The 72,089-nt window shown below is 38.4% G+C and overlaps 3 protein-coding genes and 1 long non-coding RNA gene across 10 annotated transcripts; 2 read left to right on the forward strand and 2 right to left on the reverse strand.

Moving 5' to 3' along the window:
* Positions 1 to 16,054: 16,054 nt before the first annotated feature.
* Positions 16,055 to 25,207, forward strand: LOC138900526 (uncharacterized). The gene is made up of 9 exons (XM_070187486.1): positions 16,055 to 16,337; positions 16,455 to 16,582; positions 16,724 to 16,877; positions 16,971 to 17,135; positions 17,409 to 17,681; positions 18,048 to 18,175; positions 18,857 to 19,153; positions 23,651 to 23,772; positions 25,027 to 25,207. The coding sequence occupies exons 1-9, from the start codon at positions 16,055 to 16,057 to the stop codon at positions 25,205 to 25,207; spliced, it is 1,731 nt and encodes a 576-aa protein (XP_070043587.1).
* A 14,327-nt stretch (positions 25,208 to 39,534) lies between these two features.
* On the reverse strand, positions 39,535 to 46,531 carry LOC138900535 (uncharacterized). The gene is made up of 4 exons (XM_070187531.1): positions 46,096 to 46,531; positions 40,819 to 40,878; positions 40,195 to 40,495; positions 39,535 to 40,093 (listed from the first exon to the last, which is right to left on the reverse strand). The coding sequence occupies exons 1-4, from the start codon at positions 46,529 to 46,531 to the stop codon at positions 39,535 to 39,537; spliced, it is 1,356 nt and encodes a 451-aa protein (XP_070043632.1).
* Positions 46,532 to 50,954: 4,423 nt separating this feature from the next.
* On the reverse strand, positions 50,955 to 51,464 carry LOC138900546 (uncharacterized). Its single transcript, XM_070187576.1, has one exon. The coding sequence runs from the start codon at positions 51,462 to 51,464 to the stop codon at positions 50,955 to 50,957; it is 510 nt and encodes a 169-aa protein (XP_070043677.1).
* Positions 51,465 to 60,436: 8,972 nt separating this feature from the next.
* On the forward strand, positions 60,437 to 65,274 carry LOC104113769 (uncharacterized). 7 transcript variants are annotated; one of them, XR_011408683.1, is made up of 4 exons: positions 60,437 to 60,594; positions 61,007 to 61,195; positions 61,352 to 61,659; positions 64,712 to 65,274. It is a non-coding gene; the product is annotated as an uncharacterized lncRNA (long non-coding RNA). The 7 variants fall into 7 exon arrangements; XR_011408679.1 differs by lacking the exon at positions 64,712 to 65,274 and adding an exon at positions 64,377 to 64,710; XR_011408680.1 differs by lacking the exon at positions 64,712 to 65,274 and adding an exon at positions 64,463 to 64,710.
* Positions 65,275 to 72,089: the final 6,815 nt, after the last annotated feature.

Raw genomic sequence — 72,089 nt, forward strand, 5'->3', positions numbered from 1 at the left:
CTTCTAACCACCGTTTTTTAATCCCCCTAACCTATCATTACTTACCTCAACGGACGAAATTCCAGATTCAAATCAATTAAATAACCTATCTATTACCAACTCTAAGACTACTCCTGCAACTAAGACCAACTTACTTACTAATACAAACCCTACAACCTCTAAACAAACTAATATAATTTCCTCCTCCCACATTACTACCTCACCTACACTCCCAGCCCAATCGACAACTTCGGGGCTGGCCCATGCCACAATTACATAATCCCTTAATTCCAGAAGGAACTTTTTTCTTCCTATACAATTTTTGAAACTTATTTACCAAAATTATCCTAATTTTGTATATTACCCGCCCTAAATAAGGATTACTTATAAATTATATACATTCTACCTTAAAAATCTCCCAATCCATTATTAGTGCCTTAAATTAAGTGATTCTTTGCTTGGAAAAAGGCATAACTGAAGAGAACAATGGTGTTAACCACCTTTCCCTTCCCTGATCAACTATTTTTTTTTTTTTTTTAAAAAAGTAAACAGACGGGAGAGTACAAAATAAGCAATACTTCTAAGAAAATGTCACCCTAATTGTTCTTTCTTTAAAATATTTTTTGTAGACAAGCATATTGCCTGAATTTTGGAAACAAAAGAAGAAAGAAAATTGCTTCAGCCAGTGCAATGATTGTGTAGCAATCTTAAGATGCAGACAAGTGAAGCTGGAAACATTTCAATAATTTCTCTAATAATTTTGACGAAAATCTCGTCTCATTAGAATATAGTTTCATATCTTCTGTCACTTATCCATAAATAAAATACAGACATCATATTATGTTTCTCATAAGAAAAATATTTTATGGCAAACAGCCAGAAAAGGGGGACTCTCATTATTTACCAACAAAAGAAATCAACTGACATCTATAAGCTGGGGCAAAAGTGGGCACAAGGTTAATAAGAAAAAGAAAGAAAAGAAAACTAAAATACAACCTATTCAGTGGGGACTTCTCTCATGAAAACACAAGTCCCAGTTTACAAAAATCAATGCCTTTAATCAACACATCCTATTTCAAGAAAAGAATAATGCATTATACAACATCATACAAATTAAAAATAAATTTTATGCAAATTTAATACAAAATTTGATGTATCTACAACAATATACATAATAAAAATAAATTTCATACAACTAATTATACAATATACAACTTATTTATAACTTATCTACAACTTCCATACATCCTTCTTACCCAGTTAAATACAGTTATAACATCATACAACTTAAATATAATTTTCATACAAATTTTATACAATATGTCTTTTGTATATTTTTTATCTGATTTGTATATATTTTGTATGTGGTGTGTGCTTCTTCCTCTCTAAAATTCCAATCAAAACCTTCTCTCTTAATACAATTTTGATACATATCAACAACTTTATGTAAAAATGATAGTATTGATAACTTAAATACAAATTTTATACAACGATTCATACGCTATACAACTATTTTTTAACTTTCATACAACATTCAAATAATAAAAAATATATAACTATAACAGAATATAATTTACGTACAATTATACAATAACTTTATTACAATTTCGTAAGTATATGGTATGCCATATGTTCTTCTTCTTCTTCGAGTTTCAATCTGAAATTCAGCCAAAATCAAGTCTAATCTTCACCAAACAACCTCAAAATTGAGATATAAACTCCAAATAATATTCTCAATTGTTTGCAACAACACCCAATCCAAACAAATAATGATTTTTGAAAATCCAAATTCGAATTCAAAGTTTCAAAGCTTTTTAATTGTTGTCAATGGTGGAGAGTCGAATACATTCAAACATTATTGATTGACAATTTCTATTTGAACACTGGTCATGGATGCCTTTGGTCAGTTCCACTGGTCGAAGAACGCTCCACCACCACAACTCTACACCCTATTCTGGAAATCCCTTTCTACCACCCCCTTTATTGGGACAGATCTTCACCCCTTGGAACACTCAACTATCAGTATCCTTCCCGGTGGACCTAATGATTCCTCCACACAATCCTCTGAGCACTCTACTTTACCCTTCCAGCCCGATCGTTCCACCCCAATCAGTGTCTCTAGAACTCGATGCCACAGTCCAACAACAGGACCTAATATCCACCCTATTATAAATGCGAGAGACGAGAACCTCCCATGCAAATCTCGATGACCTTCGCAGCTTCGTATTAAAAGAGCAATATGAAAAAAAAACGTCTCAAATGTCCATCCACTCTCCTAAAGTGTTCCCTCACTATTCTGCCAACACTAAACCCAGAAATAGGATAATATTCCATAGTTCTAATCCAAACATTATAAAAAATGACCTCTCCACCTCTGAGCACCCAGCTTGCACTAGTTCCTAGGGACACGAACCCAGTTCCCCCGACCCACTTGTAGAACTATCCCATACTTCTCCAGATATGATTTTTATGCTTTGGAATTGTCGTGGTGCTCATAATATTGACTTTCATTGCAATTTATGCTCACTACTAGATTACCATGCTCCAGCTTTAATAGTTTTATTTAAAACCCACATGCAAAATCATACTATCTGTAATGACTCGACCGGTCATTTTGAGAATTTAATTCTTGATCGGCGGCATAAGGCCCCGAGCAGCTTTGTATTATGTGTATTTACTTGCATGCGTGGTTGAATTCAATTACTGGATGATTCAGAGTGATTTGGGATATTTAGTCCCTAAAACGGAAGCTTAAGCATGTAGTCAAAACAGTGTGAAGATGATTTTGAAATGGAGTTTCGTCGGTTTCGTTAACTCCATTGGGTGATTTTGGACTTAGGGGCGTGTCCGGATTGTGTTTTGGAGGTCTGTAGCTCATTTAGGTTTGAAATGGCGAAAATCTAATTTTCGGAGATTTTGACTGGAAGTGAACTTTTTAATATCGGGGTCAAAATACTATTCCGAGAGTTGGAACAGCTCTGTTATATTATTTGGGACTTGCCTGCAAAATTTGACGTCATTCCGTGTTGATTTGATAGGTTTCAGCATGAATTTTAGAAGTTGGGAGATTTGAAAGTTCATAAGTTTGATTCTTGGTGCGATTCGTAGTTTTGACATTGTTTGACGTGATTTGAGACCTCGAGCGAGTCCGTTTTAAGTTATGGAACTTGTTGGTATGTTTAGACGGGGTCCCCGGGGGCGTCGAATGTGTTTCGGATGGGCCACGGGTTATTTTCTCTTATTTTGAACTGTTGTTTTCTGTCATCTGGTTTCCTTCATCACATTCGCGTCCATGTTCTCGCGTTCGCGTGGTGCTATTTTGGAGGATGAAATATTTTCTCTTCACGTTCGCGTTCAAGCTCTCGCATTTGTGAAGGTCTACCTTTTTCCTTTTTCGCGTTTGCATCCTTCCTTCCGCGTTTGCGTAGTAGTAACCAGGCCCTGAGCACTGGTGATCATTTACCCTTCGTGTTCGCGTGTCCTCTTCGCGTTCTCTTAGGTTCATGTCCCTTGTGCTTTGCGTTCACATCCCTTTGCTCGTGTTTGCGAAAGGTCTTCTGGCAGCCTTCACTTTTCTTCTTCGCAAACGCGATCACCCTTCTGCGTTCGCGATGCTTTGAGAACTGGGCAGAATAAATAGTACTCTATTCCGAGGGTTTACCATTTTCACCATTTTTTTGGAGTTCTAGAGCTCGGTGTTGAGCGATTCTTTGTGGGATTTTCAAGCAAATCGATTGGGTAAGTGTTCTTCACCTAGAATGTATTATATTCCATGATTTTATCTTTATTTTTATCATTTAATTTGTGTTTTGAGTTGAGGAAAATGGGGATTTTTGAAGAAAACTTTCAAAATGAAAAATCATGATTTGAGGGACAAAATGGTATCGGAATTTGATAAATTTGGTATGGTTGAACTTGTATCGGAATGAGTATTCGGGTTTTGTGAAATTTGTCGGGTTCTGAGGTGCGGGTCCGGGAGTCGACTTTTGGGTCAATTTTTAGATTATGATAAAGATTGAAGCTTTATGATCCGGAATAGTTTCTTATGAGTTTTATTTATACTTTGAAGTTATTTTGGTTAGATTTGAGTCGCCCGGAGGTCATTTCACCTGAGAAGTTCATTTTAGAGTATCGGTCTGTCTTCTTTGAGGTATGTATCTTGTCTAACTTCATGTGGGGGAACTACCCCTTAGGATTTGAGTCTTCTAAGCTAATTGTAGTCTGTGTACGTGAGGTGACGAGTACGTGCTCAGACTTATTTGTGGAAAGTTGGCCTTTTAGGGTTCTTAGGTCCTTGTATTCACTGATTATGCAGTTGTTATGTTATGAATACATCTAGTGTTCGGGTTTTATGAAATTTGTCGGGTTCTGAGGTGCGGGTCCGGGAGTCGACTTTTAGGTCAACTTTTAGATTATGATAAAGATTGAAGCTTTATGATCCGGAATAGTTTCTTATGAGTTTTATTTATGCTTTGAAGTTATTTTGGTTAGATTTGAGTCGCCCGGAGGTCATTTAACCTGAGAAGTTCATTTTAGAGTATCGGTCTGTCTTCTTTGAGGTATGTATCTTGTCTAACTTCATGTGGGGGAACTACCCCTTAGGATTTGAGTCTTCTAAGCTAATTGTAGTCTGTGTACGTGAGGTGACGAGTACGTGCTCAGACTTATTTGTAGGAAGTTGGCCTTTTAGGGTTCTTAGGTCCTTGTATTCACTGATTATGCAGTTGTTATGTTATGAATACATCTCTTAATTACTAGTTTCACCTCTACCTGCTTTAATTAGAATTAATTGCTTCATGATCCGCCCTTGATGCTTATTTGAGTCATCTGTGCCTTAACTGAAATTGTTATCTCTTTTATTGCCATGTTATCTTTCCCCTAACTGCTTATCTCTATTTGAAGTTATAATTATCTCTTTTGTAATTGTTCATCCTTAATTGAGGCTATGATTATCTTTCTACTGCTTATCCCTAATTGAATTTGTTGTATTAAAAGAAGTTAGATATCCTACATTTTAGTTGACTTGTCCGTATTTGGAATTATTCGCCTTGTGTTAGCTACCTCGTTGTCGAATTGTACATTGTGAACCGTTGTTACATAATATTTCCTTTCTTATTGAGTTGTTCTTATTATGACTAGAATTCTCTATTGTGGCCACTCCTCATGAATTAATTCCTCCGTTCTTTGAGTTCTGGAATTTCTAAGTTGATTTATTTGTCATACCCTTGTATTAGTGTTATTATTGTTGTTGTACTTGTTGTTCTTACGTATTTACTTTTGAGACTACGAGGCGGTACCTCGGGAGATCCCATGTTGAGCATTTTCTTTTGGGACTACGAGATGATATCTCAGGAGTGCCCTTTTGTTGACATCTCTTTATTTTGGGGTTGCACGAATTTTTTGTCGTGCTATTGTTACTATTGATATTTGCACATGCAGTGTGACAAGGCCGGATATATATATATATATATATATATATATATATATATATATATATATATATATGTGTGTGGATTGCGCATGTGGCGAGACAAGGTGGGAATATTATTATGCACATATGGCGAGACAAGGCGGGCATTTACTTTACTATTGCACATGTGGCGAGACAAGGTGGGCTATGTCAGGGATTGATTTATGATGATTTGTGATGGTCTGGGGTCATTCTTGTTGTTGATATTTGTGTAGTGGTACACTTACCTGTGTGAGCTTTATCTTGTGAAAGTTGTGAGAAAACATTCTACGTGTTGTCCATTCTTTTTCCTTATGCTCACTAGATGGTATGAACTATGTTAGAACACTTGCACAAGCATACACGTAATTAAGCACTCTTATTGGATAAGAGGTTTTCTTGATATCGTTGAGTATAAATGAACACCCTTGCTTACTTGCCTTCTATGTGAGAATGGCTCTATTTGGCACACGAGTCGTCAGTGCGGTTATGAGGTATAAAGAGGGCACAGGATGCCAAGTGTTAGGGTTCAGGTATTGAAACCCGTGAGTTGTGATTTGTCCAAGGTTCGGTACCTCGTAGAGTTTATTGACAAAAACCCGATGTGAAAGCTGTCGTATTGTTGAGTTGTTACTTGTCCTTTCTTAATCTGTGATTATCGGACTTAGGTTGAGTTTTTGTTCTTTCTTCTACGTCATTATTATGGTGTTCCGTCATAGTAGTTGTTTTCCTTCCTTATTGCAATTACCGTATTAATTGCCACTTCGCGTAGTATTTATGTAGATATCATACAATGTTAATTCTATACTTATACTTGTTCAGGTCATTTAGTCCAGTAGGTGTCTTGACTGTTCCTCATCACTACTCCACTGAGGTTAGTCTTTATACTTGCTGGGTACCATCGTGGTGTGTGAATACTACACTTCTGCACATTTGTTTGTGCAGATCCAAGTATTTCGAAGTTAGTTGATCATTAGCTAGCTGTGCGGACTTGTTGCTGTGGAGACTCAAGATAAACCTGCTGCTGCGTTCGCAGGCTTCGGACTCACCTTCCTATTTTGTATTCACACTGCTTTACCTATTTCCAAACAGTTATATTTAGAAATTTGTAGCAAACTCTGTAGAGCTTATGACTTGTACTGCCGGTTTTAGGAATTGTAAATTTTATAGAGATTTTTATTTTTAAAAATTGTTAGATGTTATTTAATTATTGTTGTTATTCTGTAAAAGTAAGGCTTACCTAGTCCCTAAGACTAGGTGCCATCACGATACCCAACGGAGGGAAAATTGGGTCGTGACACTATCCTACGTGATGATTTTGGCTTTACCAACCTCTATGAGGTTCCTTCTAATGGCCAAGAGGATGGTATTGTCATGCTATGGCATGACCATCTACTGAGTGTTGAAAATCTAGTTATGACGGAGCAGGAGATACACGTCATGATTCAGGTACTCTCTAATCCACAAAAAGTGGCTTTTTCTACTATTTATGTTAGTCCTTGTTATGCTAATAGAAAATTCATGTGTCTTTTTTATCATTATAAGGGTTCCTGGATTATTGAGGGCAACTTTAATGAAATATTGCACTCCACTGAGAAGTTTGGCGAGCGTTCTATAAATAACAAATTACTATGGATCAGCGATTGCAATCATCACTCCTCAATGACGAAACAACCCTTACTACTTTGGAGACACTCCAAGCTACCCCAGGTAAGTCTTCAAACCCTACTTCTCCGACAAAAGACACTTCTAACCACCATTTTTTAATCCCCCTAACCTATCATTACTTACCTCAATGGACGAAATTCCAGAAACAAATCAATTAAATAACCTTTCTATTACCAACTCTAAGACTACTTCTGCAACTAAGACCAACATACTTACTAATACAAACCCTACAACCTCTAAACAAACTAATATAATTTCCTCCTCCCACATTACCACCTCACCTACACTCCCAGCCCAATCGACAACTCCTGGGCTGGCCCATGCCACAATTACACAATCCCTTAATTCCAGAAGGTATTTTCTTTCTTTCTATACAATATATTGAAACTTATTTACCAAAATTATCCTAATTTTATATATTACCCGCCCTAAACAAGGATTACTTATAAATTATTTACATTCCACTTAAAAATCTCCCAATCCATTATTAGTGTCTTAAATTAAGGGATTCTTTGCTTGAAAAAAGGCATAACTGAAGGGAACAATGGTGTTAACCACCTTTCCCTTCCCTGATCAACTATATTTTTTTTATAAAAAAAAAAAAAGTAAACAGACGGGAGAGTACAAAATAAGCAATACTTCTAAGCAAATGTCACCCTAATTGTTCTTTCTATAAAATCTTTTTTGTAGACAAGCATATTGCCTGAATTTTGAAAACAAAAGAAGAAAGAAAACTGCTCCAGCCAGTACAATGATCGTGTAGCAATCTTAAGATGCAGACAAGTGAAGCTGGAAACATTTCAATAATTTATCTAATAATTTTGACGAAAATATAATCTCATTAGAATATAGTTTGATATCTTCTGTCACTTATCCATAAATAAAATACATACATCATATTATGCTTCTCATAAGAAAAACTTTGACTGCAAACAGGCCAGAAAAGGAGAACCCTCTTAATTTACCAACAAAAGAAATCAACTGACATCTATAAGCTGGGGAAAAAGTGGGCACAAGTTTAATAAGAAAAAGAAAGAAAAGAAAACTGAAACACAACCTATTCAGTGGGTACTTCTTTCATGAAAACACAAGCCCTAGTTTACAAAAATCAGTGCCTTTAATCAACACATCCTATTTCAAGAAATGAATAATGCATTGTACGACATCATACAAATTAAAAATAAATTTCATACAAAATTTGATATATCTACAACAACATACATAATAAAAATAAATTTCATATAACTAATTATGAAATATACAACTTATCTACAACTTTCATACATCCTTCTTACCCAGTTAAATACAACTATAACATCATACAACTTAAACACAATTTTCATACAAATTTTATACAATATGTCTTTTGTATATTTTGTATGTGGTGTGTGCTTCTTCCTCTCTAAAATTCCAATCAAAACTTTCTCTCTTAATACAATTTATATACATATCAACAACTTTATGTAAAAAAGATAGTATTGATAACTTAAATACAAATTTTATACAACGATTCATACATTATACAACTATTTTTCAACTTTCATACAACATTCAAATAATAAAAAATATATAACTACAACAGAATACAATTTACATACAATTATACAACAACTTTACTATAATTTCGTAAGTATATGGTATGTCATGTGTTCTTCTTCTTCTTCTTCTTCTTCAAGTTTCAATCTGAAATTCAGCCAAAATTAAGTTTAATCTTCACCAAACACCGTCAAAATTGAGATATAAAGTCCAAACAATATTTTCAATTGTTTGCAACAACACCCAATCCAAACAAATAATGATTTTTGAAAACTCAAATTCGAATTCAAAGCTTCAAAGCTTTTTAATGGTTGTCAATGGTGGAGAGTCAAACACCTTTAAAATTTATTGATTGATAATTTCAATTTGAACACCAATTGTGCAACATGAAAGGAAATTGCTAAGTTAAACTCTATAGTAAAACGATTGAAATTAATTGATGAATTCCATTAAAAATATATACAACATGAAAAGATAAAAAATAGAGAACATTAGAGGAAGAAAAATTTGGGAAAGAACAGAGAATGTGAGATTGAGAGATAGAGAGAGACAAAGACAGAGAGAGAGAGTGTAGGAGGGAGAGAGAATAAGGATGAGAAATAATTGATTCCTTATTCAATTCCTAATATAAAGGGATACTCATTTAATTCCTAAAATGTATATAATTGGTAAATTGTATATGCATATATAATTAAATTGAAACTAGAGTAGGGAAGGTAATAAAGTTTCAAATAGTGTATAGGAAGGTAAAAATCCGAACCTAGCCCATAACTGTCTAACCCGCCTCAAGCCCAACGAGATACCTGCCCACCATCCCCTCCACCGCCAACCCAACAGATATCTCCAAACCACCGGCCACCTAGCAAATTCACATCCTCCACGTCGCGCACAGCCAACACAAATCCCTTTACCACTCAAGTGCAAAACCTTTTTACTGACTCACCTCCACATGTCACACCACATACGCCAACGCCACCCCATTTTTGTCTAGTTAATTCCAACGTCACCCCTTTTCCACCTGACAAAAAACACCAGCCCACTTTAATTCCCTCTCTAACAAAAACTTTGGTCCAACTAAACAATACTCCTGAACAACACTTATCCAAATATAATACTTCATCCTCCCATCTACATAATTTCCATGCAACGTACTCCTCTCTTTCAATTCCTCTAATTACTTCAACATACCGAGACTCTACTTCTATTACTCCAACTCACTTAATATCATCTGTACCTTCCTCTAGTCATGGACAAACACCACCCACCTTATCTTTCACTCTCATACCCGACCCTGTACATCACTCAGAATACCCCATACCTCCTCCCCACAGTCCATGGTTAGAACAGTGTCTCACCAGTCAAGCCCTTCTGTTTCGCCTAACCATCAACGATCAAGAGATCATAGTGGTTCTACAGAACTTCTAGCACAAGTTGTTTTGGAAGGCATGATATTGGGCATGGATGCCTTTGGTCATTTCCACTGGTCGAAGAACGCTCCACCGCCACAACTCTACACCCTATTCAGAAATTTCTGCCACCCCCTCTATTGGGATAGATATTCACCCCTTAGAACACTCAACTAACACTATCCTTCCCGATGGACCTAATGATGCCTCTACACAGTCCTCTGAGCACTCTACTTTACCCTTCCAGCCCGATCGTTCCACCCCAATCATTGTCTATAGAACTCGATTAGAAATGAGAGAGATGAGAACCTCCCATGCAACTCTCGACGACCTTCGCAGCTTCGTATTGAAAGAGCAATATGCAAAAAAAATGTCTCAAGTGTCCATCCACTCTCCTAAAGTGTTCCCCCACCATTCGGCCAACACTAAACCCAGAAATAAGATAATATGCCATAGTGCTAATCCAAACATTATAGCAAGTGACCTCTCCACCTCTGAACACCCATCTTGCATTAGTTCCTAGGGACACGAACCCAGTTCCCCCCGACCCACCTGTAGAACTATCCCATACTTCTCCAGATATAATTTTTATGCTTTGGAATTGTCGTGGTGCTCATAATACTGACATTCATCACAATTTATGCTCACTACTAGATTACCATGCTCCGGCTTTAATAGTTTTATTTGAAACCCACATGCAAAATCATACTATCCTACATGATGATTTTGGCTTTACCAACCTCTATGAGGTTCCTTCTAATGGCCAAGAGGATGGTATTGTCATGTTATGGCATGACCATCTACTGAGTGTTGAAAATATAGTTATGACGGAGCAGGAGATACACGTCATAATTCAGGTACTCTTTAATCCACAAAAGTGACTTTTTCTGCTATTTATGTTAGTCCTTGTTATGCTAATAGAAAATTATTATGGCAAAACCTTATGTGTCTTTTTTATCATTATAAGGGTTCTTGGATTATTTGGGGCAACTTCAATGAAATATTGCACTCCACTGAGAAGTTTGGCGAGCTTTCTATAAATAACTCACGTTCAAATCAATTTGGGGACTATATAAATTACTGTAATTTGGTTGACCTTGGTTACAAGTGTAGTAAATATACGTGGACAAATAAAAGACATTATGGCTACCATATTTTAGAACGTTTGGATAGACTCTTCACAAATTATGAATTATTATCTTTATTTTATGAGTCTACTGTGCGTCAGTTACCACGTACCCACTTAGACAACACCCCCTATTACTTACACTCCAATCACCACGCAGTAATAAATCAAACATCTTTCATTTTAAAACTATTTGGACGTCACATCCCGACTTTATACACATACTCCATGATAGTTGACATCCTTCTCTCTCCATACTAGAATACATTGAACACTTCCAACACAATGTACAATATTGGAATAAAACCTCATTTGGCAACATCTCCATCAAAAACGGCGCGTACTAGCTTGATTAGAAAGAATCTAGTCCTCCCCCAACTTTCCAACTAGCCATTTTTTGTACGACTTGGAAGATTCCATTTTAAAAGAATACAATGATGTACTTCGATTAGAAGAAGAATTTTGAAAACTTAAATCACATGTTCAATAGTTACAAGAAGGGGACGCAAATACAAAAAAATTTCACCTCTCCACTTTACAGCATCATAGACGGAATCGTATTACCGCCTTAAAGGATCAAGTGCGTAATTGGTACTTTGAGGATACTCAAATACAAGACATTGTACTTATTTATTTCAACACGCTTTATACAACTAAATCTCCTCAATCCCCATAACACCGTACCCCGCTAAGCTCTTCCCCTATCACACCCACAGAAAACTCTACTCTTCTCAAACCTGTAACTGATTTAGAAATTATATCAGTTGTCAGGTCCTTTAAACCATTTAAGGCACCTAATCCAGATGGTCTACACCCATTTTTTATAAACATTTTTGGTCATATGTGGGACCTAAAGTGACCACCTTCGGTAAACAAATCTTTACAAATTACGAAATTCCAGCCGCTATCAACCAAACAGGCCTTTGCATAATTCCAAGAGTGCGTCATTTCCCATTTTTGACCTATTGGCCTTTGTTCTACTACCTATAAAATCATCACAAAAATTATTGTTCATCAGATTAAACCTCTCATGACAAAAATTATCAGCCCTACCCAATCCAGCTTCCAACAAAATCGTAGAGCGACGGATAATGTCATTATTGTTCAAGAAATTTTCTCACATTTTAAGCGCAAATCGGAAAAGACTAGTTACATGCTTCTTAAACTTGATCTAAAGAACTTTTGACCGAATTGAATGGTCTTTTGTTCGACATGCCCTACAATACTTCAATTTTCCTCCTCATCTCATAAACTAATCATGTCTTGTAACTACCCGACCGGTCGTTTTACTTTTTAGAATCCCGTTCAACAAAATAAGACTTCTCATATATGATTTTACTATTTTATGACTTGCGGGAATGGTTAGTTCGGGATTTGGAAGGGTTCAGGTTGAAATCGGAACACTTGGTTCCTTAAGGCTGGCTTACAAGACCAAGTTTGACTTCGGTCAATATTTTGAGTAAACAACCTCAGAATAGGGATTTGACGGTTCCAATAGGTTTGTATATTGATTTTGGACTTGGGCGTATGTTCGGATCGGGTGTTGGATGACCCGAGAGCATTTTGGCGCCTAATAGTAAGAGTTGGTTCTTGAAGGTTTTAAAAGTTCTTTAAATTTGGTTTGGAGCGGGTTTTGGTGATATCATGGTCCAAACGGAATTCCGAGATCAGAAATAGTTCCGTAATATCATTTAAGACTTGCACATAAAATTTGGTGTCATTCCGAGTAGTTTAAGTACGCTTCGGCGCATTGGAAGTGAGTTGAAGAACTTGAAGTTCTTAAGTTTGATTCAATTGGTTTTGGGGTGCGATTCTTAGTTTTTATTTTTGTTTCAAGCGTTCCGAGAGTTCGAGCGAGTTTGTTTTATGATTCCAAACTTGTTGGTATGTTCAGGTGGGGCCCCGGGGGCCCCGAGTGTCAATCGGACGAGGCTCGGACCAAGATGAGAATTTGGAGCAGCAGTTGATGCACCAGATCTCTCAAAACCGCGCTTGCGCTCGGTCAGCCGCAGGTGCGGGCTCGCAAGTGAGGGCCAAGCCTCGCAGAAGCGGCCAAAGGAGGGCAGCCCAGGTTCCGCAGATACGGCCCATCCTCCGCAGAAGCGAGTACCCGTCCGCAGAAGCGGTCCCAACCGGCCTAGTGAATTCCGCAGAAGCGGACCCTTATCCGCAAAAGCGAGGGCACAGGTGCGAAAACTGCTGGAGGCAGTGAGCCTCATTTATTACGGGTTAGGACCATTTTTATCATATTTTCTTCCACTCTTGGGCGATTTGAGAGATTCTTAGGAGGAGATTTCGACCTAGCTTTGCGAGGTAAGTAATTTCTTCTAAATATGACTTTAGTACATATATTCTGGGTAGATTTCCACATGCAAATTGGTAGAAATCATGGGTTGAGATAATAAACCTAGGGTTTAATAAAAATGAGATTTTACCATGAAAATGATTATGAAACTTAGTGAAAATCATATATTATGTTCCTAAGGTTATGGGTAACAACTTTCTTCAAATATTTCTGAAATCCGGGTGTGTGGGCCCATGGGTAAATTTTAGGAATCTTGCAATTTTGGTTGGGTAATCACTTTAATAGTGGAGATATGAACTTTTGAGCAATTGATTGATCGATTTATATTATGTTTGGCTAGTTCTGATTCGTTTGGCATCAAATTTGGAGGTTTGAGCGCATTTTTGAATTGGGAAGTAAGTTTTGAGACGAGGTAAGTGTCTTTTCTAAGCTTGTAAGAGAGAACTTTCCCCATAGGTGAACTTAATTAATATGTGTTGTTATTTGTGGGGGCTACGTACGCACGAAGTGACAAGAGTCCGTACGTAGCTATTATTTCTATTTATGTCCGGGTAGTTTTAGGTTTACACCATGCTTGTGGACACCGTTATTTGATCATAATTGTTAACTGTATCAAATGGAACTGAGTTGAGGGGTTTTAAGGATTTAAAAGCTCCAAATCGAATTGTCTTTATTTTGAAAAGAATCAAGGAAGAGTTATGATTTATTGATAAATTTATATTTGACCGCGTCGCATGTATGATTCGCGAGCGGGGTAATAGATGTATCTATGGTTCACGCCGTTCGACCCTCGGCAGTGCACAGTTTATATTTATTTTGGATCGGGCCGAACGTCCTCGGTGGTATTTGTGTGTGATAATAAAAACTGAAAGTTCCTTTCATAATCGGTATAAATTCATTGTTTGTGTGATCATATGTTTTAAAGGAAGGAAGTGATTCAAGCTCTTAAATATTTCTGAAGATTTGTTCAGTTATTTCTTGTTTTGAGTCTTATTGTTGTATATCATGCTTAATTCGAACTTCATATCATCATGTTATTGGCCCTAGTAAGTGTCTGAGTCGACCCCTCGTCACTACTTTTTTGAGGTTAGGCTAGATACTTACTGGGTATATATTATTTATGTACTCATGCTACACTTATGTACTTAATTGTACAGGATTTGAGGCAGGTACATCTGGTTACCAGTCTGGTGCGCAGATTTGATCCCCATCTCAAGACTTTATGGTGAGCTGTCCTCCAATTCGTTCTGCAGCAGTTAGAGTCTCCCTTATGTTTTATTTTGTTTCTGTCTATTTCATTTTAGACAGTAGGCTAGTGTTCTTTTGTATATTCTACTAGATTGCCCACATACTTGCGACACCAAGTCTTGGCACACACACTAGTAGACTTATGATTTTGGTTTTGTTTACATGATTATGATTTGTACTCATTTGCTTCCGTTTAATTATGTCACATTGGCAAATTTCTAAATCTCTTTAACAAATGAGGAAATGTTATCCACTTGGTATTTTATTTAAACGGGAAACCATTAGTTTGATCAGTGTTGGCTTGCCTAATAATGGTATTGGGCGCAATCTCCCTAAGATGGAACTGGGTCGTGACAACATGGTATCAAAGCACTAGCTTCACGTGGGTCTCACAAGTAATGGGCAGACCTAGTAGAGTCCTGTGGATCGGTGCGGAGACGTCCGTACTTATCTTTGAGAGGCTATAGGGTGTTAGGAAATTACTCTTTATTCATCTCCTATCGTGCAGTTGGTGGTATACTAAAACCATTTCTCTCATTCTCTCACAGATGGTGAGGATGCGTACGGCGGACATTCCAGTCCCGAGAGGAGCTTCTCCCCCCATTGCTAGAGGCTGAGGCTGAGGCCGGGAGAGGGCACCGACCCGAGGTAGGGGATGAGGGCATCCCAAAGCTGCCCCGGTAGCACCACCAGCGGATCCAGTGGAGGATCCCATCATTGAGGAGCAGGGCGAGGTGCCTGCCACAGAGCCAGCCCCGGTAGATTTCATGTCAGCACCGGGTTTTCAGGAGGTCATGGGTCATATGTTGTGGTTCACGGACACTATGACTCAGGTTGGTTTATTTCCAGCAGACCCACCCACATCTCAGGCGAGAGGGGGAGCGCAGACCCCTACTGCCTAGGCTCTGGGGCATACAGCTGCAATATATCATACTCCGGGTACACTACCCGTGGGCGAAGCCCAGCTAGTTGCAGCAGTTGCACCTGAGCCTAGACCAGTTGCGGACGGCGATCCGCAGAAGTTATTGGACAGATGGACTAGGCTATACCCTCCTATCTTCAGGGGCGAGCGGCATGAGGATCCCCAGGACTTCATTGATCGGTGCAGGGACAGACTTCATAACATGAGGATATTGGAGTCCCATGGGGTGGATTTCACTACCTTCCAGCTGGAGGGCAGGGCCCGTAGATGGTGGCAGTCTTATCTTCTTGGCAGACCAGCAGGTTCTCCTTCCATGACTTGGGACCAGTTTACACAGCTTTTCTTGGACAATTATATTCCACCCTCTCAGAGGGAAGAATTGTGAGGTCAGTTCAAGCAGCTCGAGCAAGGTCAGATGTCAGTGACCGATTATGAGGCAAAATTCTCTGAGTTATCTCGCCATGTACTTATGATACTTCCTACCGACGTAAAGAGAGTAAAGAGATTTGTTGCGGGGTTTCACCCCGGTATTCGGGCTAGTATGGCCCAGGAGGTTGAGATGGGTACTGATTATCAGCTAGTAGTGGAGATTGCTCGAAGGATTGAGGGCTACCGCCAGAGGGGTAGAGAGAAGATGCAGCAGGACAAGAGGACCCATTTCTCTAGAGAGTTTAGAGGTGCCCCGGCTAGGGGCAGAGGTCAGTTTGGGAGGGGTCAGCCTAGCAGTCCCACATATCCAGCACCACCACCTCCTCGGGGTGCTCCAGCACGACCCTATTTTAGTGCTATGACAGAGAGTTCTTATCGCCCACCAGATCATCAGGGTTCTTCCAGTTCCTATTTTAGTGCCATGCCGGAGAGTTCATACCGCCCACCAGCCATCCAGAGTTCTTCTAGAGGGTATTTAGGCCATCAGGGTCAGACTTCGGGGCAACAATCTATGGTACTGAGAGGTTGTTACGAGTATGGAGATCCGGGTCACACGAAGAGAACCTATCCCAGACTACAGGGCAAGGCAGTACAGCAGGGTCATCAGCCCATGATTGCAGCACCAGCCGTCTGACTGCCCAGAGGTGGGGGACAGGTGGGTAGGAGTCGTCCTAGAGGTGGAGGCCAAGCAGGGGGAGGTCAGCCAGTTATTGTTCAACCAGGTGGAGGCCAGCCAACCGGCGCTCCAGCTAGATTATATGCTTTTCTGGCTATACTAGATGCAGTGGCCTCAGATGCCGTGATCATAGGTATTATTTCTGTCTGTGGTAGGGATGCTTCGATATTATTTGATCTAGGGTCTACCTATTCATATGTATCATCTCTTTTTGCTTATTTCCTAGATATTCCTCGTGAGTCCTTGGGCACTCCTGTTTATGTGTCCACTCTTGTGGGCGATTCTGTGGTTATGGATCGGATCTATCAGTCCTGTGTAGTCACATTCTGTGGTTACAAGACTAGAGAGGACCTTTTGTTACTTGATATGACCGACTTTGAGGTCATCCTAGGCATGGACTGGTTATCCAAATATCACGCCATCCTTAACTGCCATGCCAAGACTGTTACCTTAGCAATGCCAGAGTTGCCTAGATTGGAGTGGAAGGGTTCGTCTGTCAGTACATCTAGTCGGGTTATCTCTTTTCTAAAGGCTCAACATATGGTCAAGAAGGGTTGTTTGGCTTATCTAGCCTATGTTTGGAATACAACCGCAGAGTCTCTGACGATTGATTGAGTGCCAGTAGTCCGAGAGTTCACCGATGTGTTTCCTTCTGACCTTCCAGGCATGCCACCAGATCATGATATAAATTTCTGTATTGACTTGGCTCCAGGCACTCAGTCTATATCCATCACACCGTATCATATGGCTCCAAAAGAATTGAAGGATTTGAAGGAACAACTTGAGGAGTTGCTAGCGAAGGGGTTCATCAGGCCGAGTGTATCACCTTGGGGTGCACCAATATTATTTGTGAAGAAGAAGGATGGGACTATACGGATGCGCATTGATTACCGCCAGTTGAACAAGGTCACCATTAAGAACAAGTACACATTGTCACGTATTGATGATTTATTTGACCAGTTGCAGGGTGCTAGGGTGTTTTCTAAGATCGACTTGAGATCGGGATACCATCAGTTGAAGATTCGGGACTCAGATGTTCCGAAGACTGCCTTCCGTACTAGATATGGCCATTATGAGTTTCTAGTGATGTCCTTCGGCCTGACTAATGCCCCAGTGGCATTTATGGATTTGATGAATAGGGTGTTCAGGCCTTATATCAATTCCTTTATTATTATCTTCATTAATGACATCTTGATTTACTCACGTAGTATGGAGGAGCATGAGAAACATTTGAGAGTGGTGCTTCAGACCTTGAGGGAACAGAAACTATATGCTAAGTTCTCCAAATGTGAGTTTTGGTTAGATTCTGTGGAATTCTTGGGGCATGTGGTATCAAGCGAGGGTATTGAGGTGGATCCCAAGAAGCTTAAGGCGGTTCAAAGTTGGCCTCGTCCTACTTCGGCGACTGAGATCAAGAATTTCTTGGGGCTAGTATGTTATTATCGCCGATTTGTGTAGGGCTTCTCATCCATTGCAGCACCTTTGACTAGATTGACCCAGAAGGGTGCTCCGTTCTGTTGGACCGATGATTGTGAGGCGATCTTTCAGAAGCTCAAGACAGCTTTGACTACAGCACCATTTCTAGTGTTGCCTTCCGATTTGGGGATGTATACGGTGTATTGCGACACTTCACGCGTTGGATTGGGTTGTGTATTGATGCAAGAGGGGCGAGTTATTGCATATGCTTCATGTCAGCTGAAGCCCCATAAGAAGAATTATCTTGTGCACAATTTGGAGTTGGCCGCGATTGTTCATGCTCTTAAGATCTGGAGGCATTATCTATATGGGGTGCCTTGTGAGGTTTACACTGATCACCGTAGTTTGCAACACTTGTTCAAGCAAAGGGATCTCAATTTGAGGCAGCGTAGATGGCTTGAGTTACTGAAGGACTATGACATCACTATTTTTTATCATCCGGGCAAGGCAAATGTAGTCGCGGATACCTTGATCAGGAAGGCAGAGAGCGTGGGTAGCTTGGCATTCATTTCAGTAGAGGAGAGGCCACTAGCTTTAGACATTCAGTCCTTGGCCAACAGACTTATGAGGTTGGATATTTCAGAGCCCAGCCAAGTTCTAGCATGTGTTGTTGCCTAGTCTTTACTATTGGAGCAGATCAAGGCTCGACAATTTGATGATCCGCACTTGGAAGTTCTCAGGGAGACGGTACTACAGGGTGTTGCCAAGGAGGTTTCTACTGGCGAGGATGGTGTCCTTCGACTCCAAGGTCGTCTATCTGTTCCTAATGTCGATGGCTTGAGGGAGAGGATCATAGAGGAGGCACACAGTTCTCGATATTCCATCCATCCAGGTGCTACGAAGATGTATCGGGACCTGAGACAGCATTATTGGTGGCGGCGAATAAAGAAAGGCATAGTTGAGTATGTAGCTAGGTGCCTAAATGGCCAACAGGTTAAGTATGAGCACTAGAGGCCAGGTGGCTTACTCCAGCAGATGACTATACCAGAGTGTAAATGGGAACGCATTACTATGGACTTCGTAGTTGGGTTGCCGCGGACCTTGCGGAAGTTCGATGCAGTTTGGGTCATTGTTGACAGGTTGACCAAGTCAGCACACTTCATTCCAGTTGCAACTACTTATACTTCAGAGAGGTTAGCCCAGATTTATATTCGGGAGATAGTTCGGTTGCACGGTGTGCCTGTTTTCATCATATCAGACAGAGGCCCTCAGTTCACTTCACATTTCTGGAGAGCCGTACAGAGTGAGTTGGGGAACCGTGTAGAGCTCAGCATTGCATTTCATCCACAGACCGACGGGCAGTCAGAGCGGACAATCCAGATCTTGGAGGACATGCTTAGAGCATGTGTGATTGACTTTAGGGGATAGTGGGATCAGTTCTTGCCTTTGGCCGAGTTTGCTTACAACAATAATTATTAGTCCAGCATCGAGATGGCTTCATTTGAGGCTTTATATGGTCGGCAATGTCGTTATCCTATCGGGTGGTTTGAGCCCGGCGAGGCTAAGTTATATGGTGCTGATTTGGTAAAGGATGCCTTGGAAAAGGTAAAGTTGATTCAGGAGAAGCTTCACACAACACAGTCCAGACAGAAGAGTTACGCGGATCAGAAGGCGCGTGATGTATCATTTACGGTAGGCGAGAAGGTTCTCTTGAAAGTCTCGCCGATGAAGTGCATTATGAGATTCGGGAAGAAGGGCAAGTTGAGCCCAAGGTTTATAGGCCCATTTGAGGTGTTGGGGCGGGTTGGGGAGGTTGCTTATGAGCTTGCTTTACCTTCCAGCCTATCAGGGGCTCATCTAGTTTTTTCACGTGTCTATGATCCGGAGGTATCGCGCCGACTTGTCACATGTGTTGGACTTCAGTACTATTCAGCTAGATGAGAGCTTGGGTTATGAGGAGGAGTCAGTTGCCATTATTGCTAGACAGGATCGCCAGTTAAGATCCAAGAGGATTTCCGTGGTAAAGGTCTAGTGGAAGGGCCAACCAATCGAGGAGGCGACCTGGGAATCTGAGGAGGACATGCGGAGCAGATATCCACACTTATTCAATACTTCAGGTATGATTCTAAACCCGTTCGAGGATGAATGTTTGTTTAAGAGGTGGATAATGTAATGACCCGACCAGTTTGTTTTGCTTTCTAGAACCCCGTTCCCCTAAATAAGACTTCCCATACATGCTTTTACTGTTTTATGACTTGCGGGAATGGTTAGTTCGGGATTTGGAAGGGTTTGGGTTGAAATCGGAACACTTGGTTCCTTAAGGCTGGCTTAAAAGGACAAGTTTGACTTGTTCAACATTTTGAGTAAACGACCTTAGAATCAGGATTTAATGGTTCCAATAGGTTCGTATGATGATTTCAGACTTGGGCGTATGTTCGGATCGGGTTTTGGATGGCCCGGGAGCATTTCGGCGCCTAATAGTGAAAGTTGGTTCTTGAAAGTTTTAAAAGTTCTTTAAATTTGGTTTGGAGCAGGTTTTGGTGATATCGAGGTCCAAACGGAATTCTGATATTGGGAATAGTTCAATAATATCATTTAAGACTTGCACGTAAAATTTAGTGTCATTCCGAGTAGTTTAAGTACGTTTCGGCGCATTGGAAGTAAGTTGAAGAACTTGAAGTTCTTAAGTTTGATTCAATTGATTTTGGGGTGTGATTCTTAGTTTTAATGTTATTTCGGGCATTCCGAGAGTTCAAGCGAGTCTGTTTTATGATTCCAAACTTGTTGGTATGTGCGGACGGGGCCCCGGGGGCCCCCCGTGTCAATCGGACGAGGCTCGGACCAGGATGAGAATTTGGAGCAGCAGCTGATGCACCAGATCTGTCAAAACCACACATGCGCTTGGTCAGCCGCAGGTGCGGGCTCACAGGTGCGGGCCAAGCCTCGCAGAAGCATCCAAAGGAGGGCAGCCCAGGTTCCGCAGATGCGGCCCATCCTCTGTAGAAGCGGGTACCCGTCCACAGAAGCGGTCCCAGCCGGCCCAGTGAATTTCGCAGAAGCGGACCCTTGTCCGCAGAAGCTAGGGCGCAGGTGCGGCACTATGACCGCAGGTGCGGAAACCGCTGGAGGCAGTGAGCCTCATTTATTATTGGTTAGTACCATTGTTATCATATTTTCTTCCACTCTTGGGCGATTTGAGAGCTTCTTAGGAGGGGATTTCGACCTAACTTTGTGAGGTAAGTAATTTCTTCTAAATATGAGTATAGTGTATATATTATGGGTAGATTTCCACATGAAAATTAGTAGAAATCATGGGTTGAGATGAAAAACCTAGGGTTTAATAAAAATGAGATTTTACCATAAAAATGATTATGAAACTTAGTGAAAATCATATATTATGTTTCTAAGGTTATGGGTAACAACTTTATTCAAAATTGGAATCCGAGCGTGTGGGCCTGGGGGTGAATTTTAGGAATCTTGCAATTTTGGTTGGGTAATCACTTTAATAGTGGAGATATGAACTTTTGAGCAATAGATTGATCGATTTATGTTATGTTTGGCTAGTTCCGAGTTGTTTGGCATCAAATTTGGAGGTTTGAGCGCATTCTTGAATTGGGAAGTAAGCTTTGAGACGAGGTAAGTCTCTTTTCTAACCTTGTAAGAGGGAACTTACCCCATAGGTGAACTTAATTAATATGCGTTGTTATTTGTGGGGGATACATATGCACGAAGTGGTGAGAGTTCGTACGTAGCTACTATTCATGTTTATGTCCGAGTAGTTTTAGGTTTACACCATGCTTGTGGACACCGTTATTTGATCATAATTGTTAACTATATCAAATGGAACTAAGTTGAGGATTTTTAAGGATTTAAAAGCTCCAAGTCGAATTGTCTTTATTTTGAAAAGAATCAAGGAAGAGTTATGATTTATTGATAAATTTATATTTGACCGCATCGCATGTATGATTCGCGAGTGGGATAATAGATGCATCTATGGTTCGGACCGTTCGACCCTCGGCAGTGCACAGTTTATATTTAAGTTAGATCGGGCCGAATGTCCTCGGTAGTATTCGTGTGTGATAATAAAAACTGAAAGTTCCTTTCATAATCGGTATAAATTCATTGTTTGTGTGATCATATGTTTTAAAGGAAGGAAGTGATTCAAGCTCTTAAATATTTCTGAAGACTTGTTCAGTTATTTCTTGTTCTGAGTCTTATTGTTGTATATCATGCTTAATTAGAACTTCATATTATCATGTTATTGGCCCTAGTAAGTGTCGGAGTCGACCCTTCATCACTACTTTTTCGAGGTTAGGCTAGATACTTACTGGGTACATATTATTTATGTACTCACGCTACACTTCTATACTTAATTGTACAGGATCTGAGGCAGGTGCATCTGGTTACCAGTCTGGTGCGCAGATTTGATCCCCATCTCGAGACTTCACGGTGAGCTGTCTTCTGAGCCGTTCTGCAGCAGCCGGAGTCTCCCTTATGTTTTATTTTGTTTCTGTCTATTTTATTTCAGACAGTAGGCTAGTGTTCTTTTATATATTCTACTAGATTGCTCACATACTTGTGACACCAGGTCTTGGCACACACACTAGTAGACTTATGATTTTGGTTTTGTTTATATGATTACGATTTGTACTCGTTTGTTCCGTTTAATTATGTCACATTGGCAAATTTCTAAATCTCTTTAACAAATTAGGAAATGTTATCCATTTAGTATTTTATTTAAACGGAAAACCATTAGTTTGATCAGTGTTGGCTTGCCTAACAATGGTGTTGGGCGCCATCACGGCCTAAGATGGAATTGGGTCGTGACACGTCTTGTGTCACCACTACTTCCCTATCAATCCTTGTCAGTGGTTCTCGCACCCCAATTTTTACCCCCATCATGTGGGATTCGTCAGGGAGATCCCCTATCCCCATACTTTTATATTATGTATGAAATTACTTACTCGTAAAATTGATATACCAGTAGACTACCAACTATGGCAATCTATCAGCTTATCTTGTCATGGAACACAGATCTCGCATCTGTTCTTCGCAGATGATATCATTCTTATATCCATAACTTCAGCCACTAATTGCCATGCCATAATTGATATTCTTAATGAATTCAACCAAATTTCTTTCCAAAAGATTGATTTTCAAAAATCAAAAATCTTTTTCTCTAAAAATTGCACCCCTCAAGATAGAAACATTATTTTCACTTCTCTACCCATACATGAAGGAACATCCTTTGGCAAATACCTTGATTTCCCCATCTTCACCTCCTGACCTTTAAAATGTGATTTCCAATTTCTTCTTGATAATTTTAAAACAAAGCTCGCTGGTTGGAATACAAATTTCCTTAGCCTGGTAGGACACACCACTCTTATTAACTCTACCCTCAATAGTTTACCAAATCATGTAATGCAATATATTAAACTTCCTCAATATATAGTCCACCAACTAGAACGCTGTCAATGCAATTTTCTCCAGGGGACAACTCCCAATAAGAAAAAAAATTCATCTCCTCAAATGGAGCAAAGTTACCACCCTGAAGCAGCTTGGTGGATTGTTCATCCAACAGATTCACCTCAAGAACCAGACCTTATTAGCAAGTTAAACTTGGCGACTACTCAAACAATCCTATTCTCTTTGGGCCGCCACTCTACAACATAAATATTTTTACCATCGAGGAGATCGAAACATCGGTAGCTCCTTCATTTGGAATAACCTTGTTACTGGATGGAAGCTATGTCAACAAGGAATAAAATGGATTATTAGTAATGACACTCTTATTAACTTTTGGATAGACTCCTAGCTACACTACAATACACCACTTCGTAACTCTTTAATTGGCCACTCACGCATATACAAATATTGTCTCTACCTATCTTTCCCATGGCCACTGGGAATTCACCTCCCTCCCTTTTGAACTACCCTCATCAATCCTGCGGGGTATACTTAATGTCCATATCCCTTCCTACACACCTTCTTCCGACTCATTTGCTTGGCCCCTCACGAAACAAGGGATAATCACCACTAAATCAATTTACCACCATCTACTCCCTATAACCCCTAGACACTCCTTCACGTGTATTTGAAAACTCCAAATACCTCCAAAAATAAATCATTTTCTCTAGTTATGTGGCCACCATCGACTACCCACGACGGCGCACTATCACCACCTAGGCATACTTGCCAATGATACTTGTGCCCACTGCCTCAGTAGTCCCGAAACTATCACCCATCTCCTCCTCGAATTTCCAATAGCCACACAACTCTGGTCTAGCACTAACATGCTCCCAGAAATCACTAGTCTGGATACTCTTGAGGACCCCCCCCCCCTCCAATTCGGTGGCTGAAATAAATTATCTTACACAACGACGTTCCCAACTCTCTCAATATACCAAATTCCATCCTCATATCTTTCTGTTTCTGGCATACTTGGCTAGCTAGAAATGCAAAAGTTTTTCGCTCACATACAACATTGCTCTGCTCATCTCATATCTTTAACATGGTAGCAGAGTACTACTACATTATTGTTCTACCGCCGTCCCCACATAGTCGTATACCTCTACCTATCAAATGGCGCCCCTAGAATCGCAACATTCAAATTAAACTCCGATGTTCAGCTAGGTTGAATATTGGTCAGGACGAGATTGGTGGTGTAATACGTGGCTCACGGGCTTTGCGGAATACCATATCTTTCATGGATGTGTTGAAACTGAATTAGTTGTATTATATCACGGTTTGCAATTGGCCTTTACTTATGGATTCAAACCACTCGAAGTGAACCTGGATGCACAGGCAGTCATTACTATCTTACGAACATTGCATCCTTTATATGCTAATCTTATACATGATTGCAGGTTTCTGCTCGCGCAACTAGATGATTCAGTCATACTTTACACTTACAAGGAGCAAAACCAAGTAGCTGATTTACTAGCAAAGTCTGGAAGCCATATGGATAGTTCTGCAAGCATCACTATTTTTGCACAACCACCATCGCACAACTTTGGAGGACAACCGCTCAGGAAAACTTTTTGTTAGAAGAGTGTCACCATCAACTCTTCCGACTTCCACCCTCAATCTGTTTGCAAAGTCCTCTTGGACGATCTTTTTGTATTTCCCAGGATATGGAACCAACAGTAGTAGCTTTTCCCCTGGTTTTCCCTATTGCATGACCCATCACGATGTCGCTCCATAAAGACTATATCTATGTTTTCACATGCTCTTTGTACTACCCCACATTAATATAATATAAATAGTTGTCTTTTGCACTCAAAAAAAACATTAAAAAGAAAGAAAAAAACTTATGTGTGGATAATGTTTATCTATAATAGCAAAATAATATTTAAACGTCAAATATTGTTATAGGTGTATAATATCCATTCACTAAAAAAGTAAAAAAAAAATGTCAGAACAAATGATGTTGTTATAGAGATTTGACTATTATATGCAGACCATATAATGTCCCCCAAATAAGAGTAATACTATTAATTAACACAATCTCCTTTTATCATTTGAGACTAGTTGAAGTCCCCTTCAATAATTATCTTTAATTTTTAATATATATCCTTTGAACTATATTGACTTTGATACTGCTTATTTTTTTTCCTTCCCTTTTTTAAGTAGCCATAATACATCCACACATCTTCTTCCATCCTATTAAAATTGTACTGTCACGATCCAAAATCTATTAAAGATCGTGATGGCGCCGGATACCGCTGTCAGGCAATCCAAAAATAAATACTTAATTTGGTTCTCATTTTAATATTTTTGAAATCATATTTCCTTCAATTAAATAGTAAAAGATGGAATTTACAGAGTAAATAATAATATTTTTAACAATTTCAATACAGGACAACCCATAATCACCCCAAAACCCGGTGTCACAAGTGCATGAGCCTCAACTAAGAATGTAAAATAAAATGCAACATCTGTTCGGAATACAAATTTGGACAGGAGAAATATAAATACTCCGAAGGAGACTCTGCTGGTTGTGGATCGTAGTATAGAATGCATCTCACCTAAGTCTCTGCAATAACCGCGCATCTGCGCCCACAAGGCCACTAGACATATATGTACCTGGACAAAAATGTGCAGCAAGTATAGTATGCATACGTAAATCAACGTGTACCCAGTAAGTATCCCGCCTAACCTCGAAGAAGTAGTGACGAGGGGTTGACTCCGACACTTACTAAGGGCTAACACTAAAATACCGATATTATAATTAAGCGTGGATTGTATAGAACGGCTGTAAACTCAATAACATGAAGTAAGTAAACAATTCATTTGTTAATAGGTACTTTCCAAATTTATTTTCGTCATTTAATATTTTTGTATCTCGGGCCAATGAAAGCAATATCAATTATTATCAATTCCAAAGATATATCATGCGCAAATCATGTCGAGGTCGTACGGCCGGATCCATCATAAATATTTAAATTGTGTACTGTCGAGGGTCGAATGGCGCGAACCATAGATGCATCTATCTGCAACCTAGGCGTTCGGCCCGCTCCACAAAAGAGAAAACACAATAAACAACCAATTCAAGATTTGTTAAGGGGCAAATATTCCAAAAAATTCAAATTCTCATTTAACGGTCAAGTAAATGAAGTTTAACTTCTTTTTTTTTGCAATTCCGTTATCGAGTTTCTAAATGTTTTAAACAATTAAATTAATAAGTAGGGCGCAAACATCGCAAGTACAATATGATATGAGTCCTAGACTACCCGGACATAAGTATAATAGTAGCTACGCACGGACTCTCGTCACCCCGTGCATACGTAGCCCCTACAAATAGAAGCACATAATAATTTGATTCACCTATGGGGTTAGTTCCCTCTTACAAGGTTAGAAAGGAGACTTACCTCACTCTGAAGTCCCATAACCGGCTCTAACATCTTTCCAACAACTCCAATTGATGCCCAACGCTCCAAAACTAGTCAATAAATGTGCGAATCCATAAATATATACTCCAATACTCCTTATAATCCAGTTTATAAAAATTTCTAACTCTGCTTGAAAGGTCGATAAAAATCTCCCTCAGGCCCACATGCCCGGATTCTGAAAATTTTCGAAGATAAACTTTACCCATAACACCATGAACTCAAATATATAATTTATTCCAAATTTCATGTCCAATTTTGTAGTCAAAATCCAAAAATACCAATTTCTAGGTTTTTCTTCAAAATCCCAAATTTCTACAAATTTCAAGTCTAAATCCATATATAATCCAAGTATGTAACTTGCAATATGTAGGAGTCACTTACTTTGACATAGATGACAAAACTCTCCCTTCCAAGAGATCCAAAAATCGCCCAACCAAATGAAAAATGGAGGAAAATGGCCAAATCCCATTTTTAAAAACCTCACTGCCCAGGTGACCCTTCTTCACGTTCGCGACCAAAGCCTCGCATTCGCGATGCCTTCAGGCCCTACTGCTTCGTGTTTGCGGTTGAAGCTTCGCGTTCGCGAAGGCTAAATGACTCCAGGCCCCCGCTCCCTCTCCTTTATACGCGTTCGCGTAGCCTTGGCTGCGTTCGCGAAGGCCTTCCCAGCTACCTCAAAGTTCCTCTTCACGAACGCGGGACTCCCTTCACGTTCGCGAAGAAGGAAACTAGATACCAGCAACAACAGTTCCAAAACAACTCAAATTCATCCGAAACCGCCCTAAAACACACCCAGGATCCCCGGGATCCCGTCCAATCACACCAACCAGTCCCATAGCATAACATGGACCTGCTCGAGGCCTCAAATCACATCAAACATCACTAAAATCATGAATTGTACCCCAATTCAAGCTTAATGAACTTTAGGACTTCAAACTTCTACATTCGATGCCGAAACCTATCAAATCACGTCTGATTGACCTCAAATTTTGCACACAAGTCATAATTGACATTATGGACCTACTCCAACTTCTAGAATCAGAATCCGACCCCGATATCAAAAATTTCACTCCCGGTCAAACTTTCCAAAAACCTTCAAATTTCCATTTTTCTCCAAATGACCCCGAAACGACCTACGGACCTCTAAATCCACTTCCGGGCGCATCCCTGAATCCAGCATCACCATACGGAGCTATTCCCAGGCTTGGAATCCCAATCAGACATCGATAATCATTGAAATGCACTTCAACCCAAATTTATGAAATCCTTCTAAAATGCCAACTTTCCACAATAGGCGCTGAAATGCTCCCAGGTCATCCAAAACCCGATCCGGACTTACGCACAAATCCAAAATCATCATACGAACCTGTTGGAACCTTCAAATCCCGATTCCGAGGTCGTTTACTCAAAATCACACCTTAGTAAATTCTTCCAACTTAAAGCTTCCGAAATGAGAATTTTCTTTCTAAATCAACTCCGGATTTCCCGAAATTCAATTCTGACCACACATACAAGTCATAATACCTGAAGTGAACTACTCAAGGCCTCAAACCGCCAAACGACATGATAAAGCTCAAAATGACTGGTCGGGTCGTTACATTCTCTCCCACTTAAACATACGTTCGTCCTCGAACGTGCTAAGGACTGCTCTGGAGTTGTCTGAAATCACTGTTTAACACCTCGTGCACCTACCCGTGCTACCACAACCCAGTTGAGCATATTAGCTCAAGCAAATCTGAAGATCCTCCCCTTTAGTTAGACAAATAAGCCTTAGAGCCAAATTCCAACATCCAAAATTCTCTACTAGGCTTGCTTTGAACATACAAACATTGTTTCAAACACTACACGATGTACTAATAATTGATTGTATACTCTCACTAAATTCACACCATGCACTACATTATTCACATGCCCATAATAACATCCTCTGACAACAAAAGCCGAAATCCTACGAATCTGATGCTCACAGCACACCTCATGACACCTATAAGTCTTGTTCCAACTCTTGAAATTCCACGACAGAGAAGATGTGTAGAACTCATAGCCACCTGCCGAATTACAATTTATGGAGTCTCTCCTCCCGACAAGAACCATTACCTCATTTTGGACTGAATAACAATATTTACTCTTTAATATGCTTCATATAAATCTGACCGCATTGATCCTAGGTCCAATAATCTAGTCTCACCCAGTACAAGATGCTCGGGCAATAAGCCACCTCAGACACTGCAAAAGCCACATATGATGCCACGTTGTGCTAACAAGCTACAAACTCGAATGTGATACATAAGGAAAACGAACTCTGGAATGAACTACTCAACTCACGTAACTAATTTAAACAACCGAAAAGATGTTATGAACCTTCCTCAGGAAATGAAAAGCAAAACACACAATAATGGATATGGGAAACTGTACTCAACATCATACTGTTACGGCGTGCAACCCGACCCACACATGATACCATTGTGGCGTGCAACCCGATTCAACCATGATACCCGTGGTGGCATGCCACCCGATCCAAACAACATACCCGTGGCGGCGTGCCACCCGATCCACACATAATAATCAAAAAAAGACACACATCGAGTTGTAACGCTTATACTCACGAAATGCCCGAATCTCAACCATAAGCACACCAAGTGCATAATACAAATCCTGGGGAGACGGGTAGCGTCATACGCTATAAAACTCAAGCACAACTAAGGTGTGATATATGATCTGCATCTCGAGAGCCATCCTGCTTACATAACACCACCGCTAAGCGGGACCTCAACACATTGCACAAATAATCAAGTCGTCTCACAACCCACACGGCACAATAGAGTATTACATGAAGTAGTTGACGACGAAAATAACATCCAACGCCCGAATACTCCTCCATAAGGAATGCTATGCTGAATGAACACACCCAGGCTGGTGTAGAGTACACATCCACATTTGGACCCATCAACAAACCCCAAACCGATTCTGATCATACCATGCTTGGGGAAATACCCTCTCAAGGATCCACAATGACCTTTTTCCCATGACACACAAGAACAGTCGTCGAATCAGGAACAAACTTCCACAATTCACAACCAACTAAATAGAGCGCCTTTCAGGCCTAAACTCTCACATTAGCGATAGTACCAAATCTCCATACTTGGTTTCAATCTTTAATCAATCAAGTGACTACATGTCACACTTATACAGTCTTCCCGTGGGATACGCTCCCATGACCTTCCGCACCATGTAACAAGTCTGCACATCCATACCACCAGCCACACTAATGTTGTAAAGCAAATCAAGAAGCCGCAAATCAGTACACAAAGCCTCTTATACAGGACACCGATCTCAGGTGACGCTAAAGACAATACCAGCTTACTCTAAACATCTGAATTCTTCCCTGCTCATCCGAGCTCGTGATATTCTTGTCAACACCGAACCACAACCTTGATCCTCAGCTTCCAATTTCCCATTCTGCTCACTGGACCTAACATGCCAATACGTGAGAGTACCAGAATTCCATAATAACCCCTGATCCACTAATAGAATAAACACTTCATCATATAGAAACCTTTTACTTAGCTCATTTCAGAAGAACCAATGCAACACGCAACTAAATTCCCAAACCGCAGAAAATACAACCTCATGTCGTGATTTAAACTGCCATAACTATTTCAGAAATCCCTTTACACAACAAAGCCATACGAATCGAATACCTCCCAAATCAACCAAGTTGTGGTGGCGCTCAAGCCCAAGTGTACAACTACAAACTACATGTATAACTTCACGCTGGAGAAACTGGTCACTGCCATAACCATGCTGATTCAATCATTACCAACCGAGTCACTTCTTCTAATTTACTCGGGACTTGCCCTAGAAATAATAATAGCTCTATTCAAAACATCATGAACCCAAATCCGCACTTATCCTAAGTGACCTTATTTCACAAGACCATGCTGTCTCAAGACCCACGAACTATCTCATACCCTCCTTGTGCGCATATTTGCATCTTCAACTAGTACACCCATCCTGAAAATTTCTTCATGAATCTGAAGTTGCCTTCCCCCATTCCTCCAATGCTACACCGCAGACTGAACATAACATGGAACACTCCAAGCCCCTATCATAACCCGCTGCAAAAGCTCGATATTTAACCATACTACGAATTCGAAATCCTTAGGCACCGCACTTTAACTTTTGAATCCGCTAAGACCGTTGATGAGAGTCACCCACTCTGACTTGGTCCCAAATATCATCAAAATCCAAAGCCTTGGTAGCACATGAACACCCTCTCAAAGAAGCATCCGGCTGAATCACATTCCTTGTAACTCACCTCTACACGAAGCATCAATCCTGAGTCTTCCCAAAGCCTGAACATGAATCGATAAGGCCAATTATAGCGTACATTCCTCAAATCCTTTGCTCAAATTGCCACTGATGTTTTCTTTCCTTAGTCGTAATAACCATCAATATGTTGTTAACCAGAAACCTCACAAGTAGACAACCATACAATCCAATCGTAGGCGGTGGGGCTCTCCCACTTAGCTCGAAGCTACCATTGCATAAATCTGGAACCCACCAAGATTCCTTATCCCCCATTGACATGATCTTGCACAATCAACCCACCAAATTTCTCGAAACCTTTTTGTTAAGCTCTTCATGGCCACTCTGAATCACTAGCCACATGCACATATCCGACCTCTTCTTGAATAGTCAGTAGAAATTCTTCGTAGGAGCTTCGTCAACACCACGCAACCACTAACTTGCTCATAGGAGATATCCCACCTGTGGAAATTCCATGCCGACGTCTTCCAACAACACTACACCGAGTACAATTACCACGAAACCAATAAACCATCCTGAGCTCGTGCTCATTCACCAGCTATACAAGTCTGTTCACTCCTCATAGACATCAACTAAAGGTGCGACAATACATCCCAATCCAAAGTCATGTTGCCTCCCTCTTTATATTAAGCAACTCTCTCCTGTCGTATCCAACCTTCCTCAATAGTAGCCAATATTTCAAATTAGTCCGTAGTCCTGGTCACTGTCCACCATGAATCCCAAATCACTCTAAACTTTCTCAAGGTGTGTAGTCATCCTACCATAGAACCCATATACTACTCTGCCACTCTCCCACTTTGGTCAAACTCACTCATTTAAGCAACTACTCGACTCCTATTTCTCTCACTTGGACTTCTAGAAGTTTATCCACTGCCAGACACCTCCCTCATGTCCTTCCTCATCCTTCGCTGCAGCACTTGAACCAATAGATCGCTACTAACTTTAAACCCCTCCGAAGATCATCTTCCTCGAGCCATCTACATTAGAAATACCTATTTAAATTTCGAAATTACTACACTCTGTTGTCTCTGACAACCGCTTCTCCGGCACCATCTCACACTTCTCTACCCTGAAGGCAAATTGATGAAGACCATGATGCCGGCGAACCTTAACGCGTTCAACAAGGACGACGACACCACATCACAGATGAAAATTCCACCACGCTCGAAAATACCAAATCTCGTTACTCCATCAACCCAAACCTGAACATTTATAGTCTGATTGCCTTTCCTCCGCCGGAAATAATATACCGAATCTCTAAATCATGCACTGAGTAAACCTCATTCCCAGTCATTCACTGCCCCGACGCATAGACAAGCATCCTGCCATTACACTAACACTGTGCGATAGCAACTCAGGAATCGTCATAACAATCAATGCCAAATCTCAAAACCTTAGGTAATACTGATATTGAGCGGAAACGATAGAACGGCCTTCCACAAGGCGACGACAATAGCCCAAAGAAAATACGCAAGGAGAAACATCCTGCACCACATCTGTAGTATCATTTAAATTCCTTGATTCCCAATTTATAACAAGTGCTTCACGTCTCACAAGATTGAATAGGAAGGAAATGAAGGCATAAACCTCAAAGGAATCAAATCGCACGATGAAGAATCAAGAAGGGAAGTGCTCCTAACTGTCCTGTAGCCTCTCGAAGATAAGTACAGACGTCTCCATACTAATCTGCATGACTCTACTAGACTCGCTCATGACTCGTGAGACCTAAGTAAACCTGACTCTGATACTATGTTGTCACGATCCAAAATTCATTAAAGGTCGTGATGGCATCGGACACCGCTGTCAGGCAAGCCAAAAATAAATACTTAATTTGGTTCTCATTTTAATATTTTTGAAATCATATTTCCTTCAATTAAATAGTAAAATATGGAATTTACAGAGTAAATAATAATATTTTTAACAATTTCAATACAGGACAACCCATAATCACCCCAAAACTCGGTGTCACAAGTGCATGAGCCTCAACTAGGAATGTAAAATAAAATGTAACATCTTTCCGGAATACAAATTTGGACAGGAGAAATATAAATACTCTGAAGGAGACTCTGCTGGCTGTGGATCGTAGTATAGAATGCAGATCATCTAAGTCCCCGCAATAACCGCGCATCTGCGCCTACAAGGCCACTAGACATATATGTACCTGCACAAAACTGTGCAGCAAGTGTAGTATGAGTATGTAAATCAACGCGTACCCAGTAAGTATCCACCCTAACCTCGAAGAAGTAGTGACGACTCCGACACTTACTAAGGGCTAACAATAAAATACTGATATTATAATTAAGCGTGGATTGTATAGAACGGCTGTAAACTCAATAACATGAAGTAAGTAAACAATTTGTTTGTTAATAAGAACTTTCCAAATTTATTTCCGTCATTTAATATTTTTGTATCGCGGGCCAATGAAAGCAATATCAATTATTATCAATTCCAAAGATATATCATGCGCAAATCATGCCGAGGTCGTACGGCCCGATCGAACATAAATATTTAAACTGTGCACTGTCGAGGGTCGAACGGCATGAATCATAGATGCATCTATCTGCTACCGAGTCGTTCGGCCTGCTCCACAAAAGAGAAAATACATTAAACAACTAATTCAAGATTTATTAAGGGGCAAATATTCCAAAATTTTCAAATTCTCATTTAACGGTCAAGTAAATGAAGTTTAACTTCTTTTTTTTTTTTTGCAATTCCTTTATATATTTTCTAAATGTTTTAAAATATTAAATTAACAAGTAGGGAGCAAACATCGCAAGTACAACATGATATAGGTCCTAGATTACTCGAACATAAGCATAATTGTAGCTACACACGGACTCTCATCACCTCGCGCGTACGTAGCCCCCACAAATAGAAGCACATAATTATTTGATTCACATATGGGGTTAGTTCCCTCTTACAAGGTTAGAAAGGATACTTACCTCACTCCGAGGTCCCATAACCGGCTCCAACGTCTTTCCAACAACTCCAATCGATGCCCAACGCTCCAAAACTAGTCAATAAATGTGCGAATGCATAAATATATACTCTACTACTCTTTATAATCCAGTTTATAAAAATTTCTAGCTCTGCTAAAAAGGTCGATAAAAATCACACTCAGGCCCACATGCCCGGATTCCGAAAATTTTTGAAGATAAACTTTACCCATAATACCACGAACTCAAATATATAATTTATTCCAAATTTCATGTCCAATTTCGTGGTCAAAATTTAAAAATACGAATTTCTAGATTTTTCTTCAAAATCCCAAATTTCTACAAATTTCAAGTCTAAATCCATATATAATCCAAGTATTTAACTTGCAATAGGTGGGAATCACTTACCTTGACATAGATTTCGAAAATCTCCCTTCCAAAAGCTCCAAATATCGCCCAACCAAATGAAAAATGGAGGGAAATGGCCAAATTTCGTCTTTTAAAAACCACACTGCCCAGGCGACCCTTCTTCGCGTTCGCGACCAAAGCCTCGTGTTCGTGATTCCTTCACGCCCTACTGCTTCTCGTTCGCGGTTGAAGATTCGCGTTCGGGAAGGTTAAATGACTCCAGGACCCCGCTCCATCTCCCTTATACACGTTCGCGTAGCCTTGGCCGCGTTCGCGAAGGCCTTCCCAGCTACCTCAAAGTTCCTCTTCGCAAACGTGGGACTCCCTTCGCGTTCGCGAAAAAGGAAATAAGATACCAGCAACAGCAATTCCAAAACAGCTCAAATTGATATGTAACCACCCCGAAATACACCCGGGGTCCTCGGGGCCCCGTCCAATCGCACCAATCAGTCCCATAACATAACACGGACCTGCTCGAGGCCTCAAATCACATCAAACATCACCAAAATTATGAATCACACCCCAATTCAAGCTTAATGAACTTTCGGACTTCAAACTTCTACATTCGGTGCCGAAACCTATCAAATCACGTCCGATAGACCTCAAAATTTGCACAAAAATCATAATTGACATTACGGACTTACTCCAACTTCCGGAGTCGGAATCTGACCCCGATATCAAAAAGTCCACTCCCGATCAATCTTTTCAAAAACCTTCAAAATTTTGCATTTTTCGCCAAATGGCCCCGAAATGACCTACGGACCTCCAAATCCACTTTCGGACGTGCCCCCTGAGTCCAGAATCACCATACGGAGCTATTCCCAGGCTCGGAATCCCAATCATACATCGATAATCATTGAAATATACTTCAACCCAAATTTATGAAATCCTTCCAAAATGCCAACTTTCCACAATAAGCGTCGAAATGCTCCGGATTTCATCCAAAATCCGATCCGGACATACGCCCAAGTCCAAAATCATCATACGAACCTGTTGGAACCTTCAAATCCCGATTCCGAGGTCATTTACTCAAAATCATACCTTAATAAATTCTTCCAACTTAAAGCTCCCGAAATGAGAATTTTCTTTCTAAATCAACTCTGGATTTCCTGAAATTCAATTTTGACCACACGTATAAGTCATAATACATGAAGTGAAACTACTCAAGACCTCAAACCGCCGAACGACATGCTAAAACTCAAAACGACCGGTCGGATCGTTACATGTACAATTTAATCTGAAATTTATAAAGATAATGTACGTGTTAAATAGTTTATAAGATATGCAGAATTCCTCTTTTCCTCTTCCCTACAATATAAAATTGTATTATCTTGCTAAACAAAATTTTGGTCTCTCGGATTGAGAAAAATATTGTTATATTACTAGGGTTAACATATCATTGGTAAAAAATTAAAAGTACAAAGTTGAAGCATATATAATTACAACAAACTCTGCATTAATTCTTAGAAAGTTCAGAGGCATCTTGTATATTTTGGCCCCAAACAGAGAATCAAATTATTAAATATTATTTAGGGTGAAGGCATAATTACCCATAAAAATAAAACTATTTATCCTTGCCTGTCCATTTACTTTTCTACCCATTAAACTAATTACCTTTCCTACCCATGGCAGCTTTTGAGCGTAATTTTCTCTTTTTCTTTTTTATTTCTCTGCTTCTTTTCTTTTTTCCTTCTTTTCTATCTCTCTCTCTTCTCTTTTTCGTTTTCTTCTTTTCTTTTTTCTTTTTTCTCCTTTTTGGTAATTTATTTTTTGCCCAAATCACATTGTTATTATTTTTACCATAATTTAATTTCACACTCAATTTTTGCTCCTTCTTTATTTATTTATTTATTTTTCTTTTATTTATTTTCTTTATTTCTTGTTCCTTTTCTAATTTCATTTAACTTCTTTTTTCTTTTATTTTCTTTTTCTCTTCATAATCTAATTTCATTTACTTTTTTTGCTCTTTTTTTAATTTCTTCTTTGTTTATGCAATAAGCAAAGATAATTGATATAGTAAATATTTATTCACTTTTTTTTTAATATAACCGGTATAATATACATTTTTAATCTTTTTTTCTTTCTTTTTTTAATTCAATTATTAGAACAACGTATACATTATAATTGTTTTCTCTTCTCTTTTTTGCTTTCGTTTTCTTTTTTTATTATTATTATTTTTTAAAATTTATTTATTATAATTTTAAATCATTTATTATTTCCTTTTTTCATGATCTAATTCTACACACATCTTTGGCTCCTTTATTTTTGTCTTTTAATTTATTTGTATATTTTATATACTAGTTTCTATGCATGTGTTTCACACATAAAAAATACCCAGCTAAGAAAAGAAAGATGAAAAGAATGTAGAGTAAGAGAGAATAAATTTAGAAGCGTACAATACAATAGACATGTTTAGTAGTAGTAAACATTGCTAATTTCATGCAACTTATCTCTTATGAAGATATATTAAGGACATCACCTTTTTAGCTCATTCGTACGTTGTACGCTTTATTATCACTGTTACGTTTTAAATTATTTATACGAACAAAGCAAGCGAGTAAGACTTCTGTGGGCATATGAGAATACTTTGAAGATTGAACTATAAGAACTTGCATTTTCTTATGACTTTTTACTATAAGAATGAGAAGAAACTTTTGGTATTTAAACATGCCAACAATGTATGTTATCCTTGCGGTCTATCTACATGCTTTATCGTTCTTCTTTTCTTTCTTTTTTTTCTTTCTCTATCACCTATGATATTAAGATTTAAGTCTTAATAGATTAAGCTCGATTAATATATCATTTTCTTATTAAACCTAATGTTCCTCAATGATTTAAGAAAAAACGAACCAAATTGATATAAGTATATTTTTCTCGTGTTTATGATTCATTATGATAATTAATGTATACCTAGTTTAAATTGATTCTTTTCGTACATTTGTTTTCCTTTGAAAACTAAATTCTAATTATTCTCATATGTACATTTAAGCATCTATTTTCCATTTAATTGAAGCAGTATAATAGCTACATGAAAGTCCCAAGCCCCAACTACAAGGTTGCATGCTTGATTAATTCCTAGAGTTAAAAATTTATCCTACGACTTATATATTTTTTTTTGGTAATTAACTTTCTTTTGTATTAATCACCAAAGAGAAACTGTACAAACCATAGTCATGCTAACTCAACTGACTATCTCAAAGCTGAAAGGCAAAACAAAGGATACCTATTTACAAACAAAACTAATGAATCTACTCTATTCCTAGCCAAAACTGTTGTATGTAGCTCCTAGCTCGAGTAGCTACTCTAATATTGCATATGTATGTTATCTCCCGCACAAGGACATCACTCCCTCGGTAGCTTTGCTCAAATATACGTGTGTTTCTTTCAATCCATGTTGCATGCGAGATCTCAACATAGATCATTTTGAAGATGCTAGCCTTTTTGGATTTCCCTTTTCCCTGCTTGATGATCCACTGAAGATGTTGATCCCAGCAAGTGGCAGACATATGTGATCTTTGAACTCAAGTCATTACTTTTTTTTCACAGTTCTCTAGTGTATGGGCATGTAACAAAGAGGTTCTCCCTTGATTCATCCTGATCTTGACACATAACACATTAAGGGGTAATAGTTATATCCCAGCTGACTAGCCTATCTTTAGTTAGCAATCGTCCATGGAGCAACAACCACATAGTGAAGACTACCTTTGGCCTAGCAGTATTTTGGAAAATCAGGCATTTCCAGCTTACTCTTGGTAAATCACCTAGGAGCTGCAGGTATATTTGTCTAATAATGCTTTTGCTGTTATCATTTATACTCTGTGTCTGCAGCAGAGTTGCTCTAGATCCAATTATTCATCTCACCATCCAACTGGCTTGCTGTGGTATTGGCATCTGTTGTAGCTGTTGTTGTTTGATATAATATGCATCGATCCACCTTATCCATAGCTTGTCTTGTTTGTGTGCTAAATCCCAATAATTTTTGGCAATTGCTGCTTTGTTCCACAAAGGAAGATTAATGAGGTTAAGTCCACCAGCTGACTTGGGAGTACAGATCTTTTCTCATGCTACTAAGGACTTCTTGGTTATTGTATTAGTTCCATACCAGATATAGCTTCTACATAGTGCTTCTATCATTTTTAGTACCTTAGCAGGTAAGATAAACAATTGAGCCCAGTATGCTTGTATGCCAAAGATTACAGACTGGACCAGCTGCACACGACCAGCATAAGAAAGCTTTTTAGTAGTCCAGGAAGAAATCTTGGCTGTGATTTTTTCAATTAATGGCTGTCACTATATGAGAGTTATTTTCTTTGTAGACAAAGGAATTCCTAGGTACTTGAAGGGTAATGTTCCACTTTCAAAACCCAGGTGTGTCAATATCTAGACCTTCATAGCCTGCTTCACCCCCACTACAATATACAGAGCTTTTTCCTAGATTAGCCTGTAAGCCTGATGCCTGAGAAAAGCATTTATAGAGTGTGGCCACTGAGGATAGATTACCCTTAGTAAATAACAGAAGATCATCAGCAAAACTCATATGAGTAATGCCCAGCTTCCTACATCTGAGATGATATTAGAAGTAAGGCTCCTTCTTAAGTTCATGCAGTGATCTACTCAAGTACTCCATCACTATTGCAAAGAGAAAAGAGGAGATGGGATCTCCTTGTCGAAGACCCTTGGCAGCATTGAAAGGTTCTGTGGTTTCTCCATTCACAAAAATAGTATAGTTGACAGTCTTAATACATTCCATTATCTATCTGATAAACCTGTCAGGGAATCTAAGCTCCTACATCACCTGTTGTAAGAAGATTCATTCTACTGAGTCATAAGCTTTCTGGAGATCAATCTTTATCATACATCTAGGGGATATCTGGGATCTAGTGTAAGATTTGACTAGCTCATGAGCTAGAATGGCATTATTAGCAATCTTTCTACCAGGAATGAAGCCTGCTTGAGCCTCACAAATGATGTAAGGCATGACTTTCTGTAATCTGGAAGCCAAGATTTTAGAGATAATCTTATATAGGATTGAACAGCAGGCTATTGGTCTGTACTCTTTGACTGTGGTGGGTTTATTCACTTTAGGTACCAATGTAACAGTAGTGCAATTTATAGCCTTATAAAGTTTTCCAATCGAGAAGAACTCTTTCACAGCATCTATGATCTGAATATTGATAATGTCCCAAGCTTTCTTGAAGAAAACTGCATTAAAGCCATCAATATCTTGAGCTTTATCATCACCAATTGCCTTGAGACTCTCAACAATCTCTTGATTGGTTACTTCTGCACAGAGATCAACCTTTGTTGGTGAGATAGTGTAGGACCATTCTTCATGTACATTATGTTGATGGCAGGCAAGGTATTGGCAGCTGTTCCCATTAAGCTTTTATAGAAATCAACAATCTCTCTTTTGATAGCATCAGGGTCAGTCACCTTGTCTCCTACCAAAGTTGTAATTTCTGTGATTTACTTCTTTTGAGTTCTCTCCTTCATCACTGCTGTGAAGTACTTAGAGTTTGAATCTCCAAGTTGTATCCATTTTGCTCTAGCTTTCTGCTGAAGGACACTCTCTTCAATTAAAGACCACTTCTTAAGGTTCAGTAGTACTTTTTTCTCCATATCAAGTAAAGCATCAGTGCAACCCTGTGAAATTTTCCCTTGGATGTCACTCAGCTCTATTCTAGCCTTCTCAATTTTTTGAGTAATGCCCCTGAATTCCTTAGAGTTTAGAGTTTTCAAAGCAGGTTTTGGGTCTTTCAATCTTACCCAAACTGATTTTAGAGTACCCCGTGGACTATGTGAACTCTATATGTGTCACGGCCCAAAATTTCCTCCGTTGGGTATCGTGATGGCACCTAGTCTTAGGGACTAGGTAAGCCTAACATTTAATGAATAACAACCATAATAAATAACGTCTAACAACTTTGAAATGGAATTCTTTATAAAATTTAGAATTCCCAAAACCGATAGTACAAGTCATAAGCTCTACAAAGTTTACTACAACTTCTAAATATGACTTTTTGGAAATAAGTAAAAACAGTGCAAATACAAAATAGTAAGGTGACTTCAAAGCCTGCGAACGCAGCAGGTTTACCTTGAGTCTCCACAGCAACAATCCGCGCTGCTATATATTGATCAACTTGCTTTGCAATACCTGGATTTGTACAAAAATGTGCATAAGTGTAGTATGAGTACACCACGGCGGTACCCAGCAAGTATCAAGGCTAACCTTAGTGGAGTAGTGACGAGGAAAAGTCAAGACACCTACTGGACTAAATAACCTGAACAAAGTATAAGTATAGAAACAACAGAGTATAATATCTACATAAAGACTACGCGATATGACTAACAATACAGTAAATGCAATAGGAAAGGACAACAATAAGTATCAGCGAAATACCATAATAATGACACAGAAGGGTAAACGTAAACACAAACTAAATCCGAAATCACAGATGCAGCAAGGACGATTAATAACTCAGCAACAACGACCGCTTTCACATCAGGTTTTAGTCAACAAACTCCATGAGGTACCGAACCTCGTACAAATCACAACTCATGAGTCTCAATACCTGAACCTTAACACTTGGCATCTTGTGCCCTCATTACACCTCATAACCGCACTGATGACTCGCGTGCCAAATGGAGTCATTCTCACATAGAAGGCAAGTAAGCAAGGGTGTACATCTATACTCAACAATATCAAGAAAACCTCTTATCCGATAAGAGTGCTTAACTACGTGTATGCTTGTGCAAGTGTCCTAACATAGTTCATACCGGCTAGTGAGTATAAGGGAAAATAACGGACAACACGTAGAATATTTTCTCACAACTTTCACAAGATAAAGCTCACACAGGTAAGTGTACCACTACACAAATATCAACAACAAGAATGCCCTTAGGCCATCACAAATCATCACAAATCAATCCCTGACATAGTCCACCTTGTCTCGCCACGTGTACAATAGTAAAATAAATGTCCGCCTTGTCTCACCACACGTGCATAACAATGTTCCCACCTTGTCTCGCCACATGCGCAACCCATATATATATATATATATATATATATATATATATATATATATATATATATATATATATATAGTAATAATCCCTGACATAGTCCACCTTGTCCCGCCTTTTCACACCGCATGTGCAAATATCAATAGTAATAATAGCACGGCAGAAATCTCGTGCAACCCGATAACATCGCACGGCAGAAACACCGTGCATCACAATAACGACGACACGGCAGAAACCTCGTGCATCACAACAACAACCGCACGGCAGAAACCTCATGCATCACAACAACAACCGCACAGCTGAAACCTTGTGCATCACAACAGCAAGTACAACAGCAACAATGACAATAAAACAAGGTACGACAAGTAAATCAACTCAAGAACCTTCGATCGCAAGAAACGGTAAAACTAGTTCGTAAGGAATAGCCTTAATAAAGAATACTAGGCGTAATAAGAACAACTCAACAGGGAAGAAAATAATATGTAACATTGATCCCACAATATACGGTTCAACAATTAGAAACTAACACGAGTCAAATAATTCCAAATAAGGGCAAGTCCACTAAGGCATAGGATATCTAAGCTTCTTTTAAGTTTGGACAATTACGGAAGAGATACAACCAATTCAAATAAAAGTGGGCAGCGAGAAAACCACCATAACCTCAATTAAGGGTGAACATTTACAAAAAGGGACAACTACAACTTCCAATAAAGATATGCAATTAGGGAAAAGATAACATGGCAATGGAAAAAATAACAATTTCAATTAAGGCATATATGAATCAAGTAAATAGTAAGAGTGGATCATGAAGCAATTGATTCTAATTAAGCAGGTAAAGGTGAAACTAGTAATTAAGGAACATAATCATAACAAGTACAACTGCATATTCAATGAATACAAGGGCCTAAAGACCCTAAAAGGCCACTTTTCCACAAATAAGTCCGAGCACGTACTCGTCACCTCGCGTACACGGACTACAATTAGCATAGAAGACTCAAATCTTAAGGGGTAGTTCCCCCACACGAAGTTAGGCAAGATACTTACCTCAAAGAAGACAGACTGATACTCAAGAATGAACTTCTCGGTGAAATGGCCTCCGGAAGGCTCAAATCTAATCAAAATAACTTCAAAGCACAAATAAAACTCATAAGACACTATTCCAGATCATAAAGCTTCAATCTTTATCAAAATCTAAAAATCGACCCAAAAGTCGATTCCCGGGCCTGCACCTCGGAACCCGACAAATTTCATAAAACCTGAACACCCATTCCAATACGAGTTTGACCATACTAAAATTATCAAATTACGATACATTTCATCTCTCAAATCATGATTTTTTAATTTTGAAAACTTTCTTCAAAAATCACCATTTTCCTCAACTCAAAACACAAATTAAATGATAAAAATGAAGATAAAATCATGTAATATATTAAATTCTAGGTGAAGAATATTTACCCAATCATTTTGCTTGAAAAACCCACAAGGAATTGCTCAAAACCGAGCTCCACAAGTCAAGATATGATAAAAATGGCCTAACCCTCGATTTGAAAAATATATTCTGCTGCCCAGGTGTTAAAACATCACAAACGCGAAAGACTACTCGCGTTCGCGAAGAAGGAAAAATGAAGGCTGCCCGGATATGCTTCGCGAATGCGGAGAGGAAACTTTGATAGTCCAATGACTGGGCTACGCGAACGCGTGAAGGGGTGCGCAAACACGGAGGAGGGGGTGGCATACCTTCGCGAACGCGGGAAGAGAGACGCGAACACGAAGAGGAAAAAGTCTCCAGTGCCCAGCTCTTATTTTCTACTATGCGGACGCGAGGGAACAACTGCGAATGCGAAGAAGGGGAACGCAGAACTCCGCGAATGCGAGAGGAAGGATACGAACGCGAAGAAGAAACATTTCATCCTCCAAAATAACACTACGCGAACGCGAGTACACGAACGCGATCGCGATGAAGGAAACCAGATGACAGATTCAGCAGTTCGAAAATAGAATAAATGGCCCGTAGCCCATCCGAAACACACCCGAGGCCCACGGGACCCCGTCTAAACATACCAATAAGTTCCATAACCTAACACGGACTCGCTCAAGGTCTCAAATCACATCAAACAACGTCAAAACTATGAATCGCACCATGAATCAAACTTATAAACTTTCAAATCTTCCATTTTCTAAAACTCGCGCCGAAACATATCAAACCAGCCCGGAATGACGTCAAATTTTGCAGGCAAGTCCCAAATAACATAACGGAGATGTTCCAACTCTCGGAATCGCATTCTGACCCCGATATCAAAATGCCAACTTCCGGTCAAAATCTCTAAAAATTTGACCTTCGCCATTTCAAGCCTAAATCAGTTGTGGACCTCAAATTCACCGTCCGGACACGCTCCTAAGTCCAAAATCACCCAACAGAGCTAACGAAATAGCCGGAACTCCATTCCGGAGTCGTCTTCACACAGTTTCAACTACGGTCAAAATCCTAAGACTTATGCTTCTGTTTTAGGGACTAAGTGTCCCAAATCACTTTCAATCATCCGGTAACTGAATTCAACCACGCACGCAAGTCAATACACATAATACGAATCTGCTCAGAGCCTTATGCCACCGAACGGTACTTAAATTCTTAAAATGACCGGCCGGGTCGTTACATCCTTCCCCTCTTAAACAAATATTTGTCTTCAAACGTGCCAAGAATCGCCTCGAAGTCTTCAAATCACTGAAAGCACATATACAATATACACCCGCGAGTGACCCCACTTCACCCCAATCCATATAAGCCTAATGACACCATCTCCACTGTAATTTATCCTTTCTACCAACACCAATAAGCCTTAGAGTCAAAATTCTCACCTTTCATTCATCTCCAAAAGACCCGATTCTAAATCCACACCCGGTATCAGTCTCAACCTGCTGCAAAAACTCATGCCTACACCCATAAGGTACGACCACTCAACATGACATGCCACACATAGGTCCATAATAACATTTTTGATCACAATAGCTGCCGGTAATCAAAACCAGCACCGGCAATTAGCCTCATATCCGTTAGAACCCTGTTTCAAACCTCTACAACACTGATAGTGATGCAATAAACATGAAGACCTCTTAGCTATACACCCGAATCAACAAGTCACATCTAACGCCACCGGACATACACCCTGTAAGCTAAAACTCAAAAAGCACAGAACGAAAATAACTGAATATGTAAAGAAAAACACATAAGAGAAATATCAAACAAGCCCAATAGACACAACTCTCTAACAGTACCATACTACGAATCAATTTAAAAAGTAAGAATCAAGGTACATGAACAAATCACAAGGAACTCATCCTGATATAACTTCCATCGCGGCACGCAGCACGGCTCAAACATATCAAATCTCAGGAATCACGAGGGTCTCACCCTCACCTCTGAATCACAAGCCGAATACACATCATACCAATTGAAATCTTCCACTAACTCAATTCTGCCAATAAAATCACAACACTTACTAAAATCTCACCCCGGTAGAGTATCAAATCACAATCGTAACCAAATTACTCAGGAATTACATCAAACCTGCCATAATAGACAACATGAATTCACTTCTAGTCTCATAACTTTCAATAATGAATTAAAACAACGATAGACACGGCTATCACTCATAGAATCTCCCAACAGGGGCAAACACATAAACATAATACTAGGTCATGAACTCACCCATAGGTGGGACAACAAATAGGGGACTCACCCCGATAAGCAGAACTGAAACAAAATACGAATGGTGCCCCTCTGTAACAAATCAAAAGCATACTTGTATGGCATCATCTGGCGCAATGGCCTCAAGCCTACTATATGAAACACATCAACGGGTCGGGCCTTCCCCTCTTGGGAAGCCTTTACTCTCTTGAATACTCTGTTATGACACACCTGCCCGAAGTCTAGGACAATATCTCAACCTGTGGGTGGTATCTCCATACTCAAAGCAAACCCTGTGTTGACATGGCTGTGGGAACTGTGCGGTACGGGTACTCTGAGACCCATGAGTACCTGAAACACCGTGCGAAGCCTGAAGTGCAAACTGAACTGGCTGACCCACAAAACCTCTACCATGTCATACTCTGCCTCCAAAATAAGGACCAATGGATCTCTCCAGTCTACGAGGCATCCTCGCCTCCCTGTCCTCTCTCTGCTGACCTCGCCTGCCATCTCTCTCATGGCCCTGCCTGTCCCCTCTCTCCTGATCCCACATGCCCTCTACTCGGTGAGCGATCCCTACCACCTGCTAAAACGAAACATCCGACTCTAACTCTCGAGCCATGCTGAACAGAATATCATGCCTGAGTCTCTCAATGAATTTACGGACACGCTCTTTAACTGTAGCGACCAAAGCAGGTGCATGCCTGGCCAAATCACTGAATCTCACGGCATACTCTGATACTAACATAGTGCCCTGACGTAGCTTCTCAAACTCTGCACACCATGCATCTCGCAGGGACTGAGGTACAAACTCTCTCAGGAACATCTCTGAAAATTGCACCCATGAAAGTGAAGCTTCCTCGTCCGGGCTACCTAACTCGTACGCCCGCCACCACTGATAAGCCGCTCCCCTGAGCTGAAACATAACAAAATCAACCTCGCTCGTCTCCACAATACCCATAGAACGAAGAATGCGGTGACACTCCTCTAGAAAACCTTGGGCATCATCTTTCGCCAATCCACTGAAGGTAGGAGGGTGGTACTTCTTGTACCTCTCAAGTATAAGTTGTTCTTCCTCAGATGTTGTTGCCCTAATCATGGGCTAAACTGGGACCATAGGCTGTATTGTCATGACACCTGGAACCTGACCATCACGAACTCGCTGCTCTGGAGTGTGGGCGGCGGGAGTCTGAGCTCCTCCCCCGGTCTGTGAAATAGCTGGTTCCACCGGAATCAACCCCGCCTGAGACAATATACCAAACATGCTTAGGAACTGTGCTAAGGTCTCCTGAAGTCCGGGGGTAACAGCAGGCGCCTCCGGTACCTGTCCCCCAACTGGAGCTACTGGCGGTTCCTCAACTGCTGCTCTGGTGAATGCTCTAGCTGTGGTGCATGCTACTCTTCGGCCTCTGCCTCTGCCCCTAGCGACATCTGCTCTGGGGGCAGCGTCATCAGTAACTGCAGCTCGTGTCCTCACCATCTGTGAGAGAATGCAATGATAAAAGCTTCAAACTTCGAGATCAATAAACTCGCACGATAGGAATGAAGGAAGTGAAACTGTCCTAATAGTTCTGTAGCCTCTCGAAGATAAGTACATACGTCTCTGTACCGATCCGCAAGACTCTACTAAACTCGCTTATGACTCGTAGCACCTATGAACCTAGAGCTCTGATACCAACTTGTCACGACCCAAAATTTCCTCCGTTGGGTATCGTGATGGCACCTAGTCTTAGGGACTAGGTAAGCCTAACATTTACTCAATTACAACCATAATAAATAACGTCTAACAACTTTGAAATAGAATTCTTTATAAAAATTTATAATTCCCAAAACTGGTAGTACAAGTCATAAGCACTACAGAGTTTACTACAACTTCTAAATACGACTGTTTGGAAATAAGTAAAAACAGTGCGAATACAAAATAGGATGGTGACTCCGAAGCCTGCGAACGCAGCATCAAGTTTACCTTGAGTCTCCACAGCAACAATCCGCGCTGCTATATATTGATCAACTTGCTTCGCAATACCTGGATCTGCACAAAAATGTGCATAAGTGTAGTATGAGTACACCACGACGGTACCCAGCAAGTATCAAGGCTAACCTTAGTGGAGTAGTGACGAGGAAAAGTCAAGACACCTACTGGACTAAATAACCTGAACAAAGTATAAGTATAGAAATAACAGAGTATAATATCTACATAAAGACTACGCGTTATAACTAACAATACAGTAAATGCAATAGGAAAGGACAACAACAAGTATCAGCGGAATACTATAATAATGACACAGAAGGGTGTACGTAAACACAAACTAAATCCGAAATCACAGATACAGCAAGGACGATTAATAACTCAGCAACAACGACCGCTTTCACATCAGGTTTTAGTCAACAAACTCCATGAGGTACCGAACCTCAGACAAATCACAACTCACGAGTCTCAATACCTGAATCTTAACACTTGGCATCATGTGCCCTCATTACACCTCATAACCGCACTGACGACTCGCGTGCCAAATGGAATCATTCTCACATAGAAGGCAAGTAAGCAAGGGTGTACATCTATACTCAACAATATCAAGAAAACCTCTTATTCGATAAGAGTGCTTAACTACGTGTATGCTTGTGTAAGTGTCCTAACATAGTTCATACCAGCTAGTGAGCATAAGGGAAAATAACGGACAGCACGTAGAATGTTTTCTCACAACTTTCACAAGATAAAGCTCACACAGGTAAGTGTACCACTACACAAATATCAACAACAAGAATTCCCCTAGGCTATCACAAATCATCACAAATCAATCCCTGATATAGTCCACCTTGTCTCGCCACGTGTGCAATAGTAAAATAAATGTCAGCCTTATCTAGCCACACGTGCATAATAATGTTCTCACCTTGTCTCGCCACATGCCAACCCATATATATATATATATATATATCCCGCCTTATCACGCCGCATGTGCAAATATCAATACCAATAATAGCACGGCAGAAACCTCGTGCAACTCGATAACACCGCACGGCAGAAACCTCATGCATCACAATAACGACCGCACGGCAGAAACCTCGTGCATCACAACAACAACCGCACGGCAGAAACCTCGTGCATCACAACAACAACCACATGGCAGAAACCTCGTGCATCACAACAACAAGTACAATAGCAACAATGACAATAAAATAAGGTACGACAAGTAAATCAACTCAAGAACCTTCGATCGCAGGAAACGGTAAAACTAGTTCGCATGGAATAGCCATAATAAAGAATACTAGGCGTAATAAGAACAACTCAACAGGGAAGAAAATAATATGTAACATCGATCCCACAATATACGGTTCAACAACTAAAAACTAACACGAGTCAAATAATTTCAAATAAGGGCAAGACCACTAAGGCATAGGATATCTAAGCTTCTTTTAAGTTTGGACAATTACGGAAGAGATACAACCAATTCAAATAAAAGTGGGCAGTGAGAAAATCACCATAACCTCAATTAAGGGTGAACATTTACAAAAAGGGACAACTACAACTTCCAATAAAGATACGCAATTAGGGAAAAGATAACATGGCAATGGAAAAAATAACAATTTCAATTAAGGCACATATGAATCAAGTAAACAGTAAGAGTGGATCATGCAGCAATTGATTCTAATTAAGCAGGTAAAGGTAAAACTAGTAATTAAGGAACATAATCATAACAAGTACAACTGCATATTCAATGAATACAAGAGCCTAAGGAACATAAAAGGCTAATTTTCCATAAATAAGTCCGAGCACGTACTCGTCACCTCGCGTACACGGACTACAATTAGCATAGAAGACTCAAATCCTAAGGGGTAGTTCCCTCACATGAAGTTAGGCAAGATACTTACATCAAAGAAGAGAGACTGATACTCAAGAATGAACTTCTCGGTGAAATGGTCTCTGGACGGCTCAAATCTAATCAAAATAACTTCAAAGCATAAATAAAACTCATAAGAAACTATTCCGGATCATAAAGATTCAATCTTTATCAAAATCAAAAAATCGACCCAAAAGTCGACTCCCGGGCCCGCACCTCGGAACCCGACAAATTTCATATAACCCGAACACCCATTCCAATACGAGTTCGATCATATTAAAATTATCAAATTCCGATACTATTTCGTCCCTCAAATCATGATTTTTCATTTTGAAAACTTTCTTTAAAAACCACCATTTTCCTCAACTCAAAACACAAATTAAATGATAAAAATGAAGATAAAATCATGGAATATATTAAATTCTAGGTGAAGAACACTTTCCCAATCATTTTGCTTGAAAAACCCACAAGGAATCGCTCAAAATCGAGCTCCACAAGTCAAGATATGATAAAAATGGCCTAACCCTCGATTTGGAAAATATATTCTGCCGCCCAGGTGTTAAAGCATCACGAACGCGGAAGAATACTCACGTTCGCGAAGAAGGAAAAATGAAGGCTGCCCGGATATGCTTCGCGAACGCGAAAGATGTCTCGCGAACGCGAGAGGAAAATTTTATGGTCCAATGACTGGACTACGCGAACGCGTGAAGGGGTGCGCGAACGCGGAGGAGGGGGCAGCATGCATTCGCGAACGCAAGAAGAGAGACGCGAACGCGAAGAGGAAAAAGTCTCCAGTGCCCAGCTCCTATTTTCTACTACGCGGACGCGAGGGAACAGCTGCGAATGTGAAGAAGGGGAATGCAGAACATCGCGAACGCGAGAGGAAGGATGCGAACACGAAGAAGAAACATTTCATCCTCAAAAATAACACTACGCGAAACTGAGGACATGAACGTGATCGCGATGAAGGAAACCAGATGACATATTCAGCAGTTCGAAAATAGAAGAAAATGGCCGGTAGCCCCCATCCAAAACACTCCCGAGGCCACCGAGACCCCGTCTAAACATACAAACAAGTTCCATAACCTAACAAGAACTCGCTCGAGGTCTCAAATCACATCAAACAACGTCGAAACTATGAATCGCACTATGAATCGAACTTATAAACTTTCAAATCTTCCAACTTCTAAAATTCGCGCTGAAACCTATCAAACCAGCCCGGAATGACATCAAATTTTGCAAGCAAGTCCCAAATATTATAATGAAGTTGTTCTAACTCTCAGAATCGCATTCCGACCCCGATATCAAAAAGTTCACTTCCGGTCAAAATCTCCGAACATTCGACTTCTGCCATTTCAAGCCTAAATCAGCTACAGACCTCAAATTCACCGTCCAGACACGCTCCTATATCCAAAATCATCCAACGGAGCTAGCGGAACCACTGGAACTCCATTCCGGAGTCGTCTTCACACAATTCCAACTACGGTCAAAATCCTAAGACTTAAGTTTCCGTTTTAGGGAGTAAGTGTCCCAAATCACTCCGAATTATTCGATAACTGAATTCAACCACGCACGCAAGTCAATACACATAATACGAATATGCTCAAGGCCTTAGGCCATCGAACGGGACTTAAATTATCAAAACGACCGGCCGGGTCGTTACAATATACTAACAACTATTTGTCAAAATTCATCATGTTCTGCCCATATGTTAAAGAATCTGAAAGGAACTCTACCTTTCCATGTGGAGGTTGTCAGAGATAATAGCATAGGAGCATGGTCTGAAATTTGAGGCAATCCATAGTTTGTCTCTACATGACCCCAGGACATCATCCATTCATAATTGCCAAATACTCTATCTAATCTACTGCTGACCCTATCAGTTCCAGACTGTTTATTAGACCATGTATAGTAGTCACCTTTCCAAGGTAGTTCTGTTAATACAGTGTGCTGAAGGCAGGCAGCAAAGTCTTGGATTTCTGAGTAGCTTACTAGGTTACTAGATAATCTGTCATTGGGGTATAATACTGCATTAAAATCCCCAGTTATCATCCATGGGACTGCTATACTTAGTGAGAGTTGCTGCAGTGTATCCCAGAGGGCTCTTCTTTGTTCAAACCCATTGTATCCATACACTACTGTGAGTAAGCAGTCAATATCTCTTCTTCTACTTTTTACCTGACAGTGTATCATTTGAGCATCATATTTAATACCATTAACAATCAGGTTAGTGGTATCCTATAGTATCCAGATTCTTCCATTACTTGCATCTTTGTAGTTTGTCAGCACATTCCATCCAGGTGCAATAGCGTTTGCAATCCTTTGAGTATTCCATTCCTTCACTTTAGTTTCTATGAGTCCCACTAGCTTAATTTTATTTTCTCTAATATACTCTCTTACCTCCTTTTGTTTATACCTTTTATTTATACCCCTTATGTTCCAGAACAACTAATTTATCATAGTTGCATGGTATTTCCACCTCTATCCCCAGGTGGCATGTGAACCTCATGTCTACTTATTAATACAGCTTCAAATTTATTATTCATTAGGATGGGGGTCAAAACTGGGAAGTTGATGAAGTTAAGTTCAGGGTTATTCTGCATTACTTTGCCTTTGTCATCTTGCTTCTCCTTTGCAGCTACAGGTAGTATTATGTTGTGTTGAGCATTAGTCCCTCTAGGGTCAGGTAACCTTGTTATTCCTTTTTGGGCTACAACTTTTATATTATTACCCTCTAGTTGTTGTTCAACAGATGGAAGTTGCTTTGCATTCTGAAGTTCAATTGCAACATGTGTAGGCCCTTTGGTTCTCCATTCTTGTGTGATAGCCTTGTTACCCCTTGCTCTCCTTATCTGATTTGGCTGTTACATAATAGGGTGTGTCTGGGTAGTGCATTTATGCCCCACAACCAAACATTTATCACAATAAGCAGGTTTTCAGCCATAGGTTACAGACTGTTGAAAGTTCTTTCCATAAGGGTCCATAACCATGATTTCAGTGGGTAATTCTTTTGTAACATTAACTTCAATAAGCATTCGAGCATAGGATACTCGAGTCTTCTTAGTAGTACACTCATCAGCAAAGACAGGGGTCCCAATTACACTAGCAACCCTGCTCAAAGAGCCAACTCTCTAGCACGACATAGGCAATTTAGGAAACTTTACCCACAGTGGCATAACAGTAGGGAATTCCTCTGTGAAATCAAAATTTGGAGTCCATGGTTTTAGAATGATGGGCTTATTAGCAATTGAGTAAGGGCCAGCATATAATATCTCTTGTGCATCTGCTGCAGACTGAAACTTAATGATATAATAGCCTTCATCATGATAGAACAGTTCAGGTTCAGTAACATGTGCCCAATGCAACTTGATGTATCGCTTCAGTACATTGTACCCTGGGCCATCACCTATGATATATGCTATCAATGCATATCTCCATTTGTTCTCTTCCTCTTCTACTTCTGTCTTATCTAATTGAACCACAGGTTGACCACCAATAATTTGTGACGGAATATAGGATAGTGACATACTATTGGTGGCAAATCTATTCTTCTGAAACAGAGTTGTCCGTGGGGATTTAGGTCTAGTAGGCTAATCAGCCATCGCCACCTCTACCGCTGTTGATTTCTCCGCGTTACCTTGAATACTTACTTGATTTTGAGCTTGATTTACCATATTTACTGTTCCAGTGACTGGCACTAACGGGGAAGATGCTAATTGACCAATTGTCACTGGGGTGTTCAGATCTAGCCTCTTTGAGATACCAGAGTTCGTCGATGAAGAGCCACTTTCACATGCAGTGCCTCCAATTGGAGCTGGATCTACAATGGGGACAGACATTGGTGTAGTTATCTCTTGCGTCGATTTCTCCATCGGTGGTTGATTACGAGTTACCACTGAGCTTACAAAATTAGCTAAGGGTTGCTTCTTAGGTCTACCGCGTCCTCTACCTCTCCCTTTCACCATGGCTGACACATGAGGCATACGTTAATTCACGTGCGCCGAGAGCATGAGAAAAATAACTACCATTTGCATTTTTTTTATTAGGAGCCAATTTTAATTCTTAGAAGTTTGTGTCACATGCTCAGCGGCTCAATTGGTATGCTGAAATTTTTATTACGTTAATTTATTCATCATACTAAAGCTGGATGTCCTTATAAACTCTTTTAAGTGTGTGTAAAAATAATTATTTTATTATTGATTACTCAAAAGTTTCAATTCAACGGACTCTTAGACTCGACTTCAAAAATTTATTATGCTTCCAATATAAATTGAGAAGGATGTCCCTTGACTCTTTCGTGATGTTCTTCTCCCTTAATTAAATTAATACTCTCTATATATTGTAGATAGTTAATAGTGTTAGATCATCTTAATTAGAATTTCTAAAATTTTAAATATTTTCATATCGAGCATAACATGCAGCAGCACACGTTAAGTTTATGGTCTTTAATTAGTTCACAGCTATAATTTATAAATTAAGTGCAGGTCCAGAGACACAGTTTTCCTATTTCAACTCTTGATTTTCACAACTATTTCAATTTGATTTGAATTTTGAAACAAATTGTGATAGATTTATTAAAAGAAATTATTATACATAAGAAGTAGAAAAATTTACATTGAGTGATGAACAAATCTATCGTTGGGTTCCTTCTCTCCTATTATTTTTTAATTTCACATGAAGGATTTGCAAAAAAAAAAAAAAAAAAAAAAAAAGGAAGTTCAGTATTATAAATGGAACTAAAGAAACGTAAGACTATATAAATCTCGTATAATTGGGATTGAGTTTCGTTTATGCACTTCTCTAATCCAAGTAGATAATTAGTAGCTGCTATTTTTATTACATTTTACCAAAATAACTTATAATTTTATATATTTTAGGGCTATTTTGGTCAACCAACACTGTATTCATGCTTTTATAATAATATACTAATTACTATAAAATAAATTATTTTACCATACACACATGCTATATATCATATACTGACAGGGTATATGATATCGAGAACTTTGTTAAAAAATTAAAAAAGGAACTATTGATTTTTTTTGAAAATTTAAAAAATACCAAATTTAACTGTATTGTTACATTTTATCGTAAACTGTAACTATGCAATAAATTATACACTATTGAGTTAAATATTATATACCAAATTGGTATATAGTATATTATTTTGGTATATAGTACAAATTAGTTTTCTTTGCTAGTTCAACTCAATTTCAACCTAAATTTCAAAAACATTCTCCAGAATTTCTATCAAATTGGCTCAAACTTTAGCCACAAATATCCAATCAAATATTTCAAACTAAATATTTTGATTTAAGAAACAAAATGAAAAAACGTGAAAAATACCAAAATTGGTATATAGTATGTTATTTTGGTATTTTGAGGAATCGTTCATTCTTTCAAAAATTATAGTAGTATACTTTTGTAATTAATTATATACTCTTGAATTAATTATTGTATACCAATACGATATACAATATAACATTTTGGTATACAATCCTAAGGGAAATCCCCTCCCCCCCCCCCACACACAAGGTTAGACAAGTCATTTATCTCGAACCGGGTAATTCTTTACCCCGCTATGCCTTTGTCTCGCGCCTCCGAAAACCTCGTATCTAGTCACAATTAATTCGATTGAATTTATTCCATATGAAAATACAAATTTTCCAACAAAATCTGAAATTTAACTCGAAAATTGCCGTGGGACCCACATCTCGGAACCCGATAAAAGTTACAAAATATGAATGTTCATTCAACCACGAATCCAATCATACCAAAATTACTAATTTCCGACATCAACTCGACCCTCAAATCTTCAACTAAATTCTAAACTAAGAGGGTTTTCACAAATTTACAACTCAAATCACCAATTAAATGTTAAAAATAACCATGGATTCGGGTAATTTAACCAATATTGAGTTAAGAATACTTACCCCGTTGTTTTCCTTGAAAATCTCCAGAAAATCGCCTCGTCCCGAGCTCCACTTCGTCAAAAATGGAAAAGTCTCATTTTCAGAACTTAAACTTTCTGTCCAGGCATTTCTTCTTCGCGAACGCGACAAGTCCCTCGCGTTCGCGAAGCACAAAATTGTGCTGCCCAAAAATTGCCATTCGCGAACGCGAGACCCAAGTCGCGAACGCGATGCTTTACCAGGCAAACCTTCACAAACGCGAAGGCAAAAATCCTCACCAGCCATTTTCCCTTTCGCGGACGCGATGCCCAATCACGAACGCGTAGCCTCACCTCCTTGCCTTACGCGAACGCGAGCACCATGTCGCGAACACGATGAACAACCTCGCCTGCCTCCAGTTCCTCTTCGCGAACGCGAGACCCCTCTCGCGAACGCGAAGAAGGAAACCAGGTGTAGACATCAGAAAAATTCCAGCAGCATTGCAAGTCCAAAAATTGATCCGTTAACCCTCCGAAACTCACCCCGAGGCCCCCGGTACCTCAACCAAATACGTCAACGAGTCCTAACACATCATATAAATTTAGTCGAAACTTCAAATCACATGAAATAACGCTAAAACCACGAATAATACTCCAATTCAAGCTTAATGAAACTTAAGAATTTCCAACTTCTACATTCGATGCCGAAACCTATCAAATCAAGTTCGATTGACCTCAAATTTTGCACACAAGTCATAAATGACATAACATACCTATTCAAATTTGTAGAATCGGATTCCGACCCCGATATCAAAAAGTCAACTCACTAGTAAAACTTCCAAACTTAAATTCCTATTTTAGTTATTTCAAGCCTAATTTAACTACGGACTTCCAAATAAAATCCGGACACGCTCCTAAGTCCAAAATCACCATACGGAGCTGTTGAAATCTTTAAAATTTTATTGAGGGGTCGTTTACATATAAGTCAATATCGGGTCAACCTTTTCAACTTAAGTTTTCAACCTTGAGACTAAGTGTCTCAATTCATTCTGAAATATCTCCGGACTCGAACTGACTACCCCGGCAAGTCACAATACAACTATAAAGTACAGAATAAGCAATAAATGGGGGAATGAGGCTACAACTCTCAAAACAACTGGCCGGATCATTACACCTCTGCTAGTTGATCTTCACAAATCTAACGAATTATTAGCTATATTTTAAATCATTTAATTTCGCATGTATTATATTGAGTTTGTATTATTACTCCATATTTGAGTATAATTATAATTTTAAAAATTATTTAGATGTAACATATTTCCTTCATAAAAGGATCAGAAGTATATAGTTTAATTAATTGAAAATTAAATATGTTTAATCATGTATAAGAAAGACTACAATTATAATTACCAATACGTGACGGGCTAAAAGTGTTGGTTATCTTACTGTAATTCTTTTATAACATTACCCGCCATAACTACCCAACCCGAACCAAGACCCGATTTATAACCTCCACTCCTAACTGTTCGCCGTAGTTTCGCCGGAAGTCCCAATCTCGTTCTCAACTCCGTCGCCGGCAACTGCTCATTCCTACTCTGTATCGGAAATCTCCAACAGTGAAAATTGCATAAGCATTAATATATGTAAGGCAAATATTGCACTGCCTTTTTTACAGCGTATTTGAATTTTATATTGTGATTGTTTAGGTTTTGTTTCGCTTAAATTGCTGTTGTTTCAGTGTTTCTAGTACTGTGGTAAAATGCTCTTTCCGTACCCTGATTCTTAAGCTTAATGGACCTCTAGCCCCTCTACCTTTGCTCGTAGTAAATAAAGCCTCTCTTTATTTACTAATTGTGGTAACGTAATTCAAGAACATCCTGCTAACTTGCATTTTTGTTGTTCGTTGAGGTATTTGATAATATTGGAAAGAAACATGAAATTTTGCGGTTTTCATTTTTGTGATTAAAAGATAAATTATCAGTTCATCTTTATTGGCTGTAGAGTTATTTCAGTTTCTATTAACATGCCACAAATTTTAACATCCATATGGTGTGTGTCCGAATTGGTGGCTAAAAACTGCATTCTATTTTAAATATAGAGGTTCAAATTATGCAACTAGAAAGTTACTATCTGAAATTGTTCTGATGGTCAACTATTGTCACCTAACAGGGCACAGTATTGCAAAATTAAGGGATGTACTAATTGTGATGATCGTAAAAGACGGGGATTAAACGAGCACTTTTTTCCAAGGGATTCTTGGTTAGATGCAGTGCTTTTAAGGGAAACAGCAAGTGGCTATAATGTAAATTAATGTAGCCAGTAGTGCAATTAAGAATGAACCAATCAAATATTTCAAACTAAATATTTTGGTTTAAAGAAAAAATTAAAAAAGCATGAGAACTCCGTCGAAAAATTGAAAAAGAACTCAGTAAAAATTTTAGAAAATTCTAAAATGACCAAATTATAATAGTATATTGTTATATGATATAGTACTCCTTTGAGGGCGCCTAGATATTGAAAGGTTATCCCTTTGCAATGCTGGAAGCTAAGAAAGTCGCGAAGCTGGCTGACTACGCTCGAGCAGAACTCAGATCCGGATATGGTGGCTGAACTCGCCGCAGAGTTCAGGAGCGAGCAAGATTATCTTGGTGAATGCAATAAGAACCGGCTGCTCGCCGCAACAGAGTGTTTTGCTCATGTTGCTATCCGCCGCCGAAGCGCTCAAGGGAACTGTAACAGTATATCGTTGAAATGAATTGTATACCAAAATGGTATATAGTATATCATATTGGTATACAGTACAAATTCTTTTTTGCCAGTTTAACGCGATAAATTATACACTATCGAATTAAAATATTATATATCAAAATAATATATAGTATGTTATTTTGGTATATATAGGATTGGTTCATTCTTTCAAAAAAATTGGTAGTATACTATTGTGACTAATTATATACTCTTGAATTAATATTGTATACCGATACAGTATACAATATAACTTTTCAGTATGCAGTATAAATTCATCTTTTTTTCTAGTTTAACTCAATTTCAACATAAAATTCAAAAATCTACTTCAAATGAACTAAAATTTTACCGCAACTTTCAAACAACAATCCAAAAAAAATCCAATCAAAAATTAGTTCAAACATCAATAAATCATCAAAAATTAATTTGTGTTCATCAAGCTTTTAGCTGTAATTTTTTATTCAAATCTGATTAAATCTCCACTGAAATACTTCAATTTGAGAATAATTTTTACAATGATGGTTACAACTAAATTTTAACACCAGCATGATTACAAACACGATATGCAGGCCTCCGATTTAAATTATAAGCTTCAGTGTAACCATCGAAAATTATGATCGACTAGTTTTTCCATGTTCATTCATGTACCTTCACCAGTAGCATTCGATTCCCCTAAATTACCCCTGCTACATATGAATAAGAAGAAGGAAGAGATTTGGAGAAGTTAGGGTTGTATAATAAAGAAGAGAGAAAGAGAGAGAGTGAGTGACCGAGAGAGAGAGAGAGGGGCTTTTCATGAATTAGGGGATTGAAAAATTGAGCAGGTGGGTAATATGATTCTATAAGCTAGAAAGTTTATGTAATTAGTTTTAAAATGAGTAAAGACGGGTAATTTTTTATTGTTTTGTAGGTATATGACGTAGTTTCCTCTATTATTTACTCCTATTGTTTACTGTAGAATGATGTGAAATATTACTATAGTGGACCGATTTTTTAGATTAGTGTAATCAAATTTGCGCTTTTAATATTGATACATTTTATTTTGATCCTTGTGATATATGTAAGTATATTTAATTTTATTTAACTGAAATGTGCACCCTAAACCCTCCTGTCACGACTCCAATCTCTCTTCGTAGGATGTTGTAATGGCACCTAGTCTCTAAGACTAGATAAGCCTATCAATTATGCGCAATACAAAACTGAAACTCAAATCTCAACATATAAAATATATCAAACCGCGATTCAAATAGTTACAACTCCCAAAACCCGATAGAAATAAGCCATAATCTTCTAAGAATTTATTCTAAGTGTCTCTATACATCAGAGTCTAAAGAGAATAAGGAAAACAACATAATAAAGATAGAAGTGGACTCCGAAGTCTGCAGACGCTGGCAGATATACCTTGAAGTCTCCGCGTACGGCTAGTTCACGAATGCCTGGTCTGATAGGAAGTACCTGGATCTGCACAAAAAGATGTGCAGAAGCGTAGTATGAGTACACCACAACAGTACCCATTAAGTGCCAAGCCTAACCTCGGTAGAGTAGTGACGAGGTCAGGTTAGATCCTACTGGAATAATAAAAGACAAGAGGAAACGTTTAACAATATAATAATAATAATAATGACAATGGGGATAAATCAAGTAAGTATGTCACAATTTAACTACACAGAATAAGGGCAAATAACACCTCGCGGAAGGAAAACAGAAATTTACAACTTTAAGAAAAACATTAAAATAACCAAAGGCAAATGCAGCCATAAAGAAATATCAATAAGGGCACTCCTGAGGTACCGCCTCGTAGTCCCAAATCATAAATAAATTCACAATATCTCATTTCCTTATATCACCGCGGGAGCCTTCACATTTAATTGTTAAAGAAAATATTTTTTCGGAAATAGCATCCCGCGTTTTAGCCACCCTTATCACACCGCATGACTTCTAGTAGTTCCCCTGCTAGCCACGCGTATCAAGCCACCCTTATCTCACCGCATGCATTTCAACACACATATCTTATACCACTGCATACGTATTAATATCACAATATTTCACAATTTGCACCTCAAGTGCCCAAATATTTCAACTTGCCAAAATAAATCATCAACAACAATACTTTTCACAATAAGGAGCTCACGGCTCAATCGCAATGAGTATAAAAATCTCACAAAATATTCGGGAATGAATAACTCAGCAAAAATAATATTTCACAATTTTTAGCACGTTGCCTCAATACCAAATTTAAAAATGTCAAATACTTCATATTAATAATAATTCAATTAAGAAATTCAACTTTCAAATATTGAGCACAGAATAAAAGAAACAAAGTTTCAACTAAACAGGTAAAACAATTAGCAGGAAAAAAAATGTAAGGCAAATTAAAATATAAAAATAGATCAATGATGATGAATATAACCGGATAAAATAATTTAATTAATGTGTAATAGAGATCTACACAATTTTTTCTTTGACGCTTGGCTGTGTGTGATTGCATATCGATGCAGTACATTTTAGATCTAATCTCACCTGAAATTGTTGATTGACCTCATTAGGATCCGCTTCTCATGACACGTTTCTACTAAACTGGTCTTTCCATTAATCTGCATGCTGATACTGTAACTGAGAAGAGTTTCATTTTGTTTTTTCCATGATGAATGAATTCTACAAATTTGTGACTTGTTGAAGGTATCTGAGGTATCCTATATTCCTATTATTCTCAATGGTGCCAGAATAAATGTTCTGTAGAATATCGCAATCTACTTAGTATTTATAACTCATGCAGGATATCTGTATCCTCATGCCTTGGCCATGAAATTTGTTCTTGTCCCAGGGATACGAGTTTAGATTGACATGTTTTTGGCTGAAAGGAGAGTACAATGTGGGCACTTTATCTATTTGTTCTTTCTCCTATTGTTCTTCCCTCTCTTTCTTCACATATAGCTAGTACGTGGCCAATGGCATTATTTTCGTGAATTTTATCCCGATAGCAGGCATAACATTACTTTATATCTTCTGTAATGAAATTTTGTGTTTCATTTAAGAATGTTAATTTTCTATCTTTACCTGTCACCGGTGATTTGGAGTTAATAACTTTATCTTCATATAGGATTCTAGGGAAGAAATGGCTGCACATATCTTGCAGTAACTGAGCCAAAGCATGCAGACATGTTGCTAAATCCATTCACTCACACAGATAGTTGATGCAGCTGGAAAAGTTCATATTATGATAGAGGCAAAGTTGTACATTGACCGATATGGGGAAAATTCTTGTTGGCATGACTATCAGCTGCTAGTGGTAAAATTTTAGCTGCTATTTGCTTGGATTTTGAGTTTTCAGTATTCGATGTATTGATGGCCTTAATTGATTTATTAATCATCCTTCCGTTATGATCCCAATTTTTGAACAAGATACACCTGTATTCTTCATTTTTCTCATTTTCATTTCTGGCAGAGAAGAGTTATCATCAAGGGAATTGATCATGCATCATATTCTACATTGCATCTCAGACAAAGTTGCTAAGCCTCTACTGTTGCCCTAGAAGCAAAAAGCTGTTTTGCCTTATAATAGGTCCACTCCTGAATGAGTCTGGATCTTAATTGTTTCCTCTGCAAGATGCTGACGTATTGCTTCGCAAAACGAGTTGAACAAACAGCACCTAATTATGTAAAAGCTTCCCTCAGGAGGACTTCTCTCATTTGGGTTACGAATATCCACAGGGATCACTGCCTTATGAAAGAACAAAGTGGTTTCGATCAAAGGTACAGTGCCACATTTCAGAGTGATTTTGATATTGATATTGATAATGCAAATAGACTTTGATTAACTAGATATCTTTTCAGACTTAGCTGCAGCAGCTTTTGTTTGCAGAGTGAGTTTCCACTGGTTACTGACATGATATGTCTGGGATGTTCTTGAAGTTGTAGTAAACATGATCTTTATCTATAATTGCTTTGTCTTGATCAAACACGTGCATTTTGACAACCTATAACCTAGCGGAGAAATTTTCTTATTATTTTGTTAAATTGACCCACTGTTACAAATTTGTTTAGACATTTTCCTCTATGATCTTATATAGCTCATGAATTGTAGGTATCTCAATTAAAGTATTAAACTGTTCGCTGGTCATAGCTATATATGTTTTATCACTGTAGTCTATAGTCTAACTAAATGACATAAAAAGCTTATTTCTGTTCTCCTCCAGGGAAGCGTTTAACAAGTTCACCTACTGGATAGAGCTACTGAAGGAGTAGTTTCAAAGAGATGCGGTTGGAAAATATTTGAAAACATATGCTGAAATTTCAGTATCGTAATAATATAGGAGTTGTTTCATATTATTCTTTGACTAACAAGTCCATTGAATCAATTTCTCAGTGATCTTAATGGAGGAACAATGTTAAGTCGGCGGGTTTGCTGGTGTAAAACAGATATAATCTCTAGAAGAACCAGGATTACCGAAAAGAAAAACAAGGGATTGTGCTTGATTCTTCTTGTACTACCAAGTCAAGAAATCAGTTTATGTTAATTCATGATATTCTGCTTTGGTTGTGTTGGATTTATTCATTGTTGTGGAGAAGAGAGTCAAACTATTTCTTCTGTTGTCCTGTTTCTATAGCTGTTTCTCTGGATTGTTGTGGTCATGGAGAGACAAGTTACTAGGTGTCGTAACTTTTCTCTCCAATTAGTATCCCCAAATTAAGATGTCTGATGCAAGTGAGAGTGTGCTTGGAATTCTAGTCATCGTCTATTGTCCTTACTGAAGTTGCTGGAAAAGAAAGACTGATTTTTGAACTCTTTGCCCTAGAGCCTGTATGAAACTTGTAGTCAGTAAAAGATAGTAGCTGCAAAAAAGTTGGGCGTTAAGTGTATGAGCGTCTTGTTTGGTACTTTGGTCATGTGTCCATTTAACTCAAGTTTACCTCTTTTGTTTTTCCTCTCTCCCTGAGTTTGACTAGGAGAGGGCCTTATTTTGTGTGGTTTGGGGTGCACTGGCTTTTACAGGAATATTGTTGCACAAGCGTTTGATCATATATAATCATCTTTTCAATGTTTTAACATTTTATTAGAGCCTGACATTAGTGGAGGCAATGGGCTATTATCTCCTTATATGGATTGAACAATTCTCACCTCACGAGTTAACTTTGTGAGTTAAGTCAAAGGTCAAACTCTGAACATGGTATTAGAGACTCATCCCTTAGTTATTCTATGATTTTGCCAATGTTGGACCCTCTCCTTATGTTATCCATGCTCTAAGGGGTCGTTTGATAGGATGTATTAGATAAAATAATGCATGCATTAGCTTTGTGTATTAATAATACCTTGTTTGGTACCTTTTGAACCTATGCATAAGTTATACACCCTATTTGGTATTATCCTATGCATAACTAATGCATAGGAAACCATGGTATTAACAATGCAATAGGTTTTAATGCATGCATTAGCTTAGTTAAAGACAAAATTATCCTTCAAAATTTATGCTTGATTAAAATATGCTATTATATTAATGCAAGTTTGAAATAATCCAAGAAAGTGGAAAATAAAATTATATCCGTAGTAAGTAAATAAATACTTAGTATATTTTCTTTTTTTATAAATAAATATTCAGTTTTATACTACAATATAGGTAGATAAATCAAATAATTTTTTTGAACCTTTTTCATATAAAAACATTCCTCAACATATGTTTCTTTTAAAAAGATAAAGTGATGGACTGGTTATGAGGGTATTTTAGTGAACAAACAATTCTTTTAGAAATTGTGCAATGCTTTAGTACATCAAACCAAACAATGAATAAGAAATATGTCAGCATAACTAATACAAGCATTACTAATACACCATATTAAGCAATTCTTATGCACCCTATCAAACGACCCTTAAATGTTCAACCTTGAGCGTGCCGAGGGTGTTAGAGTCTCACATTGGTTGAAATATGGGTTATTATCTTCTTATATAGCATTGGACAATTTTCACTCATTATGAGCTAGCTTTTAGAGTTGATTTAAGCTCAAGGCTCATTTTTGCTTCACACATTTGTTAGAATTAGTTTATTTGGTTATGAAACATTTTGGCCTCTATCCCATCTCATTTTTCATACAGGACAGGCACTGATTTTGATTACTCAAAAGGAGCTAAGTGATCCACTTCTTCACTGGGTTATGATACTCCTATAAGATACCTGTTTTGTTATAAATCAAATGCTTGTTTAGAATCTCTGAAGTTGCTACAATTGTAATAATAATGTTAATGGTACAGAGAGTATAAATTAAGAAATAACATTTTTTTCCCCTTAATTATTTGTGTTTATTGGGGTGACTCTTGCCATGGAAAGCACTGATAGAAGTCATTCTGAATTAAAACCAAAGAGGAGGATAGACGTTATAGCTTGTAGAGTGACATGGACAATGAGAATTCATATAGCCGATCCCGACTTGCTGAGGCATAATTATTATTTTTGTTGTATATGTTCTCTCCTTGGCAGGTTTTTTGAAGCCTGATGTCTCTGATTGTTCCTTTAGATCATATACTAGTCGAAAGCATTAATGGAAATGATTTATCTCTGTCTAGGTCAAAGTATTACATAAAGAAGCTGCTACCATATATATATGTGTAGTATGTACTATGTGCAATTGCATGAGTACTCAACACTTGGGGTCTGCTGCTGTCTGTCCGATGACTATACAATTATTATTTCCTTCTTCACACGGCTGGCCAAAAAAAAAAAAAAGATGCCAAAATCTGCAATTTTGATAAATGTTTCAAGTTTAGTTGTAAACTTCAGATCTGAGTAAATATATAAATTTATTTTTCCTGAAGGTCAAGTTTGTTCAAGAATACTCACCTGCAGTGCACGTACTATTATTTTCTGGATTCAGGAGAGAGTTGCATATTATTGGATATGCTATTACTGGCAAAATGATTGCATGCATTATATTTTGTGAAATCTTCCCATGATAGCGCCATACCACTTTTTAACAAAATAATGTTTTTTCCATATCTAGTAAGAACCATATACATCAATAATGATATGATCTGATTATGTCCCCCAACAAAGTTGTAAGGTGCGCTCGGTGAGTCTTTCAAAAAAATATTGTTCTTGTTTTCTTTTGGTAATTGATCTCACACAATTCTTGGACATCTGAATAGCTTTCTCAAAGCAAGTGCTCATGTGGAAACAATCTTTCTTTGTCTCTATTGGTGGGTTCATTCAAGAGAAGTCTACATAATGCAGATAAAAGCATTACATTTGTTTAGTTAGAATCCAAGGCTCTAACTTACTGTTGAGGTTTAGGGCTTGAATTTTTGTAGTCATAGGTTTGACGGAGGTACATGAATTGGTGTTTGTGTAGCTTTGTGATGGCTTATGTCCCATGTTGTGAATAATTTGCTAATGTTTAGACAGTACGAATTGATAAAGTCAAAAGTAAATAAAGAAAAAATAATTGCAGAGCCGTGCTCGTTCTTCAGTTAAGGTTTAATCGAGTTAATCGCTTTTTGTCAAAACTGTGAATACATATATATAAAAAAATTAAAAAAAAATGTGTCTCTAGATACACATATTTATGTACTTATGCATACAAGAGATGACATCCATTACTCTGTCACTCTAAATTTTGAATTCACTTTTAATTGTATGATCTCTTTAAGAAATTTATGTTACTTATATTCAGATATGAACAAACTATTGTGGATTGTCTGTTTTATTTATATCTACGACTTGTTAATGAGACATCAAAATGAATAGGTTGAGGTCTTACCACTAACATGTCGTAGCTCCAATATCATTCGTTAGGGATGGGCGGGGGAATTTTAAGTATGGAGTACTGTATTTTTGTTCTCTGTCTTGCAATTATGGGTTATTTATATCTTATTCATTTGTAATCCTTTATCCTGCCATTTTTTATTGTGACCTTTTGGTTTCTTAATATCTACTAAGCGACAGAGCCAGGAATCCTAATAGGGGGATTCGAGAAAATGTAAAGTTGCACAATGGGCGAATACACTTAACTTTCAAGGGGATTCAACAATTTATATTTATGCATATGCAAAAGAAAATCTCATTTGTGTAATTTTCCTCCAAATGCAAATGGGATTCTATTGAAACCCCTTCAACACACTTAGCTTCGCCAGGCCCAATCTACTAAATTATCAAGTTATAATTTGTATTAACACTGAGATCCCAATCTACTAAATTATCAGGATCTGTGACAAAGATCACTCTGCTCGCCCAGATGGCCAGATCAAATCGAATAATATTTCTTGATGCCATTATTGTTAAAATAATTGAAGAAATCCTAGTAATATTATGTTTGGCCCATGATATTGCTCGGACATAATCTTATTCCATGTTAAGTAATATGACAATAACATCATGCGACCTGATTATGTCTCCCTAAGTATGCTGAAGAAGGGGGTTGTGGTGGATTTATTCGATTATTTTGCAAGTGCTTCTTTACATTAATCAGTAGTACATGTGAAAAGTTTTCTTAAATCCCATGTTTCCATATGTTCAAGAATCAAGATTATCGAACATATTAAAGAAATTCACGCGTTAAAAATATGGAAGGATTTATTTACAAAGGGCATCTTTCACATACTTCAACTTACTTTTTGTTTTCAACCCTTTTAAATACATCGTTTGCGCCATCAATTGGCGCAGTTCATTACTTTCCAACGCATATCGATAGAAAAACTCTGAAATAATACGTTTCAAAAAATAAAACTTTTATTCGTTCATCTAATTTGCCTTTTGTTTTCTTATGAAAGGAAATAAAATTTTCATCTCGTAATGTTATGTAGTAATTATGTTGGCAAATATATCACAATTAAGTAACTTACTCAATCAAATTATCGTCTTGTGTATGAATTATGATAAGCGATTATCAACGCAACTGATTGTGGAAGTTTCTCTAAATAAGTAATTTAATTACTTACAATAACTTACATGATCAACTATGAATAGCTTGGTTGGCCAAGTTCCTAAAATCAATTTATTCTGAGAAATGCTTTTCAAAAAAGTACTTTGGTTAGAAACGGTTGGTGTTTGACTAATTAGTTTCAAAACACTTTTGAGTAGGAATTAGTGTTTGGTCAATGTTTGAAAAAGTGCTTGAGTGTTTTTTTTCTCAAAAATACTTTTCAAAGAAGTGCTTTCCGAAAAAGAACTACTTTTTTCTGTTTGTCAAAAATTATTTTTGCTTTTACTCAAAAGTATTTTTTTCCGTTCTAAAAACTTGATCAAACACCTTAAATTTGAAAAATGTACTTTTGGCAATAACAAAAACACTTTTGGCCAGAAAAAAAAAATAAAAACTCGGGCAAACATCCCTATAAGCTCAATAAATCAGTTGTACTAAAACATCATAATTTATGCACATGAAAATCAAAAACATCCCAATGTTATTTACTCACTTTATCTAGAGTTTGATTGAACACGAAGTTAAAAAAACAAATGAAGTTGTAATAACGAGGCTTTTGACACATAGATAAATATATGTAAACTATCAAAATTACTCTGATTATCAACTAGATTAAATAAGAGATAGAGGGAGTTCTACATATCCTTTATATTTCTACCTCCTAGTAAAAGGGTAAACTTTTATATAATTTGGCCAAATAAGTCATGCTAGTTAAACAACGAAAAAATGACACTGTATATCAGCTCTCAAAATAATAATAATAATAATAATAATAATAATAATAATAATAATATATTATATTTTTGTGTGTGTGTGTGTATATATATATATATATATATATATATATACACACACACACACACACACACACACATTCTGCATGTTATATACAAAATTTATATAAATTTTATACACGTTTTCGACTACCAAATATAAATAGTTTTTGGCGCGGGTTAAAAATACTTACAAAAAAGGGATTTGAATATTTTATGCAGACTTTTAAATTACCCCATCCACCCAGGGACAACCAATGGTTGAAATGCCAAGTGTAATCATAATATCAGAAATGCAAATACTGACCTTTGTTATAAACATATTATATTATGGATGTTCATTTAGTATTCCGTTGTAAATAAGCTTCCTGAAGAAGTTTATCCATATGAGACTCCGCCGTAAATATGTTTAGGAAATAAGCCTCCTAAAGAAGCTTATCATTTCGGTACTCCGTTATAGATAAATATTACCCATGATAGAAGATTATTTATACCTGGCACAACAGCTTAAAGTAGCAGCTTACACATCAGCTTGCAGTAGCAGCTTACACAGAAGCTTCCTTTCTTCTATAAATAGAGGAGAATTCAGTTCATTATGTACACAAGTTTGAAGTTTGAATAATATATCAGTTTCTCTCTACACTTGTCTTTACTTTACAGTTTTTATTTTATAACACGTTATCAGCACAAAGCTCTAACCATCTCGAGAAAATACTTTAAAAGTATCAGAGGTACGAACTTTCTTTTTCTAAATAATGTCAAATCTTTCTAAACTTGAATTTGTAGCCCTGGATATATCGGGCAAAAGCTATATGTCTTAGGTGCTTGATGCCGAAATTCATCTTGATGCGATGGGTCTGGCAGACACCATCAAAGATAAAAATCATGCATCAAACCAAGACCGTGCCAAAGCAATGATATTCCTACGCCATCACCTTGATGAGGGCCTGAAAATAGAATATCTTACTATTAAAGATCCAGTCATACTGTGGAATAATTTAACAGATAGATATGATCACCTGAAGATGGTCGTTCTTCCACAGGCACATTATGATTGGACTCATCTAAGGCTAGAAGATTTTAAATCTATCAGTGAGTATAATTCTGCTATGTTCAAAATTATTTTCCAATTGAAACTATGTGGTGATAATATTACTGATCATGATATGTTGGAGAAAACTTTCACCATTTTTCATGCCTCGAATATGCTCCTGCAGCAGCAATATCGAGAGATGGGATTCAAAAAGTATTCTGAACTTATCTCACATCTTCTTGTAGCCGAGCAACATAATGGGCTATTAATGAAAAATCATGAAAGCCGACCTACTGGTTCTTGTCCATTCCCTGAAGTGAATGAGACGAACTTCCACCAAGCTAAGCGTGGAAGAGGACGTGGCCCCAGTCGTGGTCATGGCCGTGGTCGGGGAGGAAACTCTAATCGTGGTAATAACAATGCACCAAAGAACCCTCCTCACCACCAGCAGTGGAAAAGGAAGGAACAAAAGCATGAAGCGGTGCAAGCAGCAAAGCCAGAAAATACATGCTATAGATGTGGAGAAAAAGGGCACTGGTCACGTACATGTCGTACGCCAATGTCACGACCAAATTTCAGTTGTAGGTCGTGATGGCGCCCAACACTACAGCTAGGCAAGCCAACTAATAAATTAAGTATACATTGATAAAGTTTAAAACCAAGAAAAATATAAACCCAAACTCTACCAATGTGTGTGCCAAGATCTGGTGTCACAAGTGAATGAGCATCTAGTAGATTATACAAAACTCCAAATACTGTCTGAAATGAAATAGACAAAATATAAATATAAGAAGAGACACTGGTAGTTGCAGAACGACTCAGAAAGGCAGCTCACCACTATGCCTCGGGATGACGTGGGTATGTGATGATAGGTCCTCCACTAGTACCTGTCTCAAATCCTGCACAAAAAATGCAGCAAGTGTAGTATGAGTACGTAAACAACGTGTACCCAGTAAGTATCAAGCCTAATCTCGAAGTGGTAGAGACGAGATGGCCGACACTACTCACTATGGGTCAATAATAATAACTGAAATAAAACTAGGATATTTAAATCAGCATGATTTACAGAATTTACGATAATTTATTTAATCAGCAAAAATAATCAAATTCCTTCCAATGTAAAAATTCTCAATATATTAATTAAATTCCTTCAATTCAAATAATTTCCAATTTATCAATTAAATCTCATTTACAGGAGTAACAATTAATTCCTTAACAAGCAAGAATAATAATCCATTAAATTCCAAGGATTTTTTAATTTATTAACTAGCTTCACAAGCTGAAATAAATTATTAAAATATCATGTAATTATTATTATTAAGCACGATTTTTGCCGAGGATGTACGATCCGATCCAGAGTGTCGTGTACACTACCGAGGGACGTGCGGCGCGATCCATAGATGCATCTATCCTGCCGAGGCATTCGGCCCGCTCCACAAGAAAGGAGGACATTTTCTTATGTACCTCCGGAAGGAGAGTATATTCATTATAAGATAAATTCGGGAGGATGAATAATTTCTTTAAACAGTTAATTAATTTAAACAGAAAATTAAGCATATGAAATTTTCATCTTTATTATATTTCCTAACAATTCACAATTTATATATCAAATAATTTAATTAAATAAAGAATATAGTTTACACAAGTAATTCATGCTTTGTGTCCTAAACTACCCGGGCTTTAGCATTAATAGTAGCTACGCACGGACTCTCGTCACCTCGTGCGTACGTAGCCCCCACAATTAACAAATATTATTAATTTAATCACCTATGGGGTAATTTTCCCCTCACAAGATTAGATAAGAGACTTACCTCGTCTTGCTCCAATTTAATCCACTATAAGACCTTTTCTACGATTATCCAACTCTGTCTGGCTCGAATCTAGTCAAAATAATTAGATACAATTACTAAAAATTATAGGAATCAATTATATAAGAAAATACTACGTTTTTAATAAAAATCCCGAAATTAATTAAAAATTTGTCTGTAGGGCCCACGTCTCGAAATCCGGCAAAAGTTACGAAATTCGACAACCCATTCAATTACGAGTCCAACCATACCAGTTTCACTCAAATCCGACTCCGAATCGATACCGAAATCTCAAAAATTCGTTTCTATGAGATTTCTAAAAATTTCCCAAATTTAAATCTCAAAACACTAATTTATGGTGAAAACAATGATATACTTGTATATGTAGACCAAATCTGAGTTAGAATCACTTACACCAATATTTTTCCCCTGAAAATCTATCAAAAGTCGCCTCTACTCAAGCTCTAGTTCGTCAAAAATGGCAAATGGGACGAATGTCCTCTGTTTTTATAACTTACAGTTCTGTCCAGTTCGATCAAGGAGCTCGATCAGGGGAGCTCGATCTCGGGAGCTCGATCTTGGGAACTCGATCAAGGAGCTCGATCAGGGGAGCTCGATCTCAGGGAGCTCGATCAAGGAGCTCAATCTTGGGAGCTGGTCATGGCCTCGATCAGGCCTCGAGCATTGGACATGGTTATGGCCTCGATCAAGTTCGATCTTGGGTCTTGATCCTGGCCCTCGAGCCTTGCCTTTGATCATGGCCCTCGAGCCTTGCCTTCGATCGTGGCTTCGATACTGAGCCCCGTCCCTGGCTTCGACTCAGGCCTCGATCATGGGCTCGATATCTGGGTTTGATCTGGGGCTCGATCACAGCCCAGAATATACAGCAGAAGGGAAAATTGCAGCAGCTTTTTAAGTCCAACTTTTGATCCGTTAACCATCCGAAACTCACCCGAGGCCCTTGGGACCTCAACCAAATATACCAACAAGTCCTAAAATATCATACGAACTTAGTCGAACCTCTAAATCACATCAAACAACGCTAAAACCATGAATCATACCCCAATTCAAGCTTAATGAAACTAAGAGTTTTCAACTTTTACATTCGATGTCGGAACCTATCAAATCAACTCCAATTGACCTCAAATTTTAGACACAAGTCATAAATTATATAACGGAGCTATGAAAATTTTCGAAACTGGATTCCGACTCCAGTGTCAAAAAGTCAACTCATCGGTCAAACTTCCAAACTTAAATTCTTGTTTTTAGCCATTTCAAGCCTAATTTAACTACGGACTTCCAAATAAAATTCCGAACACGCTCCTAAGTCCAAAATCACCATACAGAGCTGTTGAAATCATCAAAATTCCATTCTGGGATCGTTTTCTCTAAATGTTGACCGAAGTCAAACTTAACTCTTTAGGGCCAACTTAAGGAACCAAGTATTCCGGTTTCACCCCAAATACTTCCAAATCCCGAACCAATCATCCCCGCAAGTCATAAATCATTACAAGCACATACGGAAAGTTTTATTTTTAGGGAACGGAGTTCTAAAAGTTAAAATGACCGGTTGGGTCATTACATTCTCCACCTCTTAAATAAACGTTCGTCCTCGAACGGGTTTAGAATTGTACCTGGAGTGCTGAATAAGTGTGGATATCT

The sequence above is a fragment of the Nicotiana tomentosiformis genome, chromosome 1 (assembly GCF_000390325.3).
Source record: "Nicotiana tomentosiformis chromosome 1, ASM39032v3, whole genome shotgun sequence".
NCBI lineage: Eukaryota > Viridiplantae > Streptophyta > Magnoliopsida > Solanales > Solanaceae > Nicotiana > Nicotiana tomentosiformis.

Bases quoted from the DNA above. Each gene is read 5' to 3' on its own strand.
- LOC138900526 (XM_070187486.1), top strand. From the start codon at position 16,055: ATGTCAGTGACCGATTATGAGGCAAAATTCTCTGAGTTATCTCGCCAT. The intron at 16,338-16,454 runs GTCAGTTTGGGA...ATCGCCCACCAG, and splicing joins TGCCCCGGCTAGGGGCAGAG to ATCATCAGGGTTCTTCCAGT. The intron at 16,583-16,723 runs GTACTGAGAGGT...GGTGGGGGACAG, and splicing joins CTTCGGGGCAACAATCTATG to GTGGGTAGGAGTCGTCCTAG.
- LOC138900535 (XM_070187531.1), bottom strand. From the start codon at position 46,531: ATGATTAGGGCAACAACATCTGAGGAAGAACAACTTATACTTGAGAGG. The intron at 40,879-46,095 runs GTAAATTCATTG...GTACAAATCCAG, and splicing joins TACAGTTAAAGAGCGTGTCC to GTATTGCAAAGCAAGTTGAT. The intron at 40,094-40,194 runs GTAAATCACAGA...TAATGGGAACAG, and splicing joins AAGGAGAGAACTCAAAAGAA to CTGCCAATACCTTGCCTGCC.
- LOC138900546 (XM_070187576.1), bottom strand. From the start codon at position 51,464: ATGATACACTGTCAGGTAAAAAGTAGAAGAAGAGATATTGACTGCTTA.